Source organism: Capsicum annuum, chromosome 7 (genome assembly GCF_002878395.1).
Source record: "Capsicum annuum cultivar UCD-10X-F1 chromosome 7, UCD10Xv1.1, whole genome shotgun sequence".
Classification (NCBI taxonomy): Eukaryota; Viridiplantae; Streptophyta; class Magnoliopsida; order Solanales; family Solanaceae; genus Capsicum; species Capsicum annuum.
The window spans coordinates 14731867-14800575 of NC_061117.1; the positions used below are offsets into that span (position 1 = coordinate 14731867).

A 68709-nucleotide genomic window follows, 5' to 3' on the forward strand; every position below is an offset into this window, starting at 1 on the left:
ACATCTTGTTTTGAATGAAAGTACTATAATATGATATTTTATGGCTTAGAGATATGACTTGCAAGTCTTGGTATGACGATGCCATAGCAGATTCAAAATAGACTAAAATACAGGTTTTACTTAGATTTTGAATTCAAAAAGACGCATGTTTAGAAAAGGTTAAAAATGGGCTTAAAGAGAGTTAGATGGTTACCCGAAGAAAGTACGAGTTGAAAGACTAACGCTAGAAATCGTGATTTGCCGACACGAGATTATGGTACCCTGCTTTGTGATCTTGTGTACCTTGATTCATGTCGTCCCAAATTGAGACTACGATTTGGAGCTCTGCTTTGTGATCTTGTGCACTACCATGACATGTTGATTTGATTGGGGATTTTGGCACCCTGCTGTGTGATCTTGTGTGTCTCCCTTATAGATACTCCAATCCTTGTGGCAAACTTGGATTGGGGGCTTGGCCGCCGAGTCAAGGGCGGATTTCATATAGCCCGTGGAATTATAGATTGTAGGGTGTACCATCTAGCTCAGAAGAAAAATAAAGAGGGGGTCATGGTTTCAAAGAAATGCTTCAAAGTCTTTAAAGAATTCCCATGTGTTTTCTATGATCGTATGTAAAATGTTTCATAAATTGCTCTTACTTATGTTATATATAAATACATTATTTTGGATTGCTCTACGTACCAGTACATCTGTATTGACCCCTTATATTTCAGGATCTGAGACACAGTCTCAGGGTCCCTTTAAGTAGTAGATTGGGTTCTCCGAAGCTGGAGTTGGTGAGCCTCCCTTATTTCAGAAGGCCTTGTTGATTTGACATTGATATTTCAGTTTAGTTTATAGTCCGACTAGGGACCTTGTCCCAGTATTCAGGTAGTAGTGTTTTGAGTTGTTAGAGATTTTGCAGACTAGTATCAGGTGTTTTTGAATGTTTCACGAACTCATTTTCGTATTGTTCAGTTAAAGTAAAAGTATGACGATGATTTCGTCTTGTCATGTTTTTCTGCATTTTCTTTACAGTTTATGAATTGTGTCTATGATTGCCAGTAGAGAAGGGCTCTCGGGTCTTCATGGTTCAGGATGCTCGTCGCGGCCTGGACCTCGGTTTGGGTCGTGACAGAGAAGAAAAAAAGAAATGGAAAAGAAAGGAAAAGAAAAGAGTGGAGGTCGCGTCTCCGTTTGAGTTTTCGGTGACAATATTCTTGCTTCTTTTCTTGATTTAATTCATTACGCAGATTCCTATCAAATTTCATACTATTTATTTTACAATAAGCTTTGTTGTAAATTGAAGCATGAATGGAGTTATTTTGATGGCTTCTTTTATTATTTAGTATGCTTAGTTTATTATTTTATGTATTTCATGCTCTATGCCTTTATTTGTAATTCGTTTGTTGTTTTCATTGTAATTCGTTTGTTGTTTTCAGAATAATGTCAGTTAGATTGGTTTTAAATTTTAAATAAGATAATTTTTGAAGTTATTAGTGTTAAAAGATGCAAAATTGTGTTAGTTGACATGCAATTAGTGTGTAGCTGTGTTATAACCTATAACTTTGCAACTCATGCATGCATGTAAAAATAGGAGAAACAAAAAATTAATTAGTTAAAACAAATACATAATAGTCACACATGCAGCTACTTAAGAGGAAAATATGGAGAATACTTTAGCAATCTTGAAAAATGAAAGTGGTGAGTTCGAGTTCATCAAGATTTTTGAGGAGTTTTCTCTGATTGTGTTGCTACTTTCGATAGATGTTCAACATCAGATTTGATTGTATTTTTAACTTATTTGAGATCGAAGATTTTTTTTACAAACTCTAAGAAGGTACTCCATTAAAGGTCCATCTTTTACTCTTTTATTTTTAAAATATCATATATGAATGCTTATGAAGTAATTAATTAACACTTAGTGATTTGAATATATATTTCAAAAATGCCAACATGTTATCCTCTTCCCAATGTATGTGATTGTTAACATGCCCATTAAACAGCCAATATGAGAATTAATTTAAGTGTTAAAGATGGAATGCAAAAATCTAGATTAGTGGCTATGACATATGTCTATTTACTAATTCCTTGGGTTCCCATTTTTTATAGTCCCTACTCCTATCAGTTAATTGGTGGCAATTGGTGTGAGTTGGGACTCATTTTATTCGGATAAAATTACCAAAAAAATTATTAACTTTGATTAGGTTTTATTGTTTCAGAATGGATGTTGTCCAGATATTGATGAAGTTAGCTTACGCATATTTTTCTTAATTTAATATTGTCACTGAGATGTGAAAATTCTTATATGATTCTTGTCTGAGTTCAATTCATATCGCACTAATTTTTGTTGTTAGGCCACACATGATTCCCGATTAATTATTAACGTGAGCTAAAGTAAAATAAGTTGTGGATTTATCTAAGACTCGTCACAAATAATTAAAGAAAAGAGTGAAAATAACATGGGTAGGAAAATGATCTTGAATTTCAAGAAATGAAACAAATACTTTAACGCTAGATAAGCTTTAGGCAAATTTAAAATATTTGTCTTAATTAAGAATGCGGCGTACATATTTTTATAAGATGTTTAAAAATAATTCGAGGATGCGATATTGCACCTTGGCAAAGACCGTCCCAAAATGAACTTCTACTAGCCTAATCTAAGTGATACAGATAGATATTTTGATATAATAAAAATGAGCGAATCCGGGCCTACTAACACAATTTACTCAAAATAGTTTAAGTTAAGTATAAGTTGATAAAAGCGATCGTACTAGATCCACGGTACTCGAGGGGTACCTCATACCTTCCCCTCGGTCAACAAAATTTTTTACCCAGTCTTCTGTTTTCGCAGATCAAAATAAAGAGTCATTTCTTTTGACAAGGAATTCAAAAAGGTGACTTGAAACATCATATAACTTAATTTCAAGTGGCGACTCTATAAATAAAATAATTCCTACTCAAAATTGTCACTTTAATTGAAAAAATCATTTGACCTCCATCTGCAAAAAAGAGGTTTAATGCACATTGACCTATGAAATGAACGTTTTTCATCAAGAAGCAAGGTGGAAAACAAATATAAGTGAAGCAAACCACTATTGGCTTGAAGAGGTAAAGTACAAGTGACAATCAAAATGTCATCTTTTTGGAGAAAAGCAAAATCAAACATGTGATAACCTTCTTATAGTTTTGTTTAGATAGGTCTCTTTTTTTCTCTAAACAAATACAACTATTAAAGCTACTCGAAACCCCTTATTCAATACTTTCATATTCTTTATACTGTGTTGAAAAAAAACTTGCACCATTACATGCCTGAGCTTGCTAGAAAATAAAAAATAATAATTAAAGGGTACCCAAATGATACAAGTACGACCACGAGGATGGACGTATGTGAGATGTATTGAACCTGAGACTTGGATCGTACAAGTGAAGTGCAAAGGAAGGCCTAAATAGGCTCCAAAACAGTCCACAAACTACACCCCAAGGGTGCCCAAAGTGAAGGCTTTGACTAAGGGGTCTTTTGGACATTTCACACTATTTTTGTAACCTACTATAAATAGAACATTTTTAGGTCATTTAGTCATATATTATTCATGATATTTGTAAGTCTTGTATGACTTTTGAAACACCAAGTTCTCTCTCCTTTGAAGCAAAATTGAAACTAGGTTTCAACTTGAGTGTGGAATCACTCGTGGTGGATTCATGGCTTGGAACGTTGGGTGCTTGAAGGATTGAGGTCCCTCTTGTGTCCACGAAGAGTGTAGGTGTTCTTATTACATGTTTCTAAGGGTTTAGGTGTTTAATACACACCCTAGTTCTTTGGTCTTGTAATAATATATGTCTCACTACCTATCTTTACATTTCTTGTACTCTTTGTTGTTGTTCTAATAAAAAACGTGTATTGTTGTTTTCATTGTGTTATTTCTCATCTTGTTCTTCATCTTGTTATCTTGTTAATCTCTTTTTTAGTTTGTGGTGGCTGATTTGGTGTCAAATACCCCCTTGTTTCTTGTATTCTTGTTGTATTTGTCGAATCCGAGAGTGGTCTTCAAAAAGGTCCTCGGTTCTTGAACTAGTGGATTGTTTTTGGAGTGTATTTTCGTGTATTCCTTGTCTTTCTTGTATCACCAAACTGAATGTGTCTACAAAAATCAGTGATGCACCCACACATGAAGAAATTATCACTAAAAGAAAAAGCCATAGGTATATTATCATATATACCACTAAGCTAATATAATAAGCCCAAAAAATAAGTTGATGAAAATCATACCCTTAATTTTGAAACAACATGGGAATTCAACAGCCTAAAAAATCCTGATTCTTGCATTGAAAGTTGGCTGCACATGTTTCACCTGATTATTCCCTGAAAAAGAGGAGCAAGCATGATAAGTTAGAAAATAATTGTAAAGTGTGACTAATACGATCCGTAAAAATGTTATTTTCTTAGTATGTATACACAGAATAATATATCTGACTTGCAGATAAAACAAGAACGCAAAATGATGTTGGGCTATGTATTGAAGACTAATTCAATGTATGATCAAGTCAAATTCAAGTTGTTAGTAGTTTCCTATTTTTATGGACTGTTAGCAGTCATGCTGCAGTATATTTTTAGTTAACAGATAATGGAGTTAGTTGCTTCGTTAGTGGATAGTTGGTAACTTAGTTAGTGGTTTATTTGTTTTATAAGTCTATATAAAGGCTTATCTTCAGTTTTTTTTATATATACAGAAAAAGTTGTGTTTCAGCATATATTGAGTCCTCTTACTTTCAACCTCTGCTCTTTACGGTTTTTGCAGTCTATTGTCCCAACATCTGTGGTATCAAGAGCCATGGCAAGTAGCAGCAATTCCTTGAGTGTGACACAAACACTCATTCCCATCTTGACGGGAGAAAGTTACGAATTCTAGAGTATTCGTATGAGAACTATACCCAAATCCCAGAATCTTTGGGACTTGGTAGAAATTGGATTTGCAGATCCGTACGAAGGAGATACACTGCGAAACAAGCAAAAAGATGCTAAGGCGCTGGTGTTTATCCAACAAGTTGTCCAAGATAGTATTTTTTCACGGATTGCGGCAGCAACCACGTCAAAGTAGGCTTGGTCCATTCTACAGAAGGAGTTTCAAGGTGATTCAAAGGTCATTGTGGTGAGACTTCAATCACTTCGGTGTGACTTTGAAACCTTGATGATGAAAAGTGGGGAATCTATTACTGATTTTTTGTCCAAAGTAGTGGCAATTGTTAGCAAAATGCAATCCTATGGAGAGAAGGTTACTGACCAAACCATTGTGGAAAAGATGTTGCGAAGCTTGACTCCAAAATTTGATCATGTAGTTGCTGCGATTGAAGAGTCTAAGGATCTTTCAGTATTTTCCTTTGATGAATTGATGGGATCTCTTCAAGCTCATAAGGCGAGACTCAATCGATCTACTGAAAAGAATGAAGAGAAGGCATTTCAGGTGAAGGATGCTACAACTAAGTATGGAGAAAACAATGGTCCAGCAAGCAGAAGCCGAGAAAGAAGAGGATTCTGCGGTGGTCGTGGTCGTGGTTATGGACGAGGCAGAGGAAGGAATGACGAGCACAAGCAGTCTAATGAGCAAAGGAACTGAAAAAATGGCATTCAATGTCATCACTGTCAGCGCTACGGGCATATAAGGGCTGACTGCTAGTATAAAGACCAAAAAATAAACTTTGCGGAAGGAGAAAATAAGGAAGAAAATTATCTCTTTGCTTGCGTTGATACAGATCATAAGTCAAGTGATTTATGGTTTGTAGATAGTGGTTTTTCAAATCATATGACGGGCACCAAATCTATGTTCCAAGAGCTTGATGAGAAGCAAAGGAAGAAGGTGCAACTTGGCAACACAAAAGAGATGAAGGTTGGAGGAAAAGGCAAGGTGATTGTCAACACTAGCCATGACAAAGTAAAAGTATTGGATAATGTTTAGTTTGTACCTGATCTAGGATACAATTTGATAAGCGTTGGACAACTGATGACTGATGGATATTCTCTTTGGTTCGATGACGATATGTGTGTCATTACAAACAAGAAGTTAGGCAAAAAGGTTCGCAGCACCATGACGCCAAATAATATGTTTCTGTTGGATGTTTCCAATATGGAAAATTTTGCCCTTGCTGCAAGTGCAAAAAATGACTCAAAGTTGTGGCATCTGAGGTACAGTCACCTTAACATAAAAAGCTTGAAATTGCTCGTTGAAAAAGGTATGGTTCTTGGACTACCAAAAATTGATTCTATTGAATTGTGTGAAGGATGCATTTATGGAAAACAAACTGAAAAATCTTTTCCTATTGGAAAGGCTTGGAGGGCTTCAAAATGTCTTGAATTAATACATGTTGATTTATGTGGACCTATGCATACTACATCTTTTGGTGGTACTCATTATTTTCCACTCTTTATTGATGATTATAGTCGCATGAGTTGGGTCTATTTTTTGGAAAGCAAATCAGAAACATTTCAGAAATTCAAGCAATTCAAAGCCATGGTTGAGAAACAAAGTGGTCTGTTCATCAAAACCTTTCGCACTGATAGAGGCGGTGAGTTCTTGTCCAAGGAATTTAATTTCTTTTGTGAAGAAAGTGGCATCCACAGGGATCTAACAACACCATATACACCAGAGCAAAATGGTGTCGCTGAGCGAAAAAATTGCACTGTTGTGGAGATGGCAAGAAGCATGTTGCAGGCAAAGGGACTTCCGAATCATTTTTGGGCTGAAGCTGTGGCAACATCAGTCCATTTATTGAATCTATCTCCCACAAGGGCTGTTCTAAATCAAACTCCATTTGAAGCTTGGCGGGGTAGAAAACCATCTATAAGCTATTTAAGAATTTTTGGTTATATTGCTTATGCTTTGATAAATTCTCAATTCCGTCATAAGTTGGATAAGAAATCTGAAAAATGCATTTTTATTGGTTATTGTACACAATCCAAAGCATATAGATTGTATAACCCCCTTAGTAGAAAGATTTTAATCAGAAGGGGTGTAGTATTTGATGAAACAGCAAGTTGGAATTGGAGTGGAAGCAAGAGCAGATTCCTATGCCGACTGGAATCACTTTTGATGGAATTCAACAACCAAATGTTGCAGCTACAGCAACGGGTTCTTCTAAAACTTCCTTGGATTCATCTTCTTTGGCTTCACCGAGCAAAACCTCTTTAGATACAACTCTCGAAGAGTCTCCAGATGATCCAATTCCATTAAGAAGATCAACAAAGCCTACAAAGCCTAATCCTAAGTATGCTAATGACATGTATACATCTTGTCAATTTTCTTTTGCTATTTCAGATCCTACACATTATGGAGAAGCAGCTGAAAAGAAAGAGTGGTGGAGTGCGATGGTTGAAGAGATAAATTTTATCAAAAAGAATGGCATATGGCAGATGGTGGAATTAGCGGAAGACAAAAATGCAATCAGCTTGAAGTGGATCTTCAAGACAAAGTTTGCAGCGGATAGGAGCCTACAGAAGCATAAAGCTCGTCTTGTGGCAAAACGATATGCGCAGCAATATGGTATAGATTTTGAAGAAATATTTTCTCCAGTTGCTCGGTTTGAAACCGTTAGACTTGTTCTAGCATTGGTTGCGCAGTCACAATGGCTAGTTTATCAATTTGATGTCAAGTCGGCATTTCTCAATGGAGACTTACAAGAAGAGTTCTATGTAGCACAACTAGAAGGTTTCATAAAAAAGGGCGATGAAACAAAGTTTTACAAGCTAAAAAAGCATTATGTGGTTTGAAGCAAGCCCCTCGAAAATGGTATAGCAAAATCGATGGGTTTCTTCAGACAAAGGGATATATGAGAAGTGAGAATGAACCCACATTGTATGTAAAAGAGAGGTACTGATGTCATCATTTTTTGCCTTTACATTGATGATATTATTTATACTAGCTCTTTTATTTCTCTTGTGGATGAATTTAAGTCACAAATCATGAATGCGTCTAAGATGTCAGATATGGGTTTATTACATTACTTTCTTGAACTTGAAGTCCATCAAGCTGAAGATGGAATATTTCTATCCCAAAGGAAATATGCCAGGGACCTTCTCATTAAATTTGGTTTGCTTAATTCCAAGCCTGCAGTTACACCTATGAATGTTGGTGAAAAATTGCAGCTTAATGAAGGAGCAGAGATGGATGATGCTAGAAGTTTTAGAAGCCTAGTTGGAGGTTTGATTTACCTAAACCACACTCGCCCCGATATTGCATTCTCTGTTGGTGTCATTTCCAGGTTCATGCAACAACCTTGAAAGGTTCATTTTGGAGCAGAAAAAAGGGTTCTGCATTATATCGCTGGAACTATGGACTATGGTATTTGGTATTCACAAGTTTTCAATTTTAGATTATGCGGGTTCACTGATAGTGACTATGCTGGTTCGTTGGATGATAGACGGAGCGTTTCAGCTCATGTTTTCACTTTAGGTTCAGGTGTGGTGACTTGGAGTTCAAAGAAACAAGCTACAACAATGCTGTCAACCTCAGAAGCTGAGTACATTGCAGCAACTTCAGCAGCTTGTCAAGCCACCTGGCTTAGAAGGATGTTAGCAGAACTTCAGCATAAGCAAGAAAGCGCAACAGAGATATACTGTGACAACAAAGTGTCGATCGCCATGACAAAGAATCCAAGTTTTCACAGCAGAACTAAGCACATTGATGTCCACTTCCATTTCATTCACGATTTGGTAGCAAAAGAGGAAATAATACTGAAGCATTGCAGCACTCATAAGCAATTAGCTGATATACTGACGAAGTCTTTGGCAGCAGACAAGTTTATTTACTTTAGGGTTTTTCTTGGTGTCTGTAACTTTGAATTAAGGCAGAGTATTGAAGACTAATTCAATGTATGACCAAGTCAAATTCAAGTTGTTAGTAGTTTCTATTTTTATGGACTGTTAGCAGTCATGCTGCAGTATATTTTTAGTTAACAGATAATGGAGTTAGTTGCTCAGTTAGTGGATAGTTGGTAAATTACTTAGTGGTTTATTTGTTTTATAAGTCTATATAAAGGCTTATCTTCAGTTTTTTTATATATACAGAAAAAGTTGTGTTTCAGCATATATTGAGTCCTCTTACTTTTAACCTCTGCTCTTTACGATTTTTGCAGTCTATTATCCCAACACTATGGGCAGTGGCGGAGCCAACATCTAAACTAAGGGGGTTTAAAATCGAAAAATGTGAACAAAGAATTAGTCGAAGGGGGTTCAACATCAACTATATATACATAAAAAAAATAATTTTAAGCTTGTATAAATAGTATAATTTTTCGCTAAAGGGGGTTCAGATGAACCTCCTCACCGTTAGCTAGGTCCGCCCCTGGCTATGGGCTGCGTAAACCTTAAATATATGTGGTTCATATTTCACATAGCATAATGAAGACACCATTGAGATTACACATAAAACCTTCATAATACAATTTTATAGCCAGTTAAGATAGTTCTCGCAAATATATTAACTGAAGTATGAGAAAAGACCTACAAGTGACCTCCTTGTTAATCAAACACAACGTACAAAGAGAAGAGCTTAGCCATAAGAGCTGAAACAACACTATTGACCTAGACAGTAATCGGTGATCAAAGGATGACTGAGAATTTTTGTTGTGATTGTAAGAGTCACTACTAGAAAACAGTATTTTTTTCGATAGCCATTGTAGTCGGAAATAAGATATTTCCAACAACTTTCTCACTGTTTCATTTCATGGTAGTCGAAATATAGTTTATTGGAAAAATATTTCGACTACTGTAGTCAAAAATTTCCAACTACGGTAGTCGGAAGATTAATAAACTAGTTTAAAATAATTATTTAATAATTATAAATCTTACGACTACTGTAGTTGGATAACTAATAAATAATTATTTAATAATTATAATTATTTCGACTACTGTAGTCAAAAAATTAATAAATAATTATTTAGTAATTATAATTGGTCCGACCACTATAGTCGAAAAATTAATAAATAATTATTTAATAATTATAATTGTTCCGACTACTGTAGTCAGAAAATTAATAAATATTATTTAATAATTACTATTTCGACTACTTTAAGAAAAAATTTAATAAATAAATATTCTTTCCGATTACTGTGGTAAAAAACTAATAAAATAATTATTTAATAAAATCCGACTACTGCGGTCGGAACATTAATAAATAATTAAATAAGAATTATTCTTCTGACTACTTTAGTCAGAATTTTAATAAAAATATTCACCTAATAATTGTATAATAAAAATCTTGCATTAGCTTACACTGCTCTCAAATTATAAACAACATAACTAATGTATTTTTCACAGTAAGATCAAACACGACAAAATTTTATAAATTCAACCACTTTAAAACATCCAAAATAAACACCGAGTCAAATAATTTAAACATCTAAATGTCACAACCAAAAATAAGAACAATAACTACAATCTAATTATCATCAGATTCACTCTCTTCCTCGTCATGAAACACTTGAGGCATGTGCTTCTTAACCAACTTTTCAAATTTAGCAAACTTAGCATCGTTAGCTACACATTGTTGCGTCAACTCCACAATTTGCTTTTTCATTGCTTCCATTTCTTCCATATTTTGCAAAGTAGAAGAGAAATTGAGAAACATCGAAGGACTACTAGAGGATTGGAGAACCCTTGTCCCGTAGGTTCTACCTTTCTTTGAACCACCTACCACAACTGTCCACATATTAGTCATATTAGGTGATGGTTGGACCATGGTACCATCCTCTGAAGTAGGTTGGGTTTGACACCAATCTTCTATGCTTTTTTGAAATTCTTCCTGAAAGAAAAATTATTTGTCAGTATGTAAGCAAGCTAACTTGAGTAATAATAAAATAATGTATGTAAAAGTTATTATCTTACATATGCATCCTTAGCATGTGTTTCGACCCAATCTCCTCTTGAACTGTCCTTTTTCTCTTATGCGTCTCTTCGTAGACCTTAAGAAAAATGAGCTCTTTTCCCCATTTTCGTATTCCTGCAAAATTTTAGAAAAGAGATAATGCAAGTATGAACTAACTGGTTTCTCAAACAAGCAGATGTGAATTGAAATCCAAATCCAAAAGTGGTAGAAACTGACACTTGTTTAGGAATGAGGCGCTGTTATTGTGAATTGTATATTCAGTTACATCTCAGTTTTACAAAAGGAGAATATTGAACAGTACAATATTTAGAAGCAGTTAAATCAAAGTCATATTACACAAAACACAAATGGTCACAGAAAAAATCTAAATCCAGGTACCTATATTCTTGATAGACAGATAGCTTGTACTCTGCAAATAAAATAATGTTTGACACAACTCAGGAAATAGATAGTATAAAACATCGATTTGTAGTACCTACAAGAACATTCACACTTCCAAATCAATCTAGAGACAAATAAGTTCTACGTCCCAACCAGAGAGAGAGATTCTAAGCAAGGCAATGGCGGAGTTATATATAAAGCGAGATCAATCTAGAGACGAATCAACCATATACAGTGCAACATAAGTATGGAAACAACTACCGGTTTGAAACAACTCCAAAACTATATAGCATAAACAATTGATTTGTAACAACCATTCACATTTACTCCATTACCAAACCACTCGAGAATGCATTGTAAATATTAACTTGTAACTATAAGAACATTGACATTGCTGATTTAAGGGAAGGAGTATATATGTGAATATTTGAAGTTCAAATACTTTTCTACTTTACTACCTTAACACATCTACCTATCTCATTGCAGTTTCTGGGAATACAAGCGAGCTTCAAATAGGAAAATCTAGAAGAACGTTTCTAAGACACTTTCAGATAGTCTAACTGAATGAAAACGACATAATTCCTATAGGGAACGGTCATCAGTCTATAAAGACTAATCAAGCAAACCATGACAAAGTACAACTAGATAATCATCTCTCACAACAAAACATTCATACGATTGATTGACAAAGTGCAAATCCATGAGGATATGTGATCCAATGACACGACGATAATACAATAAAACATTCCTAGGATAAAATGATACCTAACGATAACAAACCAAACGACAGTACAGTGTGAAATGAGAAAGTCTTAGATAACTAGGTTTGGAGATAAGCAGCAGTAGACTACAAAGATATTATAGCTATATAGATAGCTAGGTAGTTGGCTAGTGCTCGTCGAACTAATCATAATTAAGAGAAACAAATCCACAGAGTTACTCAGGATCAGTATCCTTGGGAGGGGGCCAGATTTGTGCAAGAGCTGGAGGAAAAAAATGGGCTGAGATTTGTACTGATTAGAAAATTGAACTGAACCGAACAAGTCAAAAATTTAAGCTAATATTACCAGTCTTCGTCGGTGGGTAGCGAAACTCATTGAATCTCCAGTGTGCAACGAGCCACCCGTTTCAGACGCTCTATGTGTCCCAAAAGTATCCTTGACCATCTCACTATATCATGAACTTTCAACATTATTCTCTCTTATTGGACTTTCAACATAATTCTGAAAAGAAAAATTATTAGCAGCACTACTCTCTCCATGAGTTGTCCACACAGTATAATTCAACATAAAACCCTTCTTATAAAGATGTAATGCAACAACATCTGGACTCAATAACTTGCAACACTTGTAATTCCAACAAGGACACCTAATTGTCCCTCCAGTAAGAAAATTATTAAGTGCCATTGCTTTAGCAATAAATCCAGCTACCCCAGCTTTGCATTCCTCCCTCAACCCCACACGGTTATGATAAGTTCTATTATACATCCATGTACGATCTTCATTTTCTATCTACACAAGAACGACAACAATAATAATAGAGAAGAGAAACAAAAACAAGAGAACCAAAATAATAACAAGAGAAAAAATACCAACGATAGTTTTCATACATTTCAGGGTTTTTTTCTATCTGTTTCTAGAACATGTCTTTTTTTTAAATAAAAATTGATCTTTTTAAAATAAAACTAAAACCAGAAAGCACCCATATGTTCTAATTAAGATTATGATGAACTAGGATTCTTCCTAGATCCAGAAATCTTTTAATGTTATACCAGTCAAGAGGAATAAATAGATATGCAAAAACAAAATCTAGTAGCAAGATGCAATGTCGCAAAATTCATATGAAATTTCATCTTCAGAAACAGTCAAAATTCTTGTCCGCTTATTGACACTCAAAAATATTTCTAACAGTTGGTAAGAAATATAATAAAATTCGACTATGCATCCATAAATATAACTACCAAGAAAGGCAAAGGATTAAGTTCCATACCTCAGTGGTTGTACCGGTAGTTGCAAGTTTTACCCTTCCACTACTTGGATCCTTGTAAACTCGAATCTGGAACAAATTTTTACCACAAATCCCACTCAAAACTCAAAGAGAAACGAATTCTAGGGAAAAAAAATCTCATCATTTAGCTGAATACTATACGCAATAGAACCAGAAGCACATTAGATAATTTGGCTTCCCCTGTAAGTTCCCTTAACTCTTATGAACAAGTTAAACAAAATACTATCATGGGTGGAAACAGTAATAGGACGAGTTCCTTGATTTTAATTCTGTCTTATTTTAATTTTTTTTGGTTGCTCGTCCATTTTCTTCATCTCATCATTTAGCTGAAAGAACATCAAAAGAAATTACCAGAAATTAACTAAAACTAAAAGAAAAACTAAAAGAGCAAGCCGGGATAAGTCATTTCACATCAGAAGATAATATACTACACCCACCCCCGCACCATCCATAAGACGTCATATAAGGTTCGAAGGCTCCTAACTAGGATTAAAATTAACTTCTTTTGATTGTGTTCATCCAACGTTAACTTCTTTTGATAGTGTTCATCCAACACATTCCCCCCTCATCCCCACCTCCCCTACACACAAAAAACTCATAATGAGTTCAAAACACCCAAGATAACAATGTAATAACACAAATATGCATAATATATGAGGGATTATATAATATAAATATACACTTTTAGTCCAATATCACTCTGCAATACAAGGAGTTTAGTAGTAGTTCATGCAAACTCTGAGAAATAATGATGTTTTCATATGTGCAGTAAATGCGCAGCTTTACTGTGTACTACTTTAATCCTGTTATTGCTAATGAGGATGAAGATAGCATTAGCATGCTCGAATCTATCCCATTTAGTCAATACTTCTATTATAGGCCCACTCAGGAATTATTGGAATTATGTCACTATCCTACATTGTAATTCAATAGTTCTGAATTCTGATGTGCCTATTCAATGGTCCCCTATCCTTTCGGGTACATGGGCATAATAGACCAGTTTATTTGATGCCCCACCAACCAAAAGCAAGTTCTTTTTTTTTTGTTTTTTGATTTTCAATTAATTGCTTGTAACAAACTGGAGCTAGTTCATCACCTTGCATAAGCTAGTTTGCACCGCAAGTGATTATCTATGGTTCTGTCTTCATCTACAGCCACTTTTCTCAGAATTTTTATTTTCAGTAATTTTTGCTACCAATTAAAAGTGGTTCTTATAGAATTGTAACACGTCAAGACAGATGTTGTTACCATCTGCCATATTTGCAACTCGAGTGGTAATTTTGGATGACATTAGTAGTTCTGTGACCAAATTGTCAGAGTAACCTTTTATATACCAGCTAGTTCCATGTACAGTATGCAAAGGTTCAGCAAAAAGCGAAAATGGAACGTCCGAAGCATAAGAAGAACTTACCACTAACTTAGAACGTCCGAAGCATAAGAAGAACTTACCACTAACTTAGAACGTCCGAAGACCTTACCACTACTTCAGATACTCAGATATAGAAAACCAAAAATCAAAAACCAAAGTTACACAGTATTTGGAACAAACTAAATGGGGATTTCATCAAATCCATACTGGAACAAATTTTAACCTCGAATCACGGGATTCAGTGAAATTGACCTTCAATACCGCTTGTTCACCGTCGTCGTTACCACTCCATCGTAACCTTCACCACCAATTTTTGAGAGAGAAGACAACCAGGAGGGTAGTACCTACCTTAGAGAGAGAGAGAAAGTGAGAAAGAGAATTGGAAAAGTTGTGTGTGTGAAATGTTTAGTTTATATTTTATATAAATTATTTAATAATTAAATATAAATTTCTGACTACTTCAATCGGGTAGAATTTAATATATTTAATTAATTAATGTTTCTGACTATACCGGTCGGTGGTATATTTGACATATTTAATTATTTATTTTTTTCGACTAATTCGGTCAGTTATATATTTAATACAATTAAATTATATATTTAACTTAATTATTTATAAGATTTTCGACTATAATAGTCGGGAATATTTTTGTTATATTTAACTATTTAATATTTTCGACTACATCAGTCGGTTATATATTTGATAGAGTTTAATTATATATTTAAATTAATTAATACAATGTGAAAGGCTACCGTGTAACTTATATTTTATATAATTATTTATTTAATAATTAAATATAATGTTCCAACCACTACAGTCGGGTACAAATTAAATATATTTAATTATTTAATATTTCTAACTACAGTAGTCGGATATATTTAATATATGATAGAGCAGCCTTTTGTAATGTATTTAGTAATATATTTATTTAATATATTTAGTATTAATATAATTAATAATATATTTAATTAATTATTAAATTTTTGTATAAGAGTATGATTATATGTTTAGTCATATATTTATTTAGTATTTTCGATTACAGTGGTCGAAAATATACATTTAATAATTTATTTGAATAATTATCTAATTCTCGTATAAGGGTCTCATTATATATTTAGTAATATATTCATTTAATTATTTATATTTTTGACTACAGTGGTCGGAAATACATATTTAATAATTTATTTAAATAATTATTAATTTTCATATAAGGGTTTGATTATATATTTACTAATATATTTATTTAATTATTTTTATTTCCAACTACAATAGTCAGAATATATATTTCCCAGAATTTACCGCCAAATATTCTGACTGTTGTAGTCACAAATAGTATCGAAAAAATATTTTGTAAAAAATAAAAAGTAAAAAGTAAATTTTTCAACTAAAGTAGCCAAAAATTTGCGACTAATTTTTTTCAGTCAAAAATTTCAGTCGAAAAATAGCAAATTTCTGATAGTGAGTCCTAATTTTAAAAAAGCCGGTGGAAAGGATAATGGCAAGGTGTAAGTTTAAAACCTTTATTTCGTGACTGCAACTTTCTTAAATCCTCTAACCCGCTCGACCACAGCTACAATTGAAAGACTTAAAGAAGTTCTATCCCCATCACAAAATACTAATATAGAAGAGAGATTCAACATAAGTAGTACATAGTAATAAGTGAAGAGGAGAAAGTTGACAAACTTACCAGAAGACAACTCGAAGCAATGTAAGAGAGATTTTACAAAGGTTGATTCAAAGTAGCCATATCTTTAGCTTATTCCTTCCATTTTGACCATTTCTGCATTGTTGTGCAAAAGAGATGGTGATATATCTCTAGATATGAGAAGAGAAAATCATAAACAATAGGTTGCATTGTTTAATACATCATAAGAATATTAAGATAATATATTATTTGCAAGAGGTATAAAAGCACTCAACTGTGCTATTGCGAGGTAGTCGATCAGAGGTAACAACTACAATCAATTATGATTAATACAATATGTAGAATATATAGAAACTGTGCCTCTTAAAGCACATTCTGGATTGTCCTTTTTCCTCTTGGAAATTGCTATAGAGCTTTGATCATAATAAAACACTTGATCAAACTAAAAGCGCCTACAATCTAAAAAATCATAAATTAGGGTGACCAATTATGACTTTTGGTTGATATCACTTGGATTTACATGAGGAATTGAACCTTAAGCAAATTAAGAAAGAGAGTAGAAAAACAATTTACTTCTTGAACATTTTCACAGGGGTTGATGCTGTGATAAAGAGACATGCAAATCATATTGGAATATTGTTGGAGTCATACATTTCCTTTCTAAAAGTTCCAAGTACAAATCCTAGCTTATTTTTACCACGCAAAATAATACTCATAGATTTACTCCAAAGTGAATAATTTTCAAAATCTTGAAGCTGAACAAAGATGAGTACTGATCCCTGAGTATCTGAGGGATGAATATAGAGAGGGTGATTGTGAAGTACCTCATATTCCTGTGCTACTGTATTATTGCCCGATGATATTGGATCTCCATTATTATGACTCTATCCTCTGAATTATCACTGCTCGCCATTGATTTTCTCAACAATTAACCATACAATTCCACAAAACTGAAACAATTTTGACAAAAAATCAAAGCAGGACACAAACACCTTTAACAGAGTCTCCAAGATCTAGGTATGATCTTTTCTGAAAAGGTCTCTCGTTCTGCTAATATACGGCTATGTCTGCTAGTTATTCTTCCTCCTTGAGCTTCAACAATTCGTAGAAAAAGAGCTCAACCTGTCTCTGATGTCATGATAAGAAAGCTCATCGATGGAAGAAACTAGCTAAATGAAGAAGAAGGATCTAAATAGAACTGCAATCTTGTATTAAGCTCAATGGAACAGTGAGGTCGAAAAATGAGAAAAACTGTCTAACCTCTATCGCCTACACATGTATATATACAGTTGTACCAAACTAAGATATTATTCTCTACTATACACTCTTCTAGAATTAGTTACAACTGCTTCTAACTAACTAGTACTTACAACTGCTTCTAACTAACTAGTACAACTGGCATTAGCTGTAATTCCTTATTCTGCTTTTAGCCTCCATCACTAATACTCCCCTTCAAGCTAAAGGCTGAAAACAAATTTTCCATGCCTATCTTGCTTACTAAGTACTCATGTTGAGGTCTACACAAGCTCTTAGTAAGTAAATCAGCTACTTGATCTTTGGTACCAACATGTTAAGTCTGTATCTGTCCTGCTTGAATCTTTTCTCTCACAAAATGGCAATCAATGTCAAAGTGTTTAGTCCTTTCATGAAAAATAGGGTGAGTTGTAATTTGAATTACTGTCTTGCTATCATAGAAAAGTTGAATAGGAAAAGATACTTCAACTCTCAGCTCCTTAAACAGACCTATCAACCAAGTAATCTCAGCCACAGTTGCAGTCATACTCCTGAACTCAGACTCCGCTGAACTTCTGGAAACAGTTTACTGTTTCTTTGATTTCCAGGATATCAATGCACCTCCAAACTTCACAATATATCCAGTAACAGACTTCCTTGTCTCAACACACACTTTCTAATCAGAATCAAAGTAGGCTATTAAGGTTCTGTGATGTCTTACTGGCATAAAAAGTCCAAGACCAACAGTGCCTTTGATATTTTTCACCACTCTTTTAGCTTCATCTAAGTGGGATTGTCTTGGTGCATGCATGTGTTGGCTAAGATTTTGTACCACATAAGCAATGTCTAGCCTAGTCATGGTTAGATATAGTAGTCTACCAATAGTTCTCTGATAATGTCCTTTGTCTTCAAGCAATGGATCAATAGCAGCTTCCTTACTCTATACAAACTGATTATACTGCAATGAGGTAAGCTTTTGATTAAATTCTGATGGTGTGGAAACTGGTTTACTTCCAGCCAATCCCATTTCAGACACAAGTTCCAATGCGTATTTCCTCCGGTTCATCACAATACCTACTTTGGACCTAGAAAACTCAATGCCTAGGAAATATCTTAGTTCCCCTAGGTCTTTCATTTTGAATTTTTTTTAAAGATCATTTCTTACTCCATGTATATAAGTAAGACTAGTGCCAGTAACAAGTAAATCATCCACATATACTTGAACAATTACCAGCTCTTGAGCAACCTTGAGAGTGAATAAGGAGTAATCATAATATGACTGAACAAATCCTAGGATGCATAAAGCTTCAGTTAATTTCAAATTCCACTGTCTTGAGGCTTTTTGAGCCCATATAAGGATTTATGAAGCTTACAAATTTTACCTTTCTCCCCCTGCCTTGCAAAGCCATCTGGAATAGTCATATATACCTCATCTGAGAGATCACCTTGTAAGAATGCATTATGAACATCCATTTGAAAGATAAACCATCCAGATGCTGCGGCAAGAGCAACCACATACCTTATGGTTACCATCTTGGTAATAGATGAGAAGGTTTTTTTGTAGTCCAAGCTTTCAAGCTGGTTGTACCCTTTGGCAACCAGTCTTGCCTTATATCTTTCTATAACACCTAAGAAAGTATACTTTACCTTATACACCCATTTACATCCAATAAGAATTTTACCAGCAAGAAGATCAACAATAAACCAGGTACCATTATCTTCAAAAGCTGAAATTTTAGCTTTCATAGCATTGACCCACTCAAGATCCTTACGTGTCTCAGGAAAGGAAGTAGGCTCAGACACAGCTGAATATGCAGCCAAAAAGAATCTATAAGTGGGAGATAAAGAGTCATAGTTCACATAATCTACCACAGAATACAAGCACTTAGCTTTCTTGATATGAGGAGTGATGTAGTTATCCATCTAAATAGGAGGTTTAGATATTCTAGATGACCTTCTAGGAGCAGGTGGTGGTGCAGTCTGAGAAGTGGAAGAAACATCCTCTAAAGGTAAGGAAACTGAAGTTGAAACTTCCCTAGGAATAAATATCGAAGGAGAAGATGAAGTAGGAGTGACATAGTCTTGAGAGGCAAGATCTAACACAGGAAATAATGAAGAGAAATCAATTGTGGAGCACCTAAAGGGAAAAATTTCCTCATTAAACACAGTGTCTCTACTGATAAATAATGTCCTGGATGAGAAAGAGCACAAGAGATATCCTTTCTGAGTAGAAGAATATACTAGATGAGCTGCAGGCATAGCTCTAGGACCAAACTTGTCATCTTTCTTGACTTGAGTATCATAACAAAGACAACCAAATACTCTAAAGTGGTTGCGTGAGGGAGTTCTCTGAAACAACTTCTCATATGGAGACTTACCATGAAGAAGGACAGTAGGGAGTCTATTTAAAGTATAGACTGCTGCACCAACAGATTCTCTCCAAAACCTGAGGGGTATAGATGCTGATAACGCTCAATCTACAGCTCTCGTGGGAGTGTAAAGCGGTCGTTAGCAAATATAGAACCCAACCTGGGTTGGGTATCGATCCCACAGAGAATAGCTTGGCCAACAAGCAAGAGAAATTACTAGACTTTTAGTGCAAGTCTCGTAGGAAAGGGGGGATTGTAGTATGTAACCAAAACAAGAATGTAAGAACTGAAAATAGCAAAATAAAGAGAGATTGTCACGTGTGTTGTAAACAATGAGAATTGAGGCGTTGGGGTTATGTCCACCTTCTGAGGTATACGTCTCTATTGGCTATGAGTGTGTAGAGTCTTGACATGTAATTGCTTATAGAGAATTGTAGTCGATGGTAAATCCAAGCGTCTCTCGACCTAAACAAGGACTATTTCACTTTAACTCTCTCGAGCTTAAAGCGTGACTAACGGTACGAATTCTCCAAGAAGTTAGTCCAGGTACGGCACTAGCTTTTTAATAGGAAAGGGTGTCCTACTACCTTGACATTATCTCTTTTCCAGACAAATAACTTTTCTCTCGAACAAGTCAGATGTTAGACTGGCGTTGGTCTATGCGTCTTCTTTTCTAGACAAATAACCTTTCTCTCGAACAGGTTAGATGTTAGAATGGCGTGTTCTTGTGTTTGAACCGCAAAGAATGTAGATTTAAGATGAAGAGAATAATGATATAAGCAATATACTTGTCTTGAACTCACAAACTCATAGCTATAGATAGTAACTCATTCGGCTTCCATAACCCCAACTAAGAGATTTAGTTACCCATGAATGCGAAGGATATCACGTTTTGCATGGTGGATGGCGTGAATAGTAGGTGTTTGGCGTGTGGTTTTAGTGATTCCGTAGCAAGTAACGATTCTCTTGTTGTGGAATTTAAGAGTAGAAGAATGAAGAATTGAGAATGGGCTGTAGGAAGATGTCTTAATTGTAAGGAGATGAATGAATTGTCAGAATGTCTCCCCTCTTCTCCAAAATCTCTAACATGATAGGGTATTTATAATACTCCTATCCTACTCCTACTAAACTAATAAAATAAATAACCAAATCCTAATATACTAATGAAATCCTTGACCCAATTGTACTAGGGTAAGGTTACAAAATTATAATCCAAATAGAATGATGAAACACATAACCTAATTGCACTAGGTTAATGTATTATGGCAAAAATCCAGCTTTGTGTCTGTAAGTCCCAAAGTCTTCAGAAATGCTGTTTTAGCCCGGGACAGATTTTCCATGCAGCAGATTTAGTCCTTTATGCGTCCAGCTCCTTTCCATCTCGTTTGTGAGCTTTCTTTTGCGTCAAGTAAGCCATAAATTGCTGTATTTTGCATCATTTATACCTGAAACTTTCCTAATCACATTTGTTAGCTCATTTACAGGAAAAAGGACTAAAAGTGTACGAAATAGATAATTAGTTCTCGAAACTAGGCTAAAATATGGGCAAAATATATTGATATAGGCGCGTAATTTCGCCTATCATCAGATGCCTAAAACCTTAGTGCCCTGGCCATATCTATTATATATCTATGTCTCTTTTCTATAACTCTATTCTATTGGGTGTATATACACAAGAACTTTGATGAATGACACCTGAATCACTCAATAGTCTACTGATTTGCTCATTGAAAAATTCAGTGCCATTATCTGACCTAAGCACCTTGATGCTACACTGAAACTGATTCTTAATGAGATGAAAAAAATCTCTTAGAACAACCACTGAATCAGCCTTAGTGGTTAACAGAAAAATCCATGTATATCTGGAATAATCATCTACTAAAGTCAGAAAATACCTTTTCCATCATGAGTTGGAACCCTGTAAGGTCCCCAAATATCAGAATGCATAATACCAAATACAGTAGTAGAGGAAGAAGAGCTTAATGGGAAAAATGGTCTGGATTGCTTAGCAATATGACAAACTAAACAATGATGTTCATGTAATTGCATGTTATTTAGTACATCAATTCTTTTCAAGGTTCTTAAAGGAGCATGGCCTAACCTTCTATGCCACAAAACAAACATATCAATCGTAGATACAATACAATCAGATTTAGGAATAACATCATAGCTAGTGCTAACATTATTAGAAACACACTGCTTAACAACTTTTTTATGATTTTGAGAGATATTTGTATTTTTCTAGCAACCTTCAGCCTTTAATGTGAACAGACCTTGTTCCTCTTTACCAATCTCCATCACCTTCCCACTTGAGAGATCCTAAAATAGATTAAAATCAGGATATAAAGACACTAGACAACACAACTCTTTTATGATCTTGGATACTGAGAGCAGATTGTATTTGAAATCTAGAATATGAAGTACATGCTGGATATTTTTTCTCCAAAGATAGAAGAGTTACCAACATGACTTATAGACACTTGTTCTCCAATAGGAAGATTCACCTTGTTCTTGCCTAAATTAGTGCTATAGTAGTGTGCAGGAGATTTTTATCATGAACCATATGATTTGTAGCTCCCACATCTACAATCCAGTTAGATTTAACTAGATGAGATAAGAGAGAAAATACAGTACCTACTTTATTCATATTTGTTGCATTAGTTATATGTCAACTTGAGATCCAGGAGCATTTCTACTTAACATCTGCAAGATCTGATTGTATTGTTCCTGTGTAAAGACAGGAGCATGAAAAGTACTAGCAATAGAGTTACCAGAGCTGGAAGCTGTCTAACCAAATGCCACGTAACTAGATGATCCTTGAGGTGGAACATTGTTCACACAGTTGACTGAGAAACTCTTCTTCCTAGTCTTGACATCAGAGGGATATCCATGGAGCTTGTAACAATTGTCTCTGGTATTTCCTCTGAAATGACAGTAATCACAATACAGATTTCCACTTTACATGACCTCTGGGAAATGTGCAATACAATTGTTCTAGCCTGGATCACAAACACTATGTCTAAGAAACTGATTAACAGTGTGATTCATACATCCAGTGTAGTGAAATCTGGGAAGATTTGAGGGAGAGATTTGATAAAATTAATGCTTCTAAATCCTTCTATTTGCACAAGGAAATTGTTAGGTTAACTCAAAGAGTTTCCTATGTATCAACTTATTTTTTCAAATTGAAAGAACAATAGGATGAGTATGAGTCATTAGCACCACCTCTAAATTGTTCATGTCCTGAGTCACAGAAGTACACTGAGCATTTCCAACAACAAAAGCTCTGGCAATTTTTGATGGGACTAAATAAATCCTATGATCACACTCAGAATCATGTGTTGGTGATAAGTCCCTTACCAAGTGTAAATCATGCCTATGCTATTATTTTGAATGTTGAAAGCCAGAGGTTAAACTCTTCTCTAGTCTCTTCTATTACTACTTCTTCAAGTGAACCAACTGCCTTAATGAGTAAAGGCTATGGAAATGGTCAGACGAGAGGTAGTTATAGTCATAGAAACAACAGTGGTTCATCACAATACCCACATGGTAATGGTAATAGTGGAAATTCTAGTGGTCATGGTGCCAATCATAATAGTGGTTCTGTAAGGTTCAAAAGCAACACCGATAAAGAAATGGATCTTGGGCAAACCTCCCCTTATGAGCTAGCTTTTGAGGTTGAGTTAGGCCCAAGGTCCATTTCTTTATCATGGTATCATAGCCAGGCCCACCCAGTTCATTATTTTTAATGTTGGGGACCCCGTCTTATATTGTCCACACTTCAGATGTCCAGCCCTGAGCGTGCGGGGGGGTGTAGGAGTCCCACATCGGTGGGTTAAAGGGTCCTTGGCCTCCTTATATGATCTTGGGAAAACCTCCCCTCATGAGCTAGCTTTTAAGGTTGAGTTAGGCCCAAGGTCCATTTTTTTATCAAATATAAAGCATGAAATGCATAAGGAATTGTAACGCCCCACATTTCGGGCTACAATATAGACCATAATTTCGATGCGTTGATAATCTCGAAGTTATAAATACTATGCCAATATGGCATGTTAATTATTTGTGTAGTACATGAATCCATTCAAGCTTGAATTTAGACCATAGAGGTCCTTTGACTCAAGGACGAGTTGAAAACTACTTCAATCGATTAAGTTTAAGTGGATATTATAATTTGTGTCAAATTCTATCGACCATGACTCTTTGTATATATCGAATTATAGAGCCTACTATGTGTAAAATAATAGGTTTTTGAGTTAGCTTTCCAACGATATCAATTTTGCTAAAATCCGACACCCGAGCAAGAAGTTATGGCCTTTCAAAGTAGTATGCGTCGCCTAACCAATCGCACATGGCCACTGGAAAGCATATGCGATAGCATATGCGGCGCCTATGTAAACATAGGCGATAGCATAGGCGATAGCATAGGCAGCGCCTATATAAACATAGGCGATATTATATGCGGCGCCTATGTAATGGTTTCAATGTGACTTAAATACTCCATTTTTGGGGCAAAATGGTCCTTTTCCCACCCTTATTCAGCCATAAACACGAAATTCAGTCCCCAATTCTCCAAAATATATCCACATTCATATAAAAATTCTCAAGAATACTCCCAAGGGTTTCAAACTAAAAACCTAAATAAATCAAGATTCAACCGTGGGTTTTCAAAATCGATTAGAGATTCGGAATCCCCAATCCACAGGCTTCAAGAAGCACCCATTATTTTCTGAAATAGAGGTACGCAAAGTTTTCCTAAATTCTCATGGGTATAGAAAAATCATTTTTTCGAATGGGATTTTTGTATCTATATATATATATATTCATGTATTAAATGTTTTAACATCATTGTTTTGGTTTTTTGACCTTCCCCAAAGTGATTTGAGAATATGAATGTATGAAACCATGTATTTAAGAATGAATTCTTATTGAGAGCATGATTTTAGGTGAATTCCCTCTTATTATGAATTTTTCAGATTTCTCATAGCATATGAATTGTTTTGCAATGCATCCTTGAAAAGCACTATATGAAAAATTGAACTCTTATTATGATTAAAGGTGGTTTTAAATCACTAAAGAGGGAATCTAGCATGAATGTTTAATGTTCATAATGCATGCAATGAAAGTGTGCATGGATTTTCTAAAGGCACTAGACCACCATATGTTGATGAAGTTTTGCATAATTTTGACTTGAGTTTCAAAACACGAAATCTTCTATATAAGTTGCATGTTTTTGGTGGTCTAAATTATGCTTTAAATGAAAGATTTAACTTAATGTATTATGGCTCAGAAATTATGACTTGTAAGTCTTGGTATGACGATACCAATTCAGACCAATGTCATATCAGACTCAGACTAATAGACATTTCAGACTATCATGATTTTAGACATTCAAAATGTTGCATGTACAGAAAAGGTTAAAAATAGGCATACGGAGGTGTTAGGTGGTTCCCTGAAGAGGGCTTGAGCTTAAGCAACTCATTGCCTAAAACTGTTGTTTGCCGACCCAGGTATATTATTATACGCTGACTTAAGTGTCGTGTGGCGTATCTGATTCAGGAACTCCAACCCTTGCGGCATGCTCGGGTTGGAGGCTTTCCCGCCGAATCAATGACGGATTCCATATCGTCCGTGGAATATCAGACTTGTAGGGAATACCACCTAACTCAGAAGTAATACACAAATCAGAGTTTGAGATTTACAGACAGGATACATATTTTCAGAAGGTGCCCATGTGTTTTTCAAAAACTGTTTTATGCATAATGTTTTATGAACATTTGCTCTCACGTATTATATATATATATATATATATATATGTTCAATTACTTTATTTTGGGTTGCTTCGCGTGCCAGTACAATTATGCTGACCCTCTTCCTCCCAGGTACTGAGGCACAGTCTAGGCGTCTAGATCCTCAGTAGAGTCTACAGACAGGGTTGTCTCAGAGTTCAGTTGGTGAGCCTTCTTTGCTTCGGAAGGCCTAGTCATTTAGGTATTTATTTCAGTATGGCTTTTGGTCTGTTGGGGGCCTTGTCCCAGTTATTCAGATAGTATGTCAGTAGAGATTTCGCAGACTGTTGCAGATGTTTATTAAATATTATTGGGCATGTTTTCAAGCCTTTAACTGTTTTAAATTGTTGACCATGTTTCCGTATTATTGTGTCTATTCCGTATTACTTTGATCATATGAATTATGTGTATGATTACCAGATAGACAGAGGGCATTTCGGGCCTTCGGGTTCGGGAATGCTCATCACAGCCAGGGCCCTAGTTCGGATCTTGACAAACTTGGTATCAAAGCATGGTTCATGGTCCCAGGGTGTCTACAAAATCGCGTCGGGTAGAGTCTTGTTTATGGGTGTGTAGCACACCACACTTATAAGCAGAAGGCTACTAGGCATTTAGGAATGTCTCTCTTTCTTCATGTTCTAGTTCGTGCAATAGAGTCAGAATGTTCCTCTTTCATACTCTAATTCGTGCTATGGTGTCTCCCATACGAAAGTAAAAAGTCATCCCAAATTCTTTCCTTACTCTAATGTCCTCAGATATGTCTCATTATTGAGGTGATTCAAGTACAGAAGTTTAGAATCTAAATGGTATGGTCCTTTCTGATTAAACCATATAAGAGTTAAAATTTGTGCAAGGACTTGAGAAGAGTCCGTTAGTGCTTTAATGTGTATTGATTCCGATGTAAACATTGATCCTGAGGGAATCATGCTTTTCCGCTTGAGGTATTAATTGCATTTAGTCCACTTCAAATTTATGTTACAAATGTCTTGCTTAAGGGGAATGATGTGTAGTAGAATGTTGGAAATATATTTCCACCCGAATAGTAGTATGCATTAAAGTGTTGTTGTCATGACCTATTGGTAGTGATATTGGACCAAGAAGTTGGGGATGTAAAGTCATAAAGTTAGAAGTCAAAGTGAGGATGACTTTTGTGATTAAATATTTATAGTTGAATAACCGTTGATTGAGAATGATTTACCCTTTCGTGGTGGTAGACTAATGTGGTGGTACCATTTATGGATTGTATGGTAGTCCATAGAGGAAGTGTTGACTCAGAATGTTATTTCTTCTCTTCCTTTCAAAATAGAGAAAGAACCCGGAGTGGATACTAAAGGTGGTTATAGAAACCCCTTATAGGCTATGAATAAAAATAGCTAGATTAGCCAGTAGGTTCTAAGTATAGACTCACTGTCATATGGGGTATTTGAAGGTAGTCTAAATGCCTATTGGGGTAAGTAAGTGTGATGTGAGAAAGCCGTATAAGTAGATAAGATTGTATGGTTATAATATAAGCTTAAGGTTGATCATGTCTAATATGTGACCTTACCCCTTAACCTTCTTCTCATTGGTAGTTGTAAACTAATACTACTTGTGAGAAAGTATGTAGTATATTTTTGAAGTATTTGGGTAGAAGATCCCAATTTGAAGGATTAGTACATTTATATTATGTTGCACTCTTCTTTGGTTGTAAATGATTTATGCTAGACTATAGGCTTGAATTTAAATGGTGTGGTGGTGAATAGTGGCAAGAGATTGATGACAATATACCATAGCTGGCTAGTGATTTTACAATGTAAAAACACATGGTTAATCGTCTCTTGTCCACATAGCTAACCAAGTGGAACTAGCCACCTTATATGGCTCATCTACTATTGTTTTCAACCTACTTTATTGACAGCTGGACCATACCAAGGTGCAACTTTTCTTTTTATAGTTCTTAAGTTGATATGTCTGTCTTGTTTTGTCAACTAAAGAGAACTTACTGTTGTTCATCTCATTTCATACAAAGTCTAAATCCCATCTTCACATAAAAAGCAATTGAGGCTTCCTATTTGCTCGTGCAAAAGAATCGCTTTTGCGCTTTATATTGCAGTCAAGTAGAGATCCCAAGTTTTAATTCCACTACATCAATAGATTTGTGCAAATTTGTTTCAATCTTGATGGGTAGGTTTATCCAAAGCTTAATCTTGTAGGTTATAGCAGTCTGTTGTGGATTTATTGGGGTACGTCCTAGATGGCCAGGGCAACTTTCCACAAAAAAAAAAGTTTATAGTCGAATTTTATGAATTTTCACATCCTAGTGAATTGCATAACTTGGTTGACGGATGAGACAATACAACAACTAATTTATTTGTATCAAATACAATACACATGCGTTCTTCAAATATGGTATCTGAATTTGGAACTTACCACTTCTCACATTAACACTTAATACTACATTAGCAGCAGCAACATACTCGGTGTAATTCCACAAGTAGGTCTTGGGAGGTTAGTGTGTGTGCAAACCTTGCCCCTACCCTCATGTTTCCAGTAGACCCTTAGCTTAAGAAAAAACATAACAAAGAAGTTCGGGAAAAGGAGTACTAGAAGTGTAGAAGCCACAATAAAATACAAAAGATTACATGACAACGCATTCTAAAGAAAAAGAAACAGCTTCTGCAAAAAAATAATACTATAATTGAAGTACAAGAAATAACAGATAGCAATAGAAATCAAAGAATAAGAAACTACACGAGTATTGCTACAATTACAACAATGTAAGGATAAGAGACACAACATTCAACTACCTATTGGCCTTATACCCCAATTTGTGTCCTCCATAGCCTCCTATCTAAGATCTTGGCCTCGGTGAGCTGAACCTGAGTCATGTCGTGTCTCATCACCTCTCTTTCCAATACTTCTCCGGCCTACCTTTCTCCTGCTTCTTCCAGTCAAATATTGCAACAACTAATTTATACATGTCAAATACATTACACATGCATTCTTCAAATATGTTATCTAAATTTGAAACTTATCTGTTCTAATATTAACGGGCTCAACTTCAGCTTACCAGGGACAAAATCTTAGATAGGAGTCTATGAAGGACACAAATTGAGGTATAAGGCTAGTTAGTAGTTGAGTATTGTGTTTCTTAACCTTACATGTTAGTAATTAAAGCAATACTCTTGTAGTTTCTTTTTCTTCGATTTTTATTATTATTTGTTATTGCTTGTACTTCAATTATAGTATTATTTTGTTGCAAACACTGTTTCTTTTCTTCAGAATACTTTGTCATGTTATCTTTTGTATTTCGTCGTGGCTTCTACAATTATGGTATTCCTTTTCTCGGACAGTTATGTTATGTTTTTTCTTAAGCTAACGGTCTACCGAAAATAGGAGGTAGGGGTAAGGTTTGCGTACACCCTACCCTCCCAAGACCCCACTAATGGAATAACACTAATATTATGTTGTTGTTGTTGCAGTAGCAGCAGTGTTAAGTGTTAATGTGAGAATTGGTAAGTTCCAAATTCAAATACCATACTTGAAGAATGCATATATATTGTATTTGATACACATAAATTAGTGGTAATAGTTTTATTATCACAACCATCAACCAAGTTATGCATATCACTAGAATATGAAAATTCTTAAAATTCGACTAAATCTGTGCTATCACTGCCTAAATTTATGCAGATTGTGATGGAATGTGTGACGACCACTACTTTTTCGATGAATGTAAAGGGTGAAAGGGTGTGGGTATCTTGAAGGGAGGAGAGGGTAGAGACAAGGTGATCCCATCTCATCTTTATTTTTTGTCATGGTGATGGAATGTTTCTCTAGGCTAATGTCAAGAATGAGACAGGTCCCAAAGATTTCAAGCCGACTCACCTTACCTTCACTGATGATTTAATGATCTTCTGCAAAGGAAGTGAGCAGGCTGTGATACAAGACTAACAAGGAAGGCACGAAAAACACTCTAAATCAGTCCACAAATCTTAAGGATTCGAGGACCAAGATGGAGACCACTCTCGAATTCATTAACAACAATAAGATTACAAGATATAGTGGTGTATTTGACACCAAATCAGCAGTCCAAACTAATATTAACCACAATATATGATGAACAAAAAGACACAAGATTCGAATTTAACAATAACAACAAGAACACAAGATTACAACACAACAATAAACAAGATTACATGAAGGTAAAAGAATAGATAGATAGACCACATGAAGGTATAATCTTAAGAACCCAAGAATGGACAATCTTGGACCATTAACACTACACACAACAATAAACCTATCTCTTACAAAGATAGAAGTTCGGATTCCGCCTCCCAAGCATCAATGTTTCCAAGCAAACACAATCACTAGTGATTCCATACTAGATCTTGCCCTAGTTTCGGTTGGTGGCTTTTCCAAGCCCTAACTATGGGGTTCCAAGTCTTACAAGACTTAAAATAATATCCCAAAAACTACTAATAGAAGCCCTAGCATGTTACTTATATAGTTATTACAAAATGAAAGCTAAAAATGACCAAAAGGCCCTTAAGTGATAGGCTCCCATCAAGTGTAGCCCAAGTGTAGTGTTTGGACTGTTTTGGGTGAATAATTAGGTCCTCTTTGGCTCTTCAATTGACCACACCAAGTCTTGGATCCAACACGCACTCATAAATCCATGTCCGGGACTATTCTTGTATCATCCTCTCTATCTTGAGAGGAATTTGCCCACAAATTCACGGCACAAAATAGCCCGCAAAAATATGAAACGGCACAAAATAGTCCGCAAAATAGGAGGAACCCGAGAGCTCAATACAACAAGTCTGGGTCAACAACTTCATTTTGCACCTCGGCTTCCTCTCCGTCTTAAGACTTGCCTTCAATCTCACACAACTCAATTCTCCTTCCATCATAGAAGCATCATTGTGGACTCCATGTACCTCATGTTCCTTTCTACTATGTTCCTCTTCTTGGATGTGTCGATTTTTAGAAAGGGAAGTTTCGGTTGAGAGGCTCGATTTGGTAACGTGGAGTTTCGGTTGTGGAGCTTGGATGAGAGGAAATTGGCTTATAAGTCCTCCTTGTTGGACTTGATCAACTTGCGAGGAAGTGGTCTATCTTGTTCTCGGTTTTTAGGGGTATTTGGAGCTTGGCTTGTGGCATTATGTGGTGGTCTTGGAGGATTGGTCATTGGAAGTAAAGTTTTGGGAGTAAAAGCACGAGAGTTCCTTTGACTCTCCATTAGATCCAACCTCTCACTCATAGTTACCACATTCGAGTCAATTTTTTCAAGACCCGCATTTTCCCTAGCAAGGTCTCAAGACAAAGCATCAAGGAGGGCCAAAATGGTTTCCATTATGGCCAAGAAGTTACCTACAAAACAATAAATAAGTTAGTTGTACAATAATGGTCCTCACACTCCCTCTCTATTGTTTGTCTCTCGAATTTTTTTTCCTCACTTTGATCTCACAAATATCGTAACCTTGCTTGTACTCCATGAGGCAGTGAGAGGTGGACCAATTATTACAATGACTCAAAAGAATAAGACATACAAAGGAACGTATACATGAAGGACGATTTCAAAACTAACTTACAATCTAAAACTAGCTTGTAAGTTAGTAATAGAATCAACAAAGGAAACTAAGAAACAACACAATGAAACTAGAAGATCAAATTTTGAGCTTAAAATTTTCGTGTGAACAGTAACTTGAGTGACATGGCAGCATACTATTGGTCACGGCCCCACAATTAGTCACTAGTTCAAGTTTACAAACTTTAGTTACTATGTAATGGAAACAATTGGTTTTGGATGGAAAGTATATGTCTTAAATCTCCTTTAAGTCTAATCTTCAAAAGGCAAGACTTGACTTTGTACAGTTCCCACAAAACAAGGTCCCTAAACAAGGAAAGTGGTTGAAAAGTAGATGTCAAGAAAGCGATGGCTCAAGTCTTCTCACAAACAACTTTACAACTAGTAGGTTCACCTTTTTGAATCTATGCTACATTTTTTATTGTCTTAAGTTGTAAGATGAGATGAAGAAAAAGATGAACACCACAACAACCTTCAAGAACACATCAACAACAGAACAACGTCCACCCCACGACAAACATCAACACACACCACGGCCAATTTTAGTGTCAACACACGGCCAAGGTTCTTTTTGGTGTTGTATTTCGATTTAAGCAAGGGTGAAGGTTGTGATGAATGTCAAGAACTCTACAACGACTTTATCAAGAGCAACAACAACACCAACAACTTCCAACCAAGACTATAACAACAAGTTCACACGGCCAAGAACAACAACTTCAACACACGACCATGGTCTTGTTCACAACAACAACATCAATTTTTTTAAAGCTCAAATCAAGATATAGACTCAATGTTTTAGCGAGGAACAAAACCAACACTTAGAGAAAATAAAGACAAGTAAAAATCTCGGCCAAAATACAACAAAAACACAATTTTCGGCCAAGAACACAAAATGGACAGATTTCTCTCTTTTCAGGAATTTTCAGTTTTCAACTTTTTTTTTTCAAGTCTCAAGCCCAATATTGATCTTGTTAGAACAAAATCAAAGATGACTCTAATACCAAATGATACAAGACTAACAAGGAAGGCACGAAAAACACTCTAAATCAGTCCACAAATCTTAAGGATTAGAGGACCAAGATGGAGACCACTCTCGGATTCATTATCAACAATAAGATTACAAGATATAGTGGTGTATTTGACACCAAATCAGCAGTCCAAACTAAGATTAACCACAATATATAATGAACAAGAAGACACAAGATTCAAATTTAACAATAACAACAAGAACACAAGATTACAACACAACAATAAACAAGATTACATAAAGGTAAAAGGATAGATAGATAGACCACATGAAGGTATAATCTTAAAAACCCAAGAATGGACAATCTTGGACCATTAACACTACACACAACAATAAACCTATCTCTTACAAAGATACAAGTTCGGATTCCGCCTCCCAAGCATCAATGTTTCCAAGCAAACACAATCACTAGTGATTCCACACTAGATCTTGCCCTAGTTTCGGTTGATGGCTTTTCCAAGCCCTAACTATGGTGTTCCAAGTCTTACAAGACTTAAAATAATATCCCAAAAACTACTAATGGAAGCCCTAGCATGTTACTTATATAGTTATTACAAAATGAAAGCTAAAAATGACCAAAAGGCCCTTAAGTGATGGGCTCCCATCAAGTGTGGCCCAAGTGTAGTGTTTGGACTGTTTTGGGTGCATAATTAGGTCCTCTTTGGCTCTTCAATTGAACACACCAAGTCTTGGATCCAACACGCACTCTCATAAATACATGTCCGGGATTATTCTTGTATCAGGCTGTGACCAGAACTATGGAGGCTTATTAGATGTTTCACAGACACTACAGGGTTGATAGATAATAATGAGAAGTTCAATATGTTTATAGCAGGGAATAAAAATGACGTTAAGAGGAAGTTGTTAGACATCACAAGATTTGCAGTTGGTAGCTTGCCTATTAGGTACCTTGGACTTCCATTGTCCCATAAAACATGAAACAAGCTTGATTTCCACCAGCTAAGTGTGAGAATTACAAATAAGATTAGAGCTACATCAGCCAGGCATTTATCTTATGCTGGACGATTACAAGTGGTGAATTCTGTTTTTCTCTACAAAACTTCTGGAGCTCAGTGTTTTTGTTGCCTCAAAAGTGTGTTGAAGTTGGTAGAAAAGAAGTGTAGAGATTTTTTTATGGGGGTGCAATGAGGAGAAAAGGAAAATTGTCTTAGTAGCATGATCTAAGGTGTGTGCACCTAAGGCTCAGGGTGGACAAATGTCAAAAGCTGCTGGTTGTGGAATATTGCCTCTGTGGGCAAATTGATTTGGTGGTTTTGGCAGAGAAAGGAGCAACTTTGGGTACAATCGGTGCATAGTATATTTATATGAGAGGGGATGATTTTTGGGCTCATGACCCTTCTAATAGCTGCAGTTGGTACTGGAAATACTTGCACAAAATCAAGCTGGGGATGGTTAGCTGGTGTGATCAGGATAGATATACTCTCACCTCTGATGGAATGTATTCAGTTTCCATGAGGTACAATGCATTGCAGGGAATGAGATCTACATTTGAGGGAGCTGAGCTAATTTGGAGCAAATTGTTATTGCCAAAACACAGGTTTCTAATGTCGATTGCAGTGCAGGAAAGGCTACTCACAAGGGAAAGATTAGTAAGATTACAAGTGTGTGTTCTGTAATAAGCAGGTGATCGAGAGTGCTAGGCACTTATTTGCAGAATTTGACTGGTCCAAAGGGGTATGGCATGGTCTCACCGGATGACTTAGAATTACGATCAACCTGGAAGATGTGCAGATGACTATGCATATCTTTGGTAAGGTACGATGAAGATTCATGAATGCCACTGATAATGGAGATAATACTCCGAGGTACACAACATGACGTATGGATTTACAGTATAAAGAGTCAAAAATGAAATGCGTAAACAGCTGATGCAACATTAAAGAGGCAAAAAAGATAGGTGTCTCCAAAATCACAGATCAGTCTAATCAAATCCAGTTCTTAAAATGTCAGTTTCAAGGCCTTGAAAACACAGAACACATAATCAAACAGAAATTTGATTACAAAACAATTACGGTAAGGTCAGATACGCTACCCGTTCTTTTGTGCATTTAGAAATGTAAACACTGCTATGAAGAAAAATCTGTCCAAAATATAGGTCTCAAGAGTGAGACAAACCGAAATTTCACCTTATCTCACTTCATTCAGTGTGAGCAAATAAATCCCTTAAAATGGGATAACAGTAATTTGTGGGCCAACTTACACACACCACAACTATGCCACGAAGTACCAGCTACCTCACCGCAGCACAAGTACTAGGTTGCTGGGCCACCATGGCTTAGAAATATTACCAAACATTTTATCCTCTACAGAGGTTTGAACCCTCATCTCCTATTTTTTTTAAGACTACAAACATATAAACATCAGCACGATTGTTCTGGAAACCAAAATGGTACAACATTCTTGCTCTTCTTACAAGGATCCTAACACTTCTAAAATTAGATCATGACTCTATATATATTCAGACTTAAACCAAAAGAATACAATTTGATTTGCTCTTTTGTAAAGTGCAATTTGTATCTTCAAAGCATCTACAGTTCCTCCCCTTTCAAATTATCCACCAAATAGTTGCTGGGACAATTTTCCATCTGTCTCTATTACCAATATCTCCTTCGTTCCAGCTTGCAAGAACTTCAACAGTACTGTCTAGCATTAACCATCTGACACCCTTCAAGTTTATGAACATATCCCATAGCTGGCTAGTGATTTTACAATGTAAAAACAGATGGTTAATTGTCTCTCTCTCTTGTCCACATAGATAACGTCTTGAACAAAGTTATATGCGTCTTTCTCAGGTTTTCCCGAGTCAAAAGAGCTACTCTAGCAGTTAACCAAGTGGAACGAGCCACCTTATATGGCTCATCTCATATTGTTTTCGACCTACTTTCTTGACAGCTAAACCATACGAAGGTGCAACTTTTCTTTTTAACTAGGCTAATGAGGCCCCTAATCAGGGAAAATTATAACAAGTCGAGAAGGATCATAAAATCTGAAAATCATCAAACAGGAAGGATTTCGATCCCTCGCTAATACAAGTTCATACAATCATCTGTACATAATCACAATTTCTTCTTCACCAAATGCCCTCTTGGCAAGATAGAGCATCTTAAAGATTTAAGTAAACACAGCAATTCACAGATTATCTTCTAATTATAAAGTAATTCAATCCAACATAAAATAAACAAACACTAAAATACATAACTGCTCAGATAATGATTTAGTTTAAGTTTAGAACTCCCATTTTCAAACTTTTCCTCTCCGCCACCAAAAATCCGCCTAGACAAGGTATTTCAAAAAGAAACTGAACAGGCATTTTGGAGTGACATTGTTCTATAAAGCTTCCAATCTGGAACATAAGCCAGTTACGAGTTCCATACAATAGATGCAACATTTTCTTGAACAATTCACTACTCCCTCCGTCCCATTTTATGTGGCATACTTTCCTTTATAGTCTGACCCAAAAAGAATGTCACCTTGCTATAATTAGTATCCATTTAACTTTAAAATTCCTTTTTTACCCTTAATGAAATGATTTACCCATCAGAAAAAAAAATTACAGCCACACAAATATCAAAGGATTGTTTTCGTCCAAACGTTTCAAAAGTTTTCCATTATATTTCTTAAACTCTGCGTTAAGTCAAATGGTGACACAGAAAATGGAGCGAAGGGAGTACTATATACAACTTGACCAAATAATTAATTCCATGTTAACTTGAACCAAAATGTCTCATAGCTGATGTATACATAATAAATTTACAAAAGCCAAGAGGAGAGCATTCATTAAGTAATGACATCTAGTGGAACAAAACTACCGCGTGCTGCTAACACGCTGCAAATCTCTAGCCCGAAATTTTCTGGAGAAGATATAAAATGGCAAGTAAAAGAATGCAGTATCCTTTACTTTCCATTCTAGTTCCCTCCACTCTATTAAACTTTGACAATAGTAGGCTAGATCTTTATGAAAGGATAGATACATAATAGACTTCAAAGATTTGTCTAGTAAATTCCATAGCCCATCATGAGAGGCCCGTATTCTCTCCAGATATATGAGAGCAAGTTAATAAGTAATGATATAAAATCGTCAAGATTCATTAATGATGGCATCTAAAACTCAAAAGTTTCACACATTAATCTGGAACCCTTCAAACATCTCCGACGTTGAAAAGGCAACTCAACCAAATATTGGTGGAACTTGAATTTTCCAAATTGCAAGTATGACAATTGAATGAGTTATATATTAACAGTGACAACTCTCTTTAAAAAAAAATTCCCAAATTGCATGGATGAGTGTTATGTGCTAATGATTTCCATGTAAAAAAGGATATATGTATTTATTTCAGTCATAAATGCATGTAGAGAAAATAAAAGAACAAAAGAGGGGATTGGATACTTAGAATCTAAACAACTCTTTAATATCCGTCCTTATAAATAAACTTGAGATTACAATACGCCATTAGGGTTAGAGAAAATTGCTAGTTCTGATGCCGCAGCAAGTGGAGGAACAGCCATTGGAAGGCCGTGAATGCGCAGTTTGTTTCGTCAAACGCCCCTTCATCCTCCACCATCTCCCCTACAGAGGTGTCTACCACCATCTTTGCACTGCATGTGTACTTGAATCCCACCCAGGTTCCTTCTGCCCTATCTGCTTTGATATCTTCCTCTACAACCCTCCTCCTCCTCACCTCTGTATCCAATGCTCAAAATGCACCTCTATCTCACACCTCTCTTGCATCCCTAATGTTGATTCCTCCTCCCAAGGTTACTTGTGCCCTCCTTGTTTAAACCCTAATTTCACTTACTTCTTTGCTACTCCCAATCATGATAACACCTTTGAAATTAACCTCCATTTGGCTAAACAATTGGTGGTTGCTGCTACTATTGTTTCTGAGCACATTCACAGTGCCGATGATCTAGCCCGAATTAGCGCCAAAAATAAGGTCAAGGAAGCTCTATCGCCTAAGGTCGAAGCTACCCGGGCTTTGGAGAGGATAAGAAGCAGGAAGCGAGGAAGCAAGACTGAGATGATTCGAGCATGTGAAGAAGAGATGAACGAATGTCCCAATTTGGAGCCGGCTATGGAAGGTGTTAGGAGAGGTAGAGGTAGGCCGAAGAAGTATCAAGAAAAGAGGTGATTAGGTAGGACATGGCTCAACTTCAGTTTACCGAGGATAAAATCTTAGATATGAGGCTATGGAGGACACAAATTGGGTATAAGGCTAGTAAGTAGTTGAGTATTGCATTTCTTAACCTTATATGCTAGAAATTAAAGCAATACTCTTGTAGTTAGTTGTTCTTCGATTTCTATTATTATTTGTTATTTCTTGTACTTCAATTATAGTATTATTTTGTTGCAGACATTGTTCCTTTTCTTCAGAATGCTTTGTCATGTTATCTTTAATATTTTGTCGTGGCTTCTACACTTTTGGTATTCCTTTTCCCGGACTTCTTTGTTATGTTTTTTCTTAAGCTAAGGGTCTACCGAAAACAAGAGGTAGGGGTAAGGTTTACGTACACACTGCCCTCCCAAGACCCCACTTGTGGAATAACACTAGTATTATATTGTTGTTGCTGTAGTAGTAGTGTTAAGTATTAAGTGTTAAGTGTTAATGTGAGAATTGGTAAGTTCCAAATTCAAATACCATACTTGAAGAATACATGTATAATGTATTTGATACACATAAATTAGTTGTTGTAGTTGTATTGTCATAGCCATCAACCAAGTTATGCATATCACTAGAAGGTGAAAATTCTTAAAACTCGACTACGACATTAAGTATAAAAATACCTTTTAGTGGAGTGGTGCTCGGGACACCTAGGGTGTACCGAAATAAATCCACAAGCAAATTGCTACAACCTACAAGATTAACCGTTGGATAAACCTACCCACCAAGGTTGAAACAAATTAGCACACATCTATTGTTGTCTCTGGATTAGAACTTGGGAATCCTAATTGTTACTCATATGTATCAATCCCTTGACTGCAACTTAAAGCGTTAAAGCAATTCTTTTGTATAAGCAAATAGGAAGCCTCGGTTTCTTTTTATGAGAGATGGAATTTACACTTTGTATGAAATGAGATGAACATCATTAAGTTTTCTTTAGCTGACAAAACAAAGATTGACATATCAACTCAGGAACTAGAATAAAATGCCTAAAGATAAGTCTTGGTAGTTGGTAGAGGCATTGTAACTGTAAATGATGAGATATATCTCAGCATTATCTAATAGATCAGTGACAAGTATCATAAGGTTGCCTCCGACAATTTGAAGAAGACAAAAGGTAATCTGGCAGCTTAAAAAGGAAATGAACTATGTACGTTATGACGAAATGAGAAACAACTATTTCATCTAATCACCTTTTGGCAGTTTTATTGAGCAACCAACAATAAAGCAATAAAACATCCAGAAGCATGCTATCTCAATTGCTTGCAGTTAATATGAATCTAAAAATCATTTAGTTTGTGCATCATTTTTTCAGGGGAAACCCCTATTTTAAGAGTGAAGTTTTTCCATTCCGCTCTTTGTTTATCAAGGAAAAAAAAACAGAGTGGAAGAGAGAAACATGTGTTTCTTTTTTTGTATAACAGTGGTGTCATGTCAGCTTGCGCGCAGCTCGACTAATTCCATGGGATACCTGTCACCTCCCACCAGCAATAAATATCAGGGAGCTTTGTCCACCAAGACGAGAGCAGATGCTTCGAACATAAATAGTACCTTCAAACAAAAGCATCTACTAACTATATGAGATGTTTGCTGCAAATAGTAGAGAAGATGTCACATGGGGAATGCATAAAATGATTAAATTGTGGGGGTGGGGGTGGGGGGTAAGTGTTATGTTCCAAATCTAGATACCACTGTATTTGAGACGTATAAATTAGTTATTGCAGTTGTATCAGCAAATTATTTCATGATAATGGTGTCCGATTCGCTTGGTGAACTATTCCACGGTAGGTAGGCGGGAAGATATAACTTAATCGATAAAATTTGAACCTGCAAACATCATATATATGCATCAAATTATGAAGAACACCGCTATATTTCTTCTTCTCTTGCTCTCCCCAAAGACTAAATCATTTTACTAGCAAAGATGAGGATGCAAAGTGTGAATTCTCCTTTTCCCTTACCACTTTATAAGTATATCAATGAGCTTAGACATTATAACAACGGTTTACCATTGTTAACTCTTTAGTTCAACATGTTCTCTTGCTTTCAATAAGGATGATAAATTACCAAATAGTGCTTCAGACTAGCTCGTATACTTAAAACTTGACTAGTATGTGCAGAAAACAATGCCATATGGAAACTCATTTGATATAAGAGAACATCATGGTAATCAAGAATCATACATCACGTATTCATGACTAACATAAGCTTCATTCTAAAGCATAAGAAATTCATGTTCACGGAGTCCATCTCAGAAATGTAAATGCGACTCTCTTCAGAAGAAATAAGCGAACACATAACTCTCATCTTCAAACATATATACATGAGATACAGAATAGCATATCCAGCAACAAACAGATAAATGTTAACTGAATTTTCCATCCTAAACTACATTCTTCAACATCTGAAATGTAATCACATCAAAAGTCACTCTCCTACCACAAATGTTCCTAAACTATCAAAGGGACAGCTGACATTACAGGTCAAAATATTTCAAAATATTTATAGTTCTTTTGATGGTCTTACAATTCAACACCGAACCCCAACTCCAAGGTTGAATTAAACAACAGCATAAGCAACAGGATGAGCATGTCCTTGTAGGATAGTTACATTGCTAATATTGAATTGTCACAAAGATTCTGTTAAAACAACATCCTTTGATTCCCAAAGAAAAAGGTCACCAACAAAAATGCAAATATACCAAGATTCAGAAATTTGCTGAGTGTTGTTCTGAGATTTGATGGCATCCAATGAAGGGGCTGGCAGTGCATAGCCATTCTTCGGTAATTTGGTTAAGATACGCCTCTGTCCTGCTTCCTCCACTTTCCCAAACAGTTGTCTTCTCAACAATTCATGTAAATGCCCAAATAACTCCTTCTTCAGTTAACATTTATCTATTGGTCATTTAGGGATCTACTTGGAACATCTGGGCGAGGAGAAGAAGAAATTTTGGGAGGTTTTGGACGAGGTGGTTAGAGATGTGCCTAGTTCGGAGAAGATTTTCATAGGAGAAGATTTCAATGGGCACATCGGGTCATTGCTGATGGGTTATCATGATGTGCATGGAGGCTTTAGGTTCGGGGTTAGGAATGCTGAGGGGGCTGCTTTGTTTGATTTTGCAAGGGCTTTTGGGTTGGTGGTACTGAATTCCAGCTTCCCGAAGAAAGATGAGCATCTGGTTACTTTCCGGAGTAGGGTAGCCAAGACTCTGATTGACTTTTTACTGCTTAGGAAGGGGGATAGAGCAATGTGTAAAGATTGTAAGGTAAATCCAAGTGAGAATCTTGTGACCCAGCATAGACGACTTCTGGTGGATTTGGTGATCAAGAAGGGCAAGAAGAGATGGGGTAGGGAGGGTCGACCTAGAGTTAGGTGGGATGGCCTGACTATGGCTAGTGCTTTGGAGATAGGGGCGAAGTTAGAGGGGATGGGGGTTTAGGAGTGTGAGGGGGACGTGGATAGTATGTGGGATAGGGCTGCTGGTTGCATCAAGGAGACGGCTAGAGAGGTGTTGGATGTCTCGAGGGGTTGGTCTGGCCGGTTTTGGAGGGATTGGTGGTGGAATGAAGAGGTTAAGAAGAAGGTGGAATAGAAGAAGACGGCTTATGCTAAGTTGGTGGAAAGTAAGGATGAAGAAGAGAAGCGGGTGAGAAGGGAGGAGTACAAGTTAGCTAAGAAGGAGGCTAAGTTGGCAATTATGGCTACTACGACTTCTGCTTTTGAGAGTTTGTATAAGGGATCTTAGGAGAGAGGTGGGAAAAAAAAGGTTGTTTAGGTTTGCCAAGACTAGGGAGCGGAAGGGTCGGTATCTGGATCAAGTGAAGTGTATTAAGGGAGAGGATGGCAGGATTTTGGTAGAGGAAGCTCATTAAGAAAAGATGGCAGTTGTATTTTCATAGGCTTTTGAATGATGAGGGGGACAGAGGCATTGTGTTAGGGAAGTTGGAGCACACCGAGAAGGGTCACGATTTCGGCTATTGTCGGCGTTTTAAGGTAAAGGAGGTCAGTAAGGCTATTCACAAGATGCAAAGGGGTAGGGCGACGGGGCCCGACGAGATTCCGATGGATTTTTGAAAGTTTTCTAGCGGGGCAGGGTTGAGGTGGCTGACCAATTTATTTAACAACATTTTCAAGTACGCTAAGATGCCCGAGGGTGACATTCAGAGTTGCAACAACTACCGTGGTATTAAGTTGTTGAGTCACACGATGAAGATTTGGGAGAGGGAGTGGAGCGGAGGTTGAGGAAGATAGTGTCTATTTCGGAGAATCAATTTAGATTTATGCCTGGTTGCTCAACGACTGGGGCAGTTCACTTAGTGCGGAGGCACCAGGGATCTACTCTTAGTCCGTTTTTATTCTCCTTGATGATGGATGTGTTGATGCAGAGTATTCAAGGAGAGGTGCTCTGGTGTATGCTTTTTGCGGACGATGTAGTTTTGATTGATGAATCGCGGCAAGGTGTTAATGATAAGCTGGAGGTTTGGAGACAAACCCTGAAGTCTAAAGGATTCAGATTGAGTAGGACCAAGACGGAGTACTTGGAGTGTAAGTTTAGTGACTCAAGGCAAGAGGATGAGGTGGTAGTGAAGTTGGATTCCCAGGCGGTTTCCAAGAGGGATAGTTTTAAGTATCTTAGATCTATGATTCAGGGGAATGGGGAGATTGATGAGGATGTCTCTCACCGTATTGGGGCAGATTGGATGAAATGGAGGCTCGCTTCGGGAATCTTATGTGATAAGAAGGTGCCCCCTAAGCTTAAAGGCAAATTCTATAGAGTTGCAGTCCGACCGGCTATGTTGTATGGAGCGGAGTGTTGGCCGGTTAAGAATTCTCACATTCAAAAGTTAAAGATGGCGGAAATGAAGATGTTGCGTTGGATGTGTGGATTTACAAGGGCTGACATGGTTAGAAATGAGATTATTCGGGAGAAGGTCGGAGTGGTGTCGGTAGAGGATAAAATGCAGGAAGTGAGGTTGAGGTGGTTTGGTCATGTGATAAGGAAGGGCACAGATGCCCTAGTTCATAGGTGTAGGAGGTTGGCCTTGGATGGTTTCAAGCGAGGTAGGGGTAGACCGAAGAAATACAGGAGAGAAGTGATTAGACGTGACATGGGGCAGTTACAGCTTACTGAGGACATGACCCTTAATAGAAAGGTATGGAGAAAAAGCATTAAGATAGAGGGCTAAGGTGTGTAGATGAGCCGTAGTCAGTAGCTAGAAAGGCTTTGGTGCGGCTGTTAGTTTTAGGGTTGGGAGGAGAAAAGTGTCCTTTGTTTGGTAATGTACAATATTTTTGTTGATGTCTTACCTCTGTTATTTTTATCATGTTTTATGTTTTTGATGTTTTTGTCTATTGTCCTCTGTCTTGAGCCGAGGGTCTATCGGAAACAGCCTCTCCACTTCTTCGGAGGTAGTGATATGGACTGCGTATATTCTACCCTCCCCAAACCCCACTATGTGGGAATATACTGGGGTTGTTGCTGTTGTTGTTGTTCAAAGCCTCAAAAGCCAAATCAAGTCTTTCCAACTCCTCCATAGCATTTTTATTATACATAAACAACCCATAGTAAAAATCAAAACTATCACTAGCAATATTCTCCACCAAATTCAACAAAGTCTCATACCCTTTCGTATTAATCAGAGTCGTCTCCAAATCCAACTTCTCCAACACCTTCCCCATTGTATGCGCAATAAACTGTGAACCAGCAGCATGCCTATCATGTTCAGCACATTTCATTTCCACCATCCTACACCCTTCTTTCTCAAATATATCAAGAAACCTATCAACCCTTGCTGTTCTTGATTTCCCTTCACCGATACGAACTTAATCAAACACAAACGCCAAATCTTTTCAACTATCCTTCCCACTTTCAGGTCCAAACATAGGATGAGTACACATTATATCAAAATGGGTAGGCAAAACTTGAAGAAAAATATTCTTAGGAAATTCTTTAACAAACAAAACATCAACAAATAAGGTATTTGGCTTCGTTTACATCCCTACAGACAACGGTCCAATCGATTGAGTATTTACAATAAGTTGTGTCCCAAATTTTATGGTCCATTTTCGATCGTAAGTCGAATTGGACAGGTTGCATATGCGCTGGATTTGCCAAGTGACAATCGAATTCATAATGTTTTCCATGTTTCCCTTTTAAAGGCATTCTTAGGTGAACACCGACCACCTATGACAGAGCTACCACCGTTGGAGGATGGTCGAGTAGTTCCTCTACCTGCTGCAGTCATTAGAGCTCATGTCAATCGTGGTACAAAGGAGCTCTACCAACATGACGTATGCATTTACAGTATAAACCGTCAAATATGAAATGCGCGAACAGCTGATGCAACATTGAAGAGGCAAAAAAGATAAGGTGTCTCCAAAATCACTGATCAATCTAATCAAATCCAGTTCTTAAAATGTCAGTTTCAAGGGCTTGAAAACAGAGAACACATGATCAAACAGAAATTTGGATAAAAGATGCTATAAGGCAAAACTTCGCATGCTAGTGTATCATGGACGAAAAAAACACGGTATTTGATTACAGAACATTTCCTTCCTGGAAGCCTTAAACTCCCTCTGAAATCTCTCTGACCTTTTCCTTGCCTAAATCTATAATATTCATTATGTAGGTGCCAAAGTGTTCACCTCTGCCCTGTGTCACAAACATAGTCAGCAGACGGTAGGGTCAGATAAGCTACCCATTTTTCGTGCATTTAAACACTGCTATGAAGAAAAAGCTGTCCAAAGTATAGGTCTCAAGAATGAGAAAAACCGAAATTTCACCTTATCTCACTTCATACAGTATGAGAAAATAAATCCCTTAAAATGGGATAACAGTAATTAGTGGGCCAACTTACATGCACCACAACTATGCCACTAAGTACCAGGTACCTCACACTAGCACCAGTACTAGGTTGTTGGGCCACCATGGCTTAGGAATATTCCAAACGCTTTTGCCTCTACTGATTATTGAACCCTCATCTCCTATTTGTTTTTAGAATACAAACATATAAATATCAGCACGATTGTTCTGGAACCCAAAATGGTAGTCACAACATTCTTGCTCTTCTTACAAGGATCTTAACACTTCTAAAATTAGATCATGACTGTATATATGACTATATATATTCAGACTTAAACCAAAATGAAAATTACGAATATAGTTTGATTTTATCTTTAGTAAAGTGCAATTTGTATCTTCGAAACATCTACAGTTCCTCCCCTTTCAAATTTATCCACCAAACAGTTGCTGGGACAATTTTCCATCTGTCTCTATTACCAATGTCTCCTTCGTTCCAGCTTGCAAGAACTTCAACAGTACTGTCTAGCATTGAACATCTGACACCCTTCAAGTTTATGAACATATCCCATAGCTGGCTAGTGATTTTACAATGTAAAAACAGATGGTTAATTGTCTCTGTCTCTTGTCCATGTCTCTTGTCCACACAGATAACGTCTTAAACAAAGTTATATGCCTCTTTCGAAGATTGTCCCGAGTCAAAAGAGCTTCTCTAGCAGCTAACCAAGTGGAACGAGCCACCTTATATGGCTCATCTCCTATTGTTTTCAACCCACTTTATTGACAGCTAGACCATACCAAGGTGCAACTTTTCTTTTTATAGTTCCTAAGTTGTTTTGTCAGCTAAAGAGAACTGAACTTACTGTTGTTCATCTCATTTCATACAAAGTCTAAATCTCATCTTCACATAAAAAGCAGTTGAGGCTTACAACTTACTCATGCAAAAGAATCGCTTTTGCGCTTTATGCTACAGTCAAGTAGAGATCCCAAGTTTTAATTCAGCTACTTCAATAGATTTGTGCAAATTTGTTTCAACCTTGGTGGGTAGGTTTATCCAAAGCTTAATCTTGTAGGTTGTAGCAATCTGGTTGTGGATTTATTGAAGTGCGTCCTAGATGGCCAAAGCAACTTCCCCAAAAAAAAAGTATTTTCCTACTTTATGTCATAGTCGAGTTTTAAGAATTTTCACATCCTAGTGAATTGCATAACTTGGTTGATGGATGTGACAATACAACAACAACTAATTTATTTGTATCAAATACAATACACATGCGTTCTTCAAATATGGTATCTGAATTCGAAACTTACCACTTCTCACATAACACTTAATACTACAATAGTAGCAGTAGTAACAACAACATACTCAGTATAATTCCACAAATGGGGGCTTGGGAGGTTAGTGCATGTGCAAACCTTGCCCCTACCTCATGTTTCCAGCTAAGAAAAAAAAAAAAAGCAGTCCGGAAAAAGGAGTACCAGAAGTGTAGAAGCCATGACAAAATACTAAAGATAACATGACAACGCATTTTGAAGAAAAAGGAAAAGCCTCTGCAACAAAATAATACTATAATTGAAGTACAAGAAATAACAGATAGTAATAGAAATCGAAGAATAAGAAACTATATGAGTATTGCTATAATTACTAGAATGTATGGTTAAGAGACACAACACTCAACTATCTATTGGCCTTATACCCCAATTCGTGTCCTCCATAGCCTCCTATCTAAGATCTTGTCCTTGATGAGCTAAAGTTGAGCTATGTCGTGTCTAATCACCTCTCTTTCTAATACTTCTTCGGCCTACCTCTACTGCTCTTGACACCTACCATAGCCGGCTCCAAATTGAGACATACGTTCATCTCTTCTTCGCATGCTCGAACCATCTCAGTCTCGCTTCCTCACTTTCTACTTCTTATCCTCTCCAAAGCTTGGATAGCTTCGATCTTAGCCGATAAAGCTTCCTTGACCCTATTTTTGGCGCTAATCTTGGCTAGATCATCGGCACTGTGAATGTACTCAAAAATAATAGTAGCAGCGACCACTAATTGTTTAGCCAAATGAAGGTTAATTTCAATGGCGTTATCATGATTGGGAGTAGCAAAGAAGTAAGTGAAATTAGGGTTTGAACAACGACGGCATAAGTAACCTTGGGAGAAGGAAGCAACATCAGGGATGCAAGAGAGGTATGAGATAGAGGTGCATTTTGAGCATTGGATACAGAGGTGAGGGGGAAGGGTTGTGGAGGAAGATATCAACGCAGATAAGGCAGAAGGAACCTGGGTGGGAGTCGAGTACACATGCAGTGCAAAGATGGCGGTAGACACCTCTGTAGGGGAGATGGTGGAGGATGAAGGGGCGTTTGACGAAGCAAACTACACATTCACGGCCTTCCAATGGTTGCTCCTCCGCTTGTTGCGGCATCAGAACTAGCAATTTTCTCTAACCCTAATGGCCTATTGTACACAGAAACAATGGTAGCATTTTGGAGAGACATTGTTCTATAAAGCTTCCAATCTGGAACATAGGCCAGTTCCGAGTCCCATACAATAGATGCAACATTTTCTTGAACTATTCACTACTCCCTCCGTCCCATTTTATGTGGCATACTTTCCTTTATAGTCTGACCCAAAAAGAATGTCACCTTGCTATAATTAGTATCCATTTAGCTTTAAAATTTCTTTTTTACCCTTAATGAAATGATTTACCCATAAAAAAAAAAATTTTACAGCCACAAAAATATCAAAGGATTGTTTTCGCCCACAAGTTTCAAAAGTCTTTCATTATTTCTTAAACTCTGTGTCAAGTCAAATGATGCCACAGAAAATGGAGCGGAGGGAATATATACAACTTGACCAAATAATTAATTTAATGTCAACTTGAACCAAAATGTCTCATAGTTGATGTATACATAATAAATTTACAAAAGCCAAGAGGAGAGTATTCATTAAGTAATGACATCTAGTGGAACAAAACTACCGCGTGTTGCTAACACGCTGCAAATCTCTAGCCCGATTTTTTCGGAGAAGATATAAAATGGCAAGCAAAAGAATGCAATATCCTTTACTTTCCATTCTAGTTTCCTCCACTATATTAAACTTCGACAATAGTAGGGCTAGATCTTTATGAAAGGATAGATACATAATAGACTTCAAAGATTTGTCTAGTAAATTCCATAGCCCATCATGAGAGGCCCATTTTCTCTCCAGATCTATGAGAGCAAGTTAATAAGGATTGATATAAAATCGTCAAGATTCATTAATGAAGGCATCTAAAACTCAAAAGTTTCACACATTAATCTGGAACCCTTCAAACACTCTGATGTTGCAAAGGAAGCTCAACCAAATATTGGTGGAACTTGAATTTTCCAAATTGCAAGTATGACAATTGAATGAGTTATATATTAACATTGACAACTCTCTTAATTAAATTTTCCCAAATTGCATGGATGAGTGTTATGTGCTAATGATTTCCGTGTAAAAAAGGATATATGAATTTATTTCAGTCATAAATGCATGTAGAGAAAATAAAAGAACAAAAGAGGGGGTTGGATACTTAGAATCTAAACAACTCTTTAATATCCGTCCTTATAAATAAACTTGATATTACGATAGGCCATTAGGGTTAGAGAAAATTGCTAGTTCTGATGCCGCAGCAAGTGGAGGAGCAGCCATTGAAAGGTCGTGAATGCGCAGTTTGCTTCGTCAAACCCCTTTATCCTCGACCATCTCCCCTACAGAGGTGTCTACCGCAATCAGTGCACTGCATGTGTACTCGACTCCCACCAAGGTTCCCTCTGCCCTATCTGTTTTGATATCTCCCTCCACAACCCTCCTCCCCTCACCTCTGTATCCAATGCTCAAAATGCACCTCTTATCTCACACCTCTCTTGCCTTCCTCCTCTCAAGGTTACTTATGCCCTCCTTGTTCAAATCCTAATTTCACGTACTTCTTTGCTACTCCCAATCATAATAACGCCATTGAAATTAACCTCTATTTGGCTAAATAATTGGTGTTCGCTGCTACCTTTGTTTCTGAGTACATTCAGAGTGCCGATGATCTAGCCAGGATTAGCGACAAAAATAGGGTCAAGGAAGCTCTATCGGCTAAGGTTGAAGCTACCCAACCTTTGGAGAGGATAAGAAGCAGGAAGCGAGGAAGCAAGACTGCGATGGTTCGAACATGTGAAGAAGAGATGAATGAATGTCCCAATTCGGAGCCGGCTATGGAAGGTGTCAGGAGACGTAGAGGTAGGCCAAAGAAGTATCAAGAAAAGAGGTGATTAGGCAGGACATGACTCAACTTCAGCTTACCGAGGACAAGATCTTAGATAGGAGACTATGGAGGACACAAATTGGGGTATAAGGCTAGTAGGTAGTTGAGTATTGTATTTCTTAACCTTACATGCTAGTAATTGAAGCAATACTCTTCTTGTTTCTTGTTCTTAGATTTCTATTATTATTTGTTATTTCTTGTACTTCAATTATAGTATTATTTTGTTGCAGACATTGTTCCTTTTCTTCAAAATGTTTAATTGAAGCAATACTCTTCTTGTTTCTTGTTCTTAGATTTCTATTATTATTTGTTATTTCTTGTACTTCAATTATAGTATTATTTTGTTGCAGACATTGTTCCTTTTCTTCAAAATGTTGTCACGTAATCTTTAGTATTTTGTCGTCGCTTCTACACTTCCGGTATTCTTTTTCCCGGGCTGCTTTGTTATGTTTTTTCTTAAGCTAAGGGTCTACTGAAAACAGGAGGTAGGGGTAAGGCTTGCGTACACACTACCCTCCCAAGACCCTACTTGTGGAATAACACTAGTATATGTTGTTGTGATAAGTATTAATGTGAGAATCGGTAAGTTCCAAATTCAGATACCAAACTTGAAGAATGCATGTATACTATATTTGATACACATAAACTAGTTGTTGTAGTTGTATTGCCACGGCCATCAACCAAGTTATGCATATCACTAGAATGTGAAAATTCTTAAAACTCGACTATGACATTAAGTATAAAATACTTTTTTGTGGAGTGGTGCTCGGGCCACCTAGGGTCCAGGTGCAGAGCTACCCATTAGATAAGGGGTTCATCCGAATCCCCTTTGACGAAAAATTATTCTATAATTACATGGTTAAAATTATATTTTTATGCATATATAATAGATGTTGAACCCCCTTCAATTAGTTCGTATGTTCACTTATGAACCCTCTTAGTGAAAATCCTAGCTCTGCCACCGCTAGGGTACACCTCAATAAATCCACATGCAAACTGTGACAACCTACAAGATTAACCATTGGATAAACCTACCCACCAAGGTTGAAACAAATTAGCACACATCTATTGTTGTTGCTGGATTAGAACTTGGGATCTCTAATTGTTACTCATATTGTCTCAACCCCTTGATTGCAACATAAAGCATTAAAGCAATTCTTTTGAATGAGCAACTTTTTATGAGAGATGGAATTTAGACTTTGTATGAAATGAGATTAACATCATTAAGTTCTCTTTAGCTGACAAAACAAAGATTGACATATCAACTCAGGAACTATAATAAAATGCCTAAAGATAAGTCTTGGTAGCTGTTAGAGGCATTGTAACTGTAAATGATGAGATATATCTCAGCATTATCTAATAGCATTATCTAATAGATCACTGACACGTATCATAAGGTTGCCTCCGGCAATTTGAAGAAGACAAAAGGTAATCTGGCAGCTTAAAAAGGAAATGAACTATGTACGTTATGACGAAATGATAGACAACTATTTCATCTAATTACCTTTTGGCAGTTTTATAGAGCAACCAACAGTAAAGCAATAAAACATCACGCAGAAACTACCAGATGCATGCTATCTCAATTGCTTGCAGTTGATATGAATCTAGAAATCATTTAGTTTTTGCATCATTTTTTTCAGGGGAAACCCCTATTCAAGAGTGGAGTTTTTCCATTCTGATCTTTGTTTATCAAGGAAAAAACCAGAGTGGAAGAAAAAAAACATCTGTTTCTTTTTTGTATAACCATGGTGTTATATCAGCTTGTGCGCACCTCGACTAATTCCACGGGATACCTGTCACCTCCCACCAACAATAGATATAAGAGCTACCTGTCCACCAAGCCTAGAGCAGATGCTTCGAACATAAATAGTACCTTCAAGCAAAAGCATCTCCTAACTATATGAGATGTTTGCTGCAAAGAGTAGAGAAAATGTCACACGGGAAATGCATAAAATGATAAAAATTGTGTGGGGTAAGTTTTAAGTTCCAAATCTAGATACCATTGTGTTTGAGACGTATAAATTAGTTATTGCAGTTGTATCATCAAATTATTTCATGATAGTGGTGTCTGATTAGCTTGGTGCAGCTCTACTATTCCACGGTAGGTAGGCGGGAAGATATAACTTAATCGCTGGAATTTGAACCTGCAAATCTCATATGTATGCATCAAATTATGAAGAACACCGCTATATTTCTTCTTCTCTTGCTCCCTCAAAGACTAAATCATTTTACTAGCAAAGATGAGGATGCAAAGTGTGAATTCTCCTTTTCCCTTACCACTTTATAAGTATATCAGTGAACTTAGACATTATAACAACGGTTTATCATTGTCAACTCTTTAGTTCAACATGTTCTCTTGCTTTCAATAAGGATGATAAATTACCAAATAGTGCTTCAGACTAGCTCGTATACTTAAACTTGACTAGTATGTGCAGAAAACAATGCCATATGGAAACTCATTTGATATAAGAGAACATCATGGTAATCAAGAATCATATATCACGGATTCATGACTAACAGAAAAGCTTCATTCTAAAGCATAAGAAATTCATGTTCACGGATTCCATCTGAGAAATGTAAATATACTCTCTTCAGAAGAAATAAGCGAACAACTCTCATCTTCAAACATAAATACATGAGATACAGAATAGCGTATCCAGCAACAAACAGATAAATGTTAACTGAATTTTCCATCCTAAACTACATTCTTCAACATCTGAAATGTAATCACATCAAAAGTCACTCTTCTACCACAAGAACAGCTGACGTTACAGGTCAAAATATTTATAGTTCTTTTGATGGTCTTACAATTCAACACCTAAACCCAATTCCAAGGTTGAGTTAAACAACAGCATAAGCAACAGGATAGTTACATTGCTAATATTGAACTGCCACAAAGATTATGTTAAAACAACATCGTTTGAGTCCCAAAACAAGAGGTCACCAACAAAAATGCAGACATACCAAGATTCAGAAATTCGCTCAGTTGTTTTCTGAGATTTGATGGCATCCGATGAAGGCGCTGGCAGTGCATAGCCGTTCTTCGGCAATTTGGTTAAGATACGCCTCTGTCCTGCTTCCTCCGCCTTCCCAAACAGTTGCCTTCTCAACACTTCATGTAAATGCCCAAATAACTCCTTCAAAGCCTCGAAAGCCAAATCAAGTCTTTTCAACTCCTCCATAGCATTTTTATTATACATAAGCAACCCATAGTACAGATCAAAACTATCACTAGCAGTATTCTCCACCAAATTCAACAAAGTCTCATACCCTTTCGTATTAATCGGAGTCGTCTCCAAATCTAACTTCTCCAACACCCTCCCAATTGTATGCGTAATAAACTGTGAACCAGCAGCATACCTATCATGTTCAGCACATGTCATTTCCACCATCCTACACCCTTCTTTCTCAAATATATCAAGAAACCTATCAACCCTTGCTGTTCTTGATTTCCCTTCACCGATACGAACTTTATCAAACACAAATGCCAAATCTTTCCAACTATCCTTCCCACTTTCAGGTCCAAACATAGGATGAGTACACAGTATATCAAAATGGGTAGGCAAAACTTGAAGAAAAATATTCTTAGGAAATTCTTTAACAGACAAAACATCAACAAATAAGTTATTCCTTTTCAACCTCTGAATAGGCAGTGATTTAAGTACAGGTTCAGTTGATATAATTGAAGTACAAAGTACAATAACATCAGGGTGTCGTTCATATAAATCATGTGGATCTTGGAAAAAAGAAACACCCAATGAATTAGCAATATTTGAATAATCAGTTCTTGAATGAGCAAATACAATATGACCTTCTCTAACAAAGGGTTTAGCAAGAAACTGACCAAAGTTACCAAAACCAACTATGGCTATTTTGAGTCTACCTGATTGAGCATATTGATTTGATATTAGTGATTCATAATCATATGGTTTTGCTGCATCAATAGCTTTTGATAGTAAGGCGGCGGGGTTGGTGGGGGTGGGGTGGTGACAGAAAAGTGGTGATGGCGGTGGCTAGTGGGGGTGGGGTCAGAGAATCTTGGGGTTGGCTTAGATTGAAGTGGGGGTGAAGGACAACATGGAACTTTTTTGATGTGACAATGTTGTCTGAAGAGAGAGAATCTTGAATTTGAACTGTGATTCTTGATTTTCTTGAAAGGTGAAATTTTGGATCTAAGATTTTTGAGGGAATCTGAGGCAATGGGAGGAGGGAAAAAACTTAAATATACCATTCAACTATCAGAAATATTATTTACTAATTAGCTAAATATTGAATTCATTCATGTTATCATCAGTACAAAATCAGTTTATTCATGTCATTACTTTTTAACGATAATTTTCAATAACAGTTTTGTTACGTGACCTTTTATTAGAGGTCCATATCGTTAATTAAAATAAGCAAAAAGGCTCAAATATGTCATTAAATTATCAGAAATGGCTCATTTATATCATCAGTTTAACTTATTCATGCCATCACCGTTAAAATCTTTCAAAAATAACAGCATTTTGCTATAAAACTCATCTTTCATAGCCACATTTTACATAATTACCATTTATAGCCATTGTATTCGATTTATACCCACTATATTCAATTTTACAGATAGTATATATTCATATAAAATATGAATACAGTTTCTATTTAGTCGCGCCAAAAATGAAATTCAATATTTTTAAAAAGAAAAAAATCTCAATTACGCTTATCTCGTTGAACTGAATATTTTTTAACCTAACACTATCATTATCTTTTTTTATATTTTTTTGTGTTTTTCCCGTTTTTTCTTCTTCTTTTTCTATTTTTTTCTACTTTTATTTGTTTCATTTCTTTCTTTTTGTTTTTTTTTCTTTTCTTTCTCTCTTTAATCTCTAACTTTTATTTCTCTTTATTCTTTTCTTTTCTTCTTTGGTTTTTTTATGTTCTTTATTATTTTTTTTGTTCTATTTTATATTTTTTATATTTTTAAGTAATATGGCTAGCCGAGTACAAGTCATAGATGATAATGTAAACATCATTGTTTATCGTATTTGTAGTTACACCATCATTTATATTTTTGTATTTATTGATACAATTATATTTATATTTATATTTTAAAGTTTGCACTTGTATTTATATTTTATAATTCGCATTTGTATTTGTATTTAATAGTTTGCACTTGTATTTGTATTGTATTTGTTAATTTGTCCATCATTTATATTTTATATCATTCGCACTTGTATTTTAAAATATTATTTTGTATTTGTATTTTAGAATTGATTGCATATTATATTAGATTATATTTATATTATGATTTTATTGTGTTTGTATATTTAGATTATATTTGGAATATACTTGTATTTGTATTTTATTTTCTTCATTACCTTTTTATTTTTAAGAAATTATTTTTTATTTATATTTGTAAGTTGATTGCATATTGTATTTAGTCGTGAGGATTATACTTGTATTTGTATTCTATTTTCTTCATTACCTTTTTATTTTTAAGAAATTATTTTTTATTTATATTTGTAAGTTGATTGCATATTGTATTTAGTTGTGACTATGTGCAATTTATCATTTATATTTGTATACAAACAAGTAAGTGCACTAATTATATTTTCTTAATTCTAAAATATATAAATATTTAATGTATCATTTGATACAAATGTACCGTTTTGTATTTGTATATCAAAATTATTATTTATATTTGTAAATAAACAAATATCACTTGATACGAATACAATGACAAACAAATGATTTTACAAATATAAATACAATATATATTTGTATATATTGTATTTGTATAAAAATTTGAGTTGTATTTATTTTTATCAATAAATGCAAACAAATATTCGTGAAAAGAAAATCAATCGTTCCTTTTCAATAATTAAAAAATATAAATGATAGTTATAGTTCACACTTGTATTTATATGTTATAGATCTCATTTGTATTTGTATTTTATAGTTCGCACTTGTAGTTGTATGTTATAATTTGCACTTGTATTTGTATTGTATAGTTCGCATTTATATTTGTATTTTATAATTCGCACTTGTATTTGTGTTTGCTATTCGCATAAATGAAAAGGAGAAAAATTAAAAAGAAAAAAAAAGAAAAAATGAGAGAAAAAAAAGGAGGAAAAATGAGAGAAAAGGAAGGAGGAAAAAATACCAAAAAAAATATAGAAAGTAATAGAAAATAAGAAAAAAAATGAAGGAGAGAAAATACAAAAAAAGAAGAAGAAAAAAAGGGAGAAAAACGAAAAGAAAAAAATGAATAAAAGAAGTGAAAAAATAAAAAATAAAGAGAAAGCAACAAAAAAAGGAAAAGAAAAACTGAAAAGGTAAAAAAAAAAGAATAATAGAAAATAGTAAAAGAGGAAAAATACATGAGAAAGACTATGAATTGTAATTAGGAATAATTAATAGGCAAAAGGAGCTATGAATTGTATTTAATTGAAAATTAAGCGTTAAGTGGTAATAAAAGCTCAATAATGACTAATTCGGGTAATTTTTCCTAAAATCAACCCACCTATGCCATTACTTTTTAATGATTGATTCTTAAAAATAACTTTGGCACGTGATTTTTTATTATAAGTTCACGCGCATTAATTAAAAGAAATCAATATTAATTTCAAAATATTTGAAATTAGTTAGTATCAAGATTATTAATAAGCATATATATCATAATGATGGGAAAAAATATCATATATTCTTGGTGGAATAATTGGAATAGCAGACTTCTTGTAAGCTGTTATTTGAAAATGATTTTTCAATAATGTATGTTGCACTAATTCGTGATGGGAGAAGTTATCTCATATAAATGGTGGAATAGTTGGATAACAAACTTCTTTTAAGTCGTTATTTAGAAATGATTTTTCAATAATTTATGTTTCCCTAATTTGTGATGGGAGGATATTGGAGAAGCTTTATTGGTACGCCTCTTTCTTTTTCTTGTTTGCCCTAATCGTTCATTGACTTATTTTCTTGCAACTTCGAAGTATATATTGGAGTCGCTGGAATTAAATGTAGGATAGAATTTTTAAAGTTTCTGTTAAGCGTAACAGTTATAATGATTTAGAATCAACTAGAAATAGCCAAAGGATATACATTAATCATTATTTCTTATGATCAGAAAAATAGTTGTAGTAGAAAAAAAATACTTTAATGGGTGTGGGTCGGATTATGTTAAATGAACCGATTGTTTTTAATAGATCTAAGATATTTAAAATTAATATTGATTTATTTTAATTAATGTCGCGGACTTCTAATAAAAAGCCACATAGAAAATAATTTTTGAAAACCCACCATTAAACAGTAATGACATAGATGAGCTGATTTTATAACGACGATGGCATGAATGAACTGAACTTTTAACTGCTGACATAAATGAGTCATTTTTGATAGTTCAATGACATATTTGAGTCTTTTTCCTTATTATAATTAATGACGTGGATCTTTAATAAAAGGCCACGTGACAAAACTGATTTTAAAAACCATCGCTAAAAATTAATGATATGGATGAGTCAATTTTATAACGGCGATGACATGAATGAACCAAACATTTAATTGAAGACATAAATAAGCCACTTCTAATAGTTCAATAATATATTTGAACCTTTTTTCATAGGAGAAAAGGGAAGAGGGGAGGAATTTATATTTGGAAACTCGAAACCAAAATAAGCCAAGTTAAAAAAAAAGTGACCAAAATAGGTAATCTATTTAATAAGTTATCAAAATAGGTTGAACATAATAAATTATTAAGTTTTATACTTTTTTTCTTAACAATCAACTAACGGAGTTAACTTTTTATAAAACGTAATAATTTATTATATTTTATAATTTTTTATAAAATATAATAAATTATTATGTTTTACCAAAAGAACTATACAATATAATAAATTATTACGAGTTCCACGAAAATCTAAAAAAAAAAAATTTGTTGATTTGTCACGTCATCCTTTTTATGTTACTTTTTCTCAAAGCGTCAGTAAAAAGAAAGTGAAACTGGTGGGAATGCAACAAATTCAGACTCCATTTCAGTTGAAAAAGATGGGTATATATGTATTTGTATTAGATTCTTGATTTTTATCATATGGGTTCATATGATATTTTCTTTTTTATTATTCATGATTTGTAGCTTTTTGAACCAAACATGGAAAATTTGGAAAAGAGGTTTGATAAAATGGATAGAAGATCGAAACTTTATAGTTTTCTTGGATCAAAAATTGAAAATCTTAAGCTTTTTTGGACCAAAGTTGGAAAATTTGAAAAAGGGTGCTTGATAAAATTGATCAAAGATTGAAACTTTATAATTTTCTTGGATCAAAAGTTGCAATTTTTTAGTTTTCTTGGATCAAAAATTGAAAATCTTAAATGGAAAATTTATAGGTTTTTTTTTATCAAAAGATTGAAAATTTATGATTTTTTTGGCATAAAGATTGAAACTTTATAGTAAAATTTATAGTTTTATGGATGAAAAAAAAGAAAATTATAAAATGGGTGAGTGATAAAATGGTGAATGAAAGGGGTGTAAGGGAGATAGAAACCAAAAAAAAAAACTGCTAAGTCGGTGGAATTTTTCTGAAGAACCTCCATTTTTTTTTTTTTTGTGTGTGTTGTTGTAAGGTTTACTGAGAAAATGGAGAAAGATTTATATATGAGAAAGTAGTAGGTTGTTTCACGGGATTTAATTTGGGGAGGAGGAAGAAGAACAGGTGGGGTCCATTTTTTATGTACAGTAAACAACTGAGAAAAAGTAGACGTAAAAAGAATGACGTGACAAAACGCTATTTTTTCTAGATTTTCATGAAACTCGTAATAATTTATTACGTTGTATAGATTTTTTATATAAAACATAATAATTTATTATGTTTTATAAAAAAGATTATAAAATGTACCAAATTATTAATTTTTTAAAAAGTTAATTCCATTAATTGACCGTTAAGAAAAAAATATAAAACATAATAATTTATTATGTTTAGTCTATTTTGATAACTTATTAAATAGATAGCCTATTTTGATCAGTTTATTTTTAACTTAACTTATTTGGTTTCGAGTTCTATATTTGGGTAGAGAGAAGTTAAGAAGGCACAAGTGAAGGACTTTTTCCAAGAAGTAGAGAGAGGGCGAAGTAATTAAGGATGACAAAAGAGAGTTGAAATGTAAAAAGAATGACTCAAGTTTTAAATATTAGGTGTAGGTGACAAGTTTATAATTAGAGTTTAACAATAATTGATTTTCTTTTAAATAAGTCCTCAAGTTTTACTTTTTATACTTTAACCCAAATTTTAATTAAAATCCTAATTCCTGAAAGGGGAGAAATAAATAAAAAATTCTCTTTTCTCTCCCAACGATTTCTCCCGACGTTTTCTTCCTATTCTTCTTCTTCTTCTCCTCTTCCCCTCCTTTGTTTTGCTGCTATGTTCTTGGTATTGTTGTTGCTGCTATTGTTTTGAATTTCTTCTGCGAAGAGTTTGAGAGGAAAAAAAATTTCTCAATTTTGAACTAAATTTTGTTTGTGTACCATTGAAAATTGCTTAAAAAATATTTTTCGATCATTTTAATAAATAAAGTATGTAGCCTAGTGTGTATTAATCATCTGAGTTCGAGTTTTATATTATTGGTCCTGCCATTGCAATATATGTTTCAGCAACTGCAGCAGGTGGTGAAACAGATGCAACAACTACTGAAAAATATACAGCAGTTGCTGAATAATCTATTCAACAAATGCTTTATCAATCGCGACAACTACTAAAAATATATAAAAGGGTTGAGATTTTAGAGAGAAAAATATCTCCTCCATTTGTTGAGCTAGGCAAGATTGGAAAAAAAATCATTAAAAATAAGAAAATGATTCATGGAATTATTTTCAACCAAGAAAATAAATGTTTCATATATATGCAAAAGGTTAGACACAAAAGGACTACATGCTTTGAGCGAAATATTTCATAAAAACACATTTGATCTTATTATCTTTGTTATTTGTGAACACATCTTATTGTAGTTGTTATCATTTGTGAACAAGTTTTATCTTATTGTTGTTCTTGTTATTCAGTTTTCAAAAAAATGCATGTTATACTTTCTAGGAGATTCAGCAAATTACTACAATTGCTATGAAATGTCCAGCAACTAACATACTTGTTGTAACATAATTCAGCAATTGCTATGAAACGTTCAACAACTAACATACTTGTTGTAGCATAATTCAGTAATTGTTGTAAAATAATTCAGTAATTGTTGTGAAATGTTCAACAACCAACATACTTGCTGTGGTAAATTTCAGCAATTGTTGTGAAATTCTAGCAACTAACTTACTTATTATAGCAAATTCAATTGATATCATAGTCGAAACTAAATTTTACTCATAAATTAGACTAATATCACCCCTTTTATCATTAAATATTATTGATTCAATCAATTAACAGTCCTTTAACTAAATTTAAATTGATTACATGTGCAATTGTTTAATTGACCGTCTAGTATATCTCAAATTACTATCTCATTGTATTTGATAACAATAAAATTTAACTTTAAGCTTAAATTAGACTAATATCACCATATTTATCACTAAATATGATTGATTCAATCAATTAGTAATCGTTTAACTCAATTTTAGTTGATTACATTTGCAACAATTGCTATGAAACATTCAACAATTAACATATTTGTTGTAGCATAATGCAACAATTGCTATGAATTTTTCAACAACTAACGTACTTGTTGTAACATATTTCAGCAATTGCTGTGAAACATTCAGCAACTAACGTACTTGTAGTAGTATATTTCAGCAATTGTTATGAAATTTCTAGCAACTAACTTATTTGTTGTAGCAAATTCAATTAAGATCACAATCAAATCTAAATTACACTCTTAAACTAGACTAATATTACTCTAATTATCATTAAATATGATTGATCCAATCGATTGACATACATTTAAACTTAATTTTGGTTGATTACATCTGCAATCATTTAATTGATCGTCTAGTATATCTCAAATTACTATCTCATTGTATTTGATAACTATAAAATATGAATTTTACTCTTAAATTAGACTAATATCACCTTATTTGTCATTAAATATGATTGATCTAATCAATTAATCATGTAATTCAAAAAAAATAAATTCAACCGTTTAATTAATCGTTTAGTATATCTCAAATTACTATCTCAATGTATTTGATAACTATAAAATCTGGATTATACTCTTAAATTAGACTAATATTACTCTATTTATCATTAATATATGATTGATCCAATTAATTAAAGGTCATTTAACTCAACTTTAGTTGATTACATTTGCAATCGTTTAATTGATCGTCTAGTATATCTCAAATTACCATCTCATTGTATTTGATAAGTATAAAATCTAAATTTTTGGCTTAAATTAAACTAATACCACCCTATTTATCATTAAATATGATTGGTTCAATCAATTAGTGGTCATTAAACTCAATTTTAGTTGATTACATTTGAAGCAATTGTTATAAAACATTCAATAACTAACATACTTGTTTTAGCATAATTCAGCAACTGCTATAAAACTTTCAGCAACTAACGTATTTGTTCTAGCAAATTTCAACAATTGTTATGAAATTTCTAACAACTAACTTACTTGTTGTAGCAAATTCAACTAAGACCACGACCAAATCTAAATTTTACTCTTAAACTCGACTAATATCACTTTCTTTATCATTAAATATGATTGATCCATTCAATTAGCGGTTATTTAACTCAATTTTAGTTGATTATATTTGCTGTTGTTTAATTGATCATCTTGTATATTTCAAATTATTATGTCATTATATTTGATAACTTTAAAATCTAAATTTTACTCTTAAATTAGACTAATATCACCCTATATGTTATTAAATATGATTGATCCAATCAATTAATCATCATTCAACTCAGTTTTAGTTGATTACATGTGCAACCATTTAATTAATCGTCTAGTATATCTCAAATTATTATCTCATTTTATTTGATAACTATAAAATATAACTTTTAGGCTTAAAGTAGACTAATATCACCCTATTTATCATTAAATATGATTGATTAAATCAATTAGTGATTATTTAACTCAATTTTAGTTGATTGCATTGTCAGCAATTGCAATGAAATATTCAGCAACTAACGTACTTGTTGTAACATAATGCAACAATTGCTATGAAATATTCAACAACTAACGTACTTGTTGTAGCAAATTCTAGCTATTGTTGTAAAATATTAAGCAACTAAAATACTTGTTGTAGCATATTACATCAATTGTTATGAAATTCCTAGCAACTAACTTGTTATAGCAAATTCAATTAATATAGCAATCAAATCTTAATTACACTCTTAAATTAGACTAATATCACTCTATTTATCATTAAATATGATTGATCCAATCAATTAGCGATCATTTAACTCAATTTTGGTTGATCACATTTGTGATCGTTTAATTGATCATCTAGTATATATTAAATTATCATTGCATTTGATAACTATAAAATCTAAATTACATTCTAAAATTAGACTAATTATATACTTGTTGCAACATATTTCAACAGTTATTGTGAAACTTTCAACAACAAAAGTACTTGTTATAGCATATTTTAGCAAGTGTTGTAAAACATTCAGCAACTAACGTACTTGTTGTAGAATATTTCAGCAATTGTTATGAAATTTCTAACAACTAACTTAATTGTTGTAGCAAGTTCAATTAATATAGTAATCAAATCTTAATTACACTCGTAAATTAGACTAATATCACTCTATTTATCATTAAATATGATTAATTCAATCAATTAGCGATCATTTAACTCAGTTTTAGTTGATTACATTTGTGATCGTTTAATTGATCGTCTAGTATATATTAAATTACCATTTCATTGCATTTGATAACTATAAAATCTAAATTACGTTCTAAAATTAGACTAATTACATACTTGTTGCAACAGATTTCAACAATTTTTGTGAAATTTTCAACAACAAACGTACTTGTTGCAGCATATTTTAGCAAGTGTTGTAAAACATTCAGCAACTAACGTACTTGTTGTAGCATACTTCAGCAATTACTATAAAATTTTTAGCAACTTACTTGTTGTAGCATATTTCAGCAACTACTATGAAATTTCTAGCAACTTACAACAGTTGCTGAAACAAACGACTAATTTATATCAATAACTATTATCACAAACAACATTTATACTAATAAAATAACATTTATGAATTCTATCTCCCACCACACTACAAAAGTTCTTTAAATCCAAGAGAACCAATTCACATGTGAATTTCATCTCATCACCACTATGAAAGTTCAACAAAACATAACAAAAAAGTTCAACAAATCTTAACAAATCAACTATAAAAAAAAAACTTAAAATAAATTATCTTTGAATCAACTAGGACACCAATTCCTTCTCGATCAATCTATTGCATTATAAAAAAAATCAATTTTCGCCAAACATAAGAAATTGTTATGGTGTTTGTCTTTGTACATCTCCTTCTTTATACACAGGCTCTAAGCATCTAGTTTGTAACCCCATAAGCCCATATCTCTTGCATGTTTTCTGCAATGGCGTCACACAAATCGGACATTTTTATGCCGGTCAACAAACATTCGATGTATGCAAGCGAGTACGGCCCGCACGCGACACCGATTTTATTCTTTTGAAGGTGCATGCCCTTGTTTCGACCTTCAAAATCCCATGCTTTCTTCATCAAGACTTCTGCTGGCAAATGATCCATTAGTTTACTCTGCCTCAAAAAGCTGGGCAGCAACTCCAACAATGATTACATGTGGATAAAAAAATCTTCGGCACTGAAGATAGGTAATTTGCAGTCATAAACCTTAATCTTTCCCTTCTCAAGAAGTATCTCAATAATGAGAAAATGTTTGACTTCCACGTTTATGACTGAAAGAATTCTCTTTTCCTTGGTCTAGCTCTGGCCGTGTGGATATGGCCTCTGCCTTCTAACATAGTTAATCATTTTCAGCTAGATCCTTGAGATAATTGTACTTATTTGTGAAATTGTATTAGAAGTTGAGGTCCATTATCCTATTGGCAGCATTATAAGAATCAAGGTTACACTAATTGCCTGCTCCTCATGAGGCAGAGAATTTTATCAACATACTGTGATACAAGAATACAATTTTTAAATAGGTTAGTAATTATAAAGAAGAAAAACATAGTGGAAAGATACAACGAATCCATTTGTTGCAGAGCGTTCTCTGAATCTGTTCATAGATTACCCAGCTAACACAACTTATGTAACAAATGTTTAATCTATTACAATAGAACAATCACCAGTTGTGCCAAAATACCCAGTTGTTGGACCAGAGGGCATATCTATTGCATAGATTTTTTTTCATAGAGTAGATTAGAAATCTAGGTTATGAAACATAAACTTACCTTATCCACATACCACTTATGCATAGCCGTCATGCTCCTGCAGTCTTGGGCATCAAATATATGCATGGTGTATTCTTCTATTGTTTTCTTCTTCTTGGGATTCTCGGTATTTCGCAGTTTTGACCTTTCTTGGTCACCAAGCGCCGCGTATATGTCCACCTTTTTCAGTGGCACCGGAACTTCAGTAACTTTTTGTAATACCCCAGGAAATATTTCGTTGAAATTTTGTGCGTAAACGTGTTGGGTTCTATCTTCTAGAATGAATTATAAATCTTCTATGCGGAATGTCTTAGATTATGACCCACCATTACGTAGAGTATCAAATAAGCTTTCCAACAATATGTGGATCATCCAAAACGGACACCTGAGCGACGAGTTATGAATATTCCGATCGAACCGTGAATAGTAGTGAACAGTAAAACATGCAGGAAAAGTACTGAGGCCTGGCATATTTTTTTTCCAACTGCAAATGATCATTACTCCTCGTACACAATGATCTGGGTGAGATACTATATATCAACGGAAAGCTCTGCGAGTCCTCTTTCCAATGAAATTGGTTTTATCCAATTTGTCTATCGGAGCAAAAAGTTATGGTCGATCTACTTCAGACTATCAAAACAGTCCACCAAAGGCAGATTCGAGAATTATTTGATTTTTAGGGGCGTTTTGGTCATTCCCCCTCACCCAAAATCCGTCCAAACCCTAAATTAAAGCCTATTAGAAGCATTATATGTTATATTTCATCAAATTCCCTCAAAAAGAAAACCCTAAGCTCCTGTATCCAACTTCAAGAACCTCCAAAGTTCACCATTAATTCTGCAAATTTATTCAAGATTCCAAGTTCCTAGTTCAAGAACTCCAAGAACCATCATTCAAAGGCATGATTAACATCTCAAAAATGAGTATCGATCTAAAGTTCATCATTCAAGGTATGTGGGGTTTTTAAACAAGAACTCTCTTTCGTTCTTGTGCCCAAAAGCAATTTTCTTTACAAAGGCATGATTTTTATTTGATTTTTTACGAATTTGAAGCATGAACCCATGTCTTATGATGATTATTATGAAATATTTATATTTATGATTTTGAAAGATGAATTTACATGTGTGGAGATATAAAGCATGAATCTTGAATGATATTTATCATGATTTTGATATTTGGGTCGTGAATCCCCATTGGAAATTATGTTTTTCTGAGAAAGTGTGTGTTATAAGCACGTTGATGTTGAATATTTGAGATATTTTGAATGATTTGACCTTTTGGTCTTAATGGAGTTGTTTTGAACTCGAGTGTAAAAGAAATCCACCACGTGGTTGATTTTGATAGATGGGAAGCATGATGGCTCCCGATGTATATTTATATATTATTGAAATGGTTTTGTTGTGGATTGTCTTTGAAATAATCTGAGCTAAGTCTGGGAGAAATCTTTAGCACTGAGTGGGAGGTATAAAGCGACCTTACTTCCCTAGAACTATGTGCCCCTGTAAGAGTGAGCCTGAGGCTGATTTATATAGTGATCACTAGTTTGTGTGGATTTGATATCGATAGTCCTACTCCGATGGCAAGGATAAGACGGCTCTCCCCAATGTAGGTTGTACGTTGGACTCCATGTAGCTCACATAGTTTATGTTGGTTATAGGATCTCCCAGTGTGTGTATGTTTCCTTGTGTCTATGGTGAACGGTGAAGTGATTTGAAAGTGGAATTGTGAAAGTTATTCTTTCGAAAGATTTAAATGATATTTACATTATGAGAATTGATATTCTTGATGAACTGAAAGTGATTGACAAATTATATGATGACTCACATGTGTTATTATACTTATTTCATCCTCTCATGATTATGATGATTTTCTTCGAGCTATGTGAGTCTTTCATACATCCTGCATATTTCTTATAAATATTTATGATGATATTGTTTATACAACTGCATACACCCCTATATACTCGGTTCCTTTCCATGGTACTGACCCACATCTTCGGATGTGGACTGCATTTTCTCAAAATGTAGGTTCAGGTGCTCAGTTCTAGGTTCGACAGTGATTCTTCGGGCACACTGTTCTACATCCTCTGTTAAGTAGAGTCTTGACCATCGGTGTGTATCACGCCACATCTATGAGCAAGAGGCTACAAGATATTTTAGGAAAAAGTGTGATTTTTTCTTTCATAAGCCTATCATGCTTAAAGTGTCTCTCTCTTCTATTGATTCGTGCTCTCCCCTTTCAGAAATATGCCTCCACGTCGAGCGAGAAGAAATAATGATGGTCAACAACCTCAACCCGCTGACCCGTTGTATGAAAAATGTGTCTCATACTGAATTTCAGGGAGCCTTTCAGGCACTGGCCCAACCCGACCCCAGCTCTACAGTAGCAGAGAGGTGATTTAGCTGCTGCCAGGATTCGTGACTTCATACAGATGAATCCACCAAAATTCTATGGGTCCAAGTCTTATGATGATCTACGGTTGTTTTTAGAGGAGGTGCGGAAGATTACTCAGGTGATGCATGTATTTGAGGAATATAGTGTAGAGTTGGCTGCGTATAGGCTGAAAGACCTTGCTTATGACTGGGTTGTTGCTTAGAGGAAAGGTAGAGGTAAGAAAGCTGTCCCTATAACTTGGCAAGAGTTCCAGGATGTATTCCTGGATAAATTTTTCCCTTTGAAGATGAGGGAGGTGAAGGTGGAAGAGTTTATGAACCTCTGACAGGGCTCTATGACTGTTAGGGAGTACTATCTAAAGTTTAATCAGTTGGCCAAGTATGCTCTTAACTTAGTGGCTGATAATCGGGCTAGATGAGTAAGTTTGTGGATGGAGTATCTAGTTATGTGGTTAAGGAGTGTAGGTCCGCTATGCTGAATAGTGAGATGAATATTTCTAGGTTGATGACTCATGCCCAATAGATTTAGGCATACAAGATTAAGGAGAGAGATAGAATGAGAGGGAATAAGAGAGCTAGGTCCAAGTAGCACGGAAAAGGTCAGACTAGATCGCAGGGAGGGAGTCGCCCTCAGTATCAGGATCGTTCGTCTATTCTAGTACCGTCATCTTCTAGTGCTCCCGTGCCTAGAGGTAGGCAGGAGCAAGGTAGTAGGTCATATGCATCTAGGTCCCAGAACAGTGCTGGCAGTAAGCCAAATCGTCCCCTATGTCCTAAGTGTGGTAGGGCTCATTCGGGTGAGTGTTGGGGTGAGAAGAGGGGTTGTTTCCAGTATGGTGACATGGGTCACAGAGTTAGAGATTGTCCATAGGATGGATAAAAGCATTGTGACTGTCGCCCTCAGACCCAAACTTAGACTGTTAGTGCTCCAGTTCCAGCGACTCGCCCAGCCCCAGTTCAGGGCGCCTCTTCTAGCAATGCTGGCGGGCAACGCCAGAATAGATTCTATGCTCTACCATCCCACCAAGAACAGGAGGACTCTCCCGATGTTGTTACTGGTATGCTTCGTATATTTCAGTTTGATGTGTATGCTTTGTTGGATCCTGGATCCAGTTTCTCATATGTTACACCTTTGATTGCTGTGAATTTTGAAATAAGTCCTGAGATTATTCTTGAGCCTATCCTAGTTTCTACCCCAGTGGGTGATTCGATTGTTGCCCAGAAAGTGTGCTAAAAGTGTCCTGTTACCGTTCTTCATAGAGTCTTGTTGGCTGATCTGATTGAGTTAGACATGGTAGATTTTGATGTGATTCTGGGTATGGACTGACTGTATTCTTCTTATGCCTCTATTGATTGTCGTACCCGAATGTTCAATTTTCAATTTTCGAGTGCATCCATGTTTGAGTGGTCTGGGAATTCTATGTCACCCAAGTGTCATTTTATCTCTTACCTCAAAGCTAGAAAGCTTATTTCCAAGGAGTGTATTTACCATTTGGTTAAAGTCAAAGACACTAAGTCTGAGACTCCAACTCTCCAGTCTGTTACCATCATCAATGAGTTTTCTGATGTCTTTTCGGATGATCTCCTAGGGATACCTTCTGATAGAGGGATAGAGTTTGGGATTGATCTTCTTCCCGATACTCAGCCTATTTCTATTCCTCTTTACCGTATGGCCCCTTCAGAACTTAAGGAGTTGAAAGAGCAACTCAAAGATCTACTAGATAAGGGTTTTATAAGGCCTAGTGTTTCTCCTTGGGGTGCTCCTGTGTTGTTTGTGAGAAAGAAAGATGGCTCTTTGAGTATGTGTATTGATTACCGCCAACCGAATAAAGTTACCGTAAAAAATAAGTACCCCTTTCTGAGAATAGATGATTTGTTTGACCTCTCAAAGATAGACCTTCGTTCTGGCTATCATCAACTCAAAGTTAGGGAGTGTGACATCCCAAAAACTACTTTCTGAACTCATTATGGCCATTTTGAGTTTCTTGTTATGTCTTTCGAGTTACTAATACCCCAACAGCTTTCACGGACCTCATGAATCGAGTGTTCAGACCATATCTGGATATGTTTGTCATAGTGTTCATCGATGATATACTGGTGTACTCCCATAGTGGGGATGAACATTCTGACCATCTCCGAACTGTAATGCAAACCCTTAGAGATCACAAATTGTTTGCCAAGTTCAGTAAGTGTGAGTTTTTGCTAAGGTTAGTTGCTTTTCTGGGTCATATCATTTCTTTCAAGGGTATTAGAGTTGATCCCCAAAAGACCAAATCTATTAGAAATTGGCCTAGACCTATTTCTTCGATTGATATCCGAAGTTTCTTGGGTTTAGCTGGCTATTATCGCCATTTTGTTGAGGGTTTATCCTCTATAGCGTCTCTTATGACTCGGTTGACCCAAAAGAAAGTGAAGTTCTTGTTGTCCGAATCTTGTCAGAAGAGTTTTCAGGAGTTAAAGACTCGACTCACTTCAGCCCCTATTTTGACTTTGCCTGATGGTGTTAATGGTTTTGTGGTGTACTGTGATGCTTTGAGAGTTGGGTTGGGTTGCGTATTGATGCAGAAGGGTAAGGTGATAGCTTATGCTTTTAGACAGTTAAAACCCCATGAGAAAAATTACCCCACCTATGACCTTGAGTTGGCTGCTGTTGTGTTTGCTTTGAAAATTTGGAGACACTATTTGTATGGTGTCCATGTTGATGTTTTCACTGATCATAAGAGTCTGTAGTATGTGTTTACCCAGAGAGAATTGAATCTTAGGTAGAGACGATGGTTAGAATTGTTAAAGGACTATGATATGAGTGTGCTGTACCATCCAAGCAATGCCAATGTTGTGGCGGATGCCCTAAGTAGAGTGTCCATGGGTAGTGTTTTGCATGTGGTAGAAGGTAAGAAAGAGTTGGCTCGTGATGTACATCATTTGGCTAGATTGGGGGTTAGGTTGCTTGACTCTAGTGAAGGTAGTATAGGGGTTCAGAGTAGTTCCGAATCCTCCTTGGTTTAGGAAGTGAAAGAAAAGAAATACTTAGATGCTAGTTTGGACAGTCAAGGACCAAAAAGTAGAGGTTTACTCCCAAGGGGGAGATGTTATGTTGAGATTGCAGGGTAGATTATGTGTCCCGAATGTTGATGATCTGAGACAGAGGATTATGGCTAAAGCGCACGGGGCGCGATATTCTATACATCCTGGTACCACCAAGATATACCGAGACTTGCGGGAAATCTATTGGTGGAGTGGCATGAAGAAAGATATAGCAGTGTTTGTAGCTAAGTGTGCAACATGCCAACAGATTAAGGTTGAACACCAAAGACCTGGTGGTATGATGCAAGAGTTCAGTATTCCTACCTGGAAGTGGGAAGAGATAAATATGGACTTTGTGATTGGTTTACCTCCTTCCCGACGCCATCATGATTCCATTTGGGTTGTGGTTGATAGATTGACAGTCTGCTCATTTCTTTCCTATTCATAATTCATAAACTA

At 35.4% G+C, this 68709-nt stretch overlaps 2 protein-coding genes across 4 annotated transcripts; one reads left to right on the forward strand and one right to left on the reverse strand.

Moving 5' to 3' along the window:
• Positions 1-36623: 36623 nt before the first annotated feature.
• On the reverse strand, positions 36624-52700 carry LOC107876377 (arogenate dehydrogenase 2, chloroplastic). Of its 3 annotated transcripts, none has more exons than XM_047415193.1 (2): positions 51454-52700; positions 36624-38970 (listed from the first exon to the last, which is right to left on the reverse strand). In XM_047415193.1, the coding sequence occupies exons 1-2, from the start codon at positions 52017-52019 to the stop codon at positions 38874-38876; spliced, it is 663 nt and encodes a 220-aa protein (XP_047271149.1). In that variant the 5' UTR covers positions 52020-52700; the 3' UTR covers positions 36624-38873. The 3 variants fall into 3 exon arrangements, with proteins under 3 accessions (XP_047271149.1, XP_047271150.1, XP_047271151.1); XM_047415194.1 differs by lacking the exon at positions 36624-38970 and adding an exon at positions 50073-50362; XM_047415195.1 differs by lacking the exon at positions 36624-38970 and adding an exon at positions 50073-50401.
• Positions 36739-37389, forward strand: LOC107876378. Its single transcript, XM_016723317.2, has one exon. It carries the CDS (start codon positions 36739-36741, stop codon positions 37387-37389), a length of 651 nt encoding a protein of 216 aa, XP_016578803.1.
• Positions 52701-68709: the final 16009 nt, after the last annotated feature.

Bases quoted from the DNA above. Each gene is read 5' to 3' on its own strand.
- LOC107876378 (XM_016723317.2), top strand. From the start codon at position 36,739: ATGCCGCAGCAAGTGGAGGAACAGCCATTGGAAGGCCGTGAATGCGCA.
- LOC107876377 (XM_047415193.1), bottom strand. From the start codon at position 52,019: ATGTTTGGACCTGAAAGTGGGAAGGATAGTTGGAAAGATTTGGCATTT. The intron at 38,971-51,453 runs GTATGTCTGCAT...TTTTGTTTGAAG, and splicing joins GAGCGAATTTCTGAATCTTG to GTACTATTTATGTTCGAAGC.